Source organism: Equus caballus, unplaced genomic scaffold, assembly GCF_041296265.1.
Source record: "Equus caballus isolate H_3958 breed thoroughbred unplaced genomic scaffold, TB-T2T haplotype2-0000440, whole genome shotgun sequence".
In the NCBI taxonomy this organism is placed as follows: domain Eukaryota; kingdom Metazoa; phylum Chordata; class Mammalia; order Perissodactyla; family Equidae; genus Equus; species Equus caballus.
The window spans coordinates 2,140,350-2,212,438 of NW_027222395.1; the positions used below are offsets into that span (position 1 = coordinate 2,140,350).

At 37.0% G+C, this 72,089-nt stretch overlaps 2 protein-coding genes and 2 pseudogenes across 2 annotated transcripts; all 4 read right to left on the reverse strand.

The window, feature by feature from the left end:
• LOC138923066 (olfactory receptor 2T11-like) overlaps positions 1-507 on the reverse strand; it is a 959-nt pseudogene extending 452 nt beyond the window's left edge.
• Positions 508-9,683: 9,176 nt separating this feature from the next.
• On the reverse strand, positions 9,684-10,658 carry LOC138923033 (olfactory receptor 2T2-like). The gene has a single exon (XM_070259548.1). It carries the CDS (start codon positions 10,656-10,658, stop codon positions 9,684-9,686), a length of 975 nt encoding a protein of 324 aa, XP_070115649.1.
• Positions 10,659-44,442: 33,784 nt separating this feature from the next.
• LOC138923034 (olfactory receptor 2T1-like) lies at positions 44,443-45,491 on the reverse strand (annotated as a pseudogene).
• An 8,827-nt stretch (positions 45,492-54,318) lies between these two features.
• LOC138923035 (olfactory receptor 2T6-like) lies at positions 54,319-55,278 on the reverse strand. Its single transcript, XM_070259549.1, has one exon. The coding sequence runs from the start codon at positions 55,276-55,278 to the stop codon at positions 54,319-54,321; it is 960 nt and encodes a 319-aa protein (XP_070115650.1).
• Positions 55,279-72,089: the final 16,811 nt, after the last annotated feature.

The window sequence follows — 72,089 nt, forward strand, 5'->3', positions numbered from 1 at the left end:
ACAGTAGGGGACATTCATTGTAATAGGGGTGAGCAGGAAGCCATCCAGTGACCCACCAAACCAGGCACCAGAAGCCAGGAGAAGACAAACCCTGTGGTTCATCAGGACTGGGTACCTAAGAGGGTTACAGACAGCCATGTAGCAGTCATAGGCCATGAGGTCCAAGAGGAAGAACTCTGAGCCAATCATGGTCAAGTAGAGGAAGATCTGGATGCCACAGGCCACAAAGGAAATGGTCTTCTCTTTAGAAACCATGTCAACCAGCAGCTTTGGGAAAGTGGTACAAATGAAAAGGGTGTCCATGATGGACAGCTGGCTGAGCAGAAAGTACATGGGAGTGTGGAGGCGGGTGTCCACCTGAATCAAGACTATCATGACCAAATTTGCAGTTACAGCCACCATGAAAATAGCAAAAATAACAGCAAAGATAATCCCTGTAGCTTCACTGTTCACCAGAAGCCCCAGGAGGATAAAGTCAGAGGATGCAGTACCGTTCTTCATTGACATTGCCTATGGCAGCTCCAGGGGAGCAGGAAGGCACAAAGACTAGGAAGGAAATGGAGAGAAAACACTTTCTTTATGAGGGAAACTCACAACCAGAGGGTACTGGTAAGGATGAAATTTTCCAAGGCAGAATGCTAGAGGAAAACAGGGAGAACACATCATGAGTCACTAACTGTGTCCCTATTTCTCCTCATTGATGAAGAGAACTTTCTATATTTTTTTCCGTTTGCACTGCAATATATGGGTTATGCTAATTGCATAAGAAACTTGGTGTTTGTGATACCTGGAATACATATCTGTCCTATTCATTCTGTATTTCTGGCTTCCAGAACACTGTGTAGTTCATAGTAGGGCCAAGTAAATACTGATTGGAGAAAAGGACAAGTAATTTATTGATTATTTGAATGGCTAAAAGTGAGTAAAAAGATAACGTAGCAAATGACTAACGGAAAGAAAAAAAAAAACACACCCCTTGTGCATCTGCTCTTTTCTCAATACTTCACTTCTGACATTTCTTGTTATCAAATGTGTGAGGATTTCTCTCCTATACTAAACAATTCTACAACTCTCCAGACTACTGCTCAGCATCCAACAATTTAATTATGTCCCACTGTGTACGTGCAAATAGTGTCAAAACTCACAGATTGAGGGCTCAGTTCCAGAAGACTACCCCCACCCTTGAGATGCTAATGGTAATTCCAAGTTGTTACCTGTGCTTCTGACCTATTGGTTACAAATCAGAGGTTGCCATGCCCCCAGTTTTGGTTTCAATTTTGTAGAGCTACTCACAAAACTCAATAAAACATCCCAATTACTAGATTAATAGTTTATTATAAAAGAATAAAACCCACGAACAACCAGTTGGAAGATGCACAGGGCAAGGTATGTGGGAAGGAGCATGGGACTTCCTTGACCTCTCTGGAAATGTCACACTGTGCACCTCCAATTGTTCACCAGTTCAGAAGTTCTCCAAACCTTAGTTTAGCCTTCATTAAATACTATGATTAATTAATTCATTTGTCATTGGTTGCTAATTGAACTTCTAGTTTCTCTCCCCTCCTTGAGGTCAAGGGTGAGGGATGCTGGGGATTGGGGGTAGAGGTGGGAGTAAAAGTTCCAAACATCTAATCAGATGGGTGGTCCTCATGAGCAACCAGCCCCTATCCTTAAGTGCTTTCCAAAAGTCACCTAATTAACATAAACTCAAGTGTGGTTAGAAAGAGCTTTTTATGAATAACAAAAGACATCTTTATGGCTCTTTTAATTTAGATAATTCCAAGGGTTTTAGGAGGTCTGTGCCAGAAAGGGGGACAAAGACCAAATATGTATTTCTAATTATACATCACAATATCAAAAGGATTAGGACATTTGTTGGGGCCTCACGAATGAAGTGCTCTAGCTGTCATATTTCACCTGACTTATTCCAGTAGCTTTCCCACTGTCTCCCTGTTCTCTCCCTTGTATGCTTTTAGTCTGATCTCAGCAGAGCAAAGTGATCTTGAGAAACCCACATCAGAACAGATCACTCTCTACTATGGCACCTCATCGCCCACTCCAGGCCCATCATGTTGTGACCCTTTTCCACTCTGAAATTGTCTCCTGCCTCCCCCAGTGTGTTTACCCTGGTGCTGCAGCTCCCCGGCCTTCTTGCCGATCCTTGTCCCAACTCCGAGGGAGTCCCCAGCCCATGGCATTTGCCTCTGCTGTACCCAGGCCTGGGTCTCCTCCCCAAATCTGTGTGGTTGTCCTTCATGTCTTTCAGGGCTTTGTTCAAAACCCTCCTTTCAGAGGGGCCTATTCTGGTAAGACTTGATGACTTTTTTTTTCATATTTCTTAATACCATCTGACATGCGATATATTCATTTCATTTTTTCTTGTCTCCTGCACCTACAAAGAAAGCTCCATACAAGCAAGGATGTTTGCCTATTTTAATACTGTGTGCTCCCAGAATATGAAAGAATGTGTGATACATGGTAAATATTGTCAAATACTTAAATGAATAATTAAATACATATAGGTAAAGAAAAATAAACTGTTTATTTTTTCTGCATTTAAACATGGTATACTGATAGAAAAATTCCTTTAAAATACTCTGGGTGTGTTCTCTAAATGTGCTAAAGGGAAATACTTTTTTAAAGACCAGGTCCTTGTGCTATTCTTCAATCCAAAGTAAAATTTTCATAAAATAAGATCTATTCATATTTTCTAATAAGAAACAGTTCTAGGAAACAGAAATAAATCACGAGTCTCTAAGATCAAACAGCAATACAAATTCCACATTAACTCATTGAGGTTTCACATACACAAATCTGAGACAATCACTCTGTGACTTAAAATCAACACACTATTTCAGAGTCAGATGTCAGCACAATTTACAGTAAACAAGGGTCTCACCACTTTTACTCTCTTCTGAATCTGTGCTTACTGCAACAGCTGCTCATTCGTTAGGCCCAAATTGCTGTGTAGAAGATCACTATAGCTTCAGATGTTATGATCTATCTGGAGATTGCATTGTGGATGCCAACAATATAGTGTGAACTTACCCTATGTTAAATAGATGAACGGACAGAAAATCTTTACACATGGTTTTTCTCAGCCACAAGTTTCCATTTGGTTTCTATTATGAGAAAAATTATGTCTTCAAACATGCCACTATTAATTTGATATTGTACTAAATTCAGTAAAGTGGTAATAGATTTACTTTAGTGTTAATTAAGCCAACTGCAGTAGGCAGAATAATGCCCCTCCACCACCTGCAAAGATCCCCATGTCCTAATCCTCAGAACCTGTAAATATGGTCCCTTACTTGATGAAGGGACTCCATAGATGCGATTAAGTTAAGGATGGTGAAATAAGGAGAGCATCCTAAAATGTGCTTTGGGGCCAATGTAATCATTAAGACCCTTGTAAGAGGGAGGCAGGAATCAGAGGAGGAGATGTGACATTAAAAACAAAGGTCAATTATTCAGATGCTGGCTTTGAAGATGAAGGGGATCATGAAGCAAGTAACGTGAGTGGGATCTAGAAATCGAAATAGGGTAGAAAACAGATTATCCCCTCAGGTCTTCAGAAAGGAGTGTAGCCCTCCTGATACCTTTATTTCAGCCTAACATGACTTATCTGGATTTGTGACTTCCAAAACTGTAAGATAAAACATTTGTGTCATTTTAAGCCAGTGAGTTTGTGGTAGGTTGATACAGTAGCCACAGAAAACCAATAGGCAAATGAATATTTTTATCAGCTTTTAAATGTAAACATAATTGAGACAAGTTGCTAATAAGAAATTAGTCAGCATCCATGCAGTTCTTGCTGTGTGCCATGCATTATTCCACATGATGCAGGGTTTTGATGTTGGCTCTTTTCACTGCACTTCTATTGGGTCAATTACTGAAATTATCACTATCTCAAATTTGGAGAAACTGAGGAACAGAGAGGGCAAGTGGTAGAGCTAGGTTCAGGCTCAAAGACTCAGACTTTGCTTCCCATGCTCTCTACTACTACACACAATTGATCCCTAAATGCACAATATCCTTTTAAGCATCAGATAAGCTTACAGTGAGCTAATATGAGTGAAATGAATACCGGCTGTGAGGTCACAATCAAATTCAAGAAACATTGGAATTTCTGATCAAAATATGTCAACAGATTTATAAAGTAAAAACATAAAGTTAATTATTTCCAGAAACCCCAAATGGTCTCTAACTCCTTGGCAACTTCCAGTGAACATGTGTTGACTGCAGATGCCTGGCTTCATATTGAGGTCCGCAAAAAATTAAAAAATCATCACCAAATGTACTCCAAGAAGGATCCTCCAAACACAAACCTCACTGCTGATCATCCAGTGCCAACGGCGACTTCTTATCTCCAAGCAGACGTAATAATGCCTCCTCCAACAGGCCTGCTCCCAGTCCTTCACCAGCACCACCACCTGTATATAAGCAGACCCATTCCCTTTCGGGGATCCTGGTTTGAAGGAAATCCTCTGTAATGTGTGTCAGGGGAACTGGCAGAGTTTACTCAAGAATAAATGATGGAAAATATGAATTTTTAAAACCTAATATACCAGAAAAGTAAAATATTTTTTTTAGCAAAGAGAGGAGGAATACATACAAAAAATGCCCAGAAATGGTTGAGACACACACATTGGTGTAAACAACTCTAATTTGCTAGTGTAAGTTTCCAAGACCTCTAAAGTCACCCCAAGTTCTAAGGTGTCACTTTACCCTTGCTCCTCTGGCAGTTTAATGTGATCCTTACATAGAATCTGGGCCTCAACAGCCTGGGTGAAATTCCAGGGATTGTCACTTACTACCCATAGGACACTGAGCAAGTCACTCATCAAGTCCCTTATGAGCAAATGGACATCAGAGCAGCCCCTGACTTCAGAGTGTTAATTGAGGATTCCGTGCAAGGCCCTCATAATAATATCTGATACCTAAAGTACTGTTACAAAAATTTTGAGTATAGTATTTAGGATCTCCCCTTATTCACAATAAACATCTCTCCACTTTCAGTAATAGTGGAAAGAGAACAGGCTCCAAAATGAGAAAAAGTTATTAATTTCTGAATTTGAAAAAATGGCCAGTATATATAACTTTGTTTTAGTTAATTTAATCCTTTCAAGACTACTTACCCAATATATAAAGAAGACATTACAGGAAAAATTATTATAATTTATAATTTTTAGGTTATATTCTAAGATTCTAAAAGCTTTCCTTGTCATTTTAAAAATTGGCATTGGCTCAGTTCTCTTTCTTGAGACTGAGACTACTGAATACAGACACAAAAGATGTTGTGATTTTGTACAGAAAAACACTCAAAGATAAAGACGTTTCATGATCTTTCAAATTTGAAATGACTCTTATTTGCAGGCAGACTGACTTGGGTCAAAGCTGTACTACTCTCTCTCATAGAAGTTCCCACACCTTATCCAGGGAGGTGAGGAAGCAGATGTCTCTAGTGCAGCTTCACCAGCTCTGCAGAAGCTGAGGTCGAGAAACGCAGATTTAACTGTGTTCAGACATGTCTCCTGATTTCATCTCCCTAAGGCTGTTGGCCACTCATTAAAGTGACTGCTTATTGCATTTAAACACTATGGAAATTCAGGAAAAAATAATTTTGCTAATGTCAACTGATATAAGAAGTTCTAAGACTCACTCTGACACCTAAGTTTTCAGTCAGTATGGAAGAAAGCATCTCTTTGTCCCCACAGGTGAGCAAATACCTACCTATGCCTCCTACCTTCTGTTTGCTCAAAAGCAAACAGGTGTCTATGGCGAATCTAGAAAAAGCCAATGACGCTTCTTTGCAGGTGCCAGAATTTTAAATTACTTAAGTAGAAATAACATTAGAATTGATGAAGCTGGAAAGAACTTAAGTATGGTTCTTTTGATTCTAGCTTCACCCTTGACATGTAATTCTGTGTGAGTTTGTAAAAGTCATCTAATTTCTTTGACTTTCAGTTTCCACTGCAACTCTTAAAACCTGAGTTTCTCAGAAAAAGAGAGAAAAAACCAGAATTATATAACCATTAACATTTGTATATTCGAGTGCTAAGTTTTCCAAAATGAAATGGCATTCATTCACTCATTTAACGAATAATTTTTAAAAACATATTTCTATATCAGGAAAATTTCTTGGTGCTTAGGATGCATCAGGGAACAAAGTCCAGATCCCTGGCCTTGCTTACATGATAAGCAAAATATAATATAATTGACTAAGCTTAAAAATCTAATTAAAGAAAATGAAGTAAAGCAATACGGGTTGGTCAGAGTTGATGCTGCAGATATGTATCACTTTCATATTTGCAGTTAGTTGTGTAAACCAAAGTAATGTAGCAGAACCTGAAACCTTAACTTTTCTCTTGAACCTTGAATCTCTGGGGTTTTGAAGGAAGAGTACTCACTGGGATGTTGTTAATGTGTGACAGACCATGGTAGGTGTGCAGGTTTAATAAGATCTATTCCCAACACAGTGTCATCTGAAAAAAAATTCAAAAATGCTTCTGGTTTTAGCTAATTGTATCTTTATTAATACCCCTGTTGTTTTAGTTAAATAATCTCTCAATGCCACGAAATTAATCATCATTACAGTTCTTCTGCCTCATGTAAATCACTTGTGTACAGAGTCAGGATCTGATATTTCAAGCATTTCGCATTCACATTGTTATCAGATTTCACTTACCAGGACTTCACTTTGTGCAAAGTGAGTCTAACTTGTCAGGGATGTACCTTCTAAGTGACAGAGTCTGAATTCTCTACTCCACGGCAAATAATCCTCTCAATATTTTCATTTTCTCCATCACTCCTTCATGTCTGAAACCTTACTGGGAATTCAATGAAGCATTTAATAAACTAAGTAGACTTTATATTATCAACTACTACATTTTTATATTATGTAAATATACTTGTTAAAATTTATTGTATAAATAAAATAAATATGTATAAGCAAGGGTTCAGTTAATTTTATGTCCATATCCCTCACCTATAGCAAAACCCCACAGGAGTCTGAGTGCCCTTCAACAAGGATAATAGGGTTCTTGGTAGACCAGACTAGCTGGCATATAGCAGAAAATGAACAGGGATTTATCAATGTGTTACTCCCACGATGAATTTTTCCCCCAGGTCACTATCATGACTAAGACGCAGCACATTGTGCCATGCTCTTCTCTCTTAATTAATAGGAAGGTTTGGCACAAAAAACACAATGCCAGAAGTCAAAAGATATGGTTCTGAGTCCCCCATCCCCCTATAGCTTGGGAGAGGTTATAACTTGCTCTGAACATCAGCTTCTTCATCTCCCATGAGGTTGATTCCTTCTCTAAAAACTTGGTAGGACTTTGTGATGATCAGAACGAAAATCACATAATGTAGTTGAATATGTTTTGAACAATGGGGACTGTTTTCGCTTCATCTTTTCTCCATAATCTGGAACAGTACCTGACATCTTGTGTGTATACAATTGGCATTTTTGAAAAATTTTAAATTATCACAACTTTCATTCTCAAGTTAATATATTTTTAATAAAGAGGAAAATCTTGGGACCATAAATTATCTTACATAGTAATTTGGTACAATGACTGGAGAAAAATCCTTGCTTATCCCTCATAAGATAGGATTGGTCTTGTAAGTGAGGAGAGAGGACATCCACAATATATATGATGTAACTTAAAAAAAAAGTTTACTTATATTAAAGAATAGCATACAACAGAAAAATGCAAGTATCAGAAGTGACAAGACCAATAAGTTATCACAAAGTGAACACATCCATGCAACCACCATTGAGATGGAGTACAGACTCTTAGCATCACAGAAGTTCCCTCTTCCCCTGCCCCGATCTAGTGACTGATTCCTATGAAATTTCTAGGAAGTCATCTAAATGCACCTCCCTTACCTGCTGTTTTCAGATAATTTTGAACTATTTATTAAGTTAAATGTTCTTGTTAAGTATGCAAAGGATTCATCTTGGAAATGTAAGAACAAAATCCCTGTTAGATAATATATAGCAACCCAGGTCCAGGTAGGACTCTGAGGAAATGAGAAAGAAGGCACAAATAGAGGGGAAATGAGAATTATGATGTGAAAGATTTTTTGGAGGGAAAGACCAGTAGAGATGATAACCAAAGGCAGGAAACAGAAAGCAGAGTCTCAAGAGAATTAAAAGGAAATGGTACTGAGTTAAAATAACATTGAGGATATGTTGTAAATGAATCCCAGTCGGTTTCTCCACTTGAAGAGATTTATCTATCCAAGTCATTCTTCCATCTCTTTTCTGTTTGGTTGATTTCAGGATAAGATCAATTTATTTGGAAACTTCCAAGTCAAAACTAATCTTGTGAAAAGATATTGATGAGAATATGTTTAACTTACATCAACATCTATGGAGGAAACATTTTTCCCTCTATGTGGAAACTAAAATAACATAGGGCTGAGTAATCTTTTCTTACACTTTGCCAACTATGAAACCACCGAAAAATGTGTCCAACATTTTGTAAGCCTTCTATTGATAGAGAAAATAAACACCAGCTGAATCAAAACATTTTTTTAATTTGTCATATTTTATGATCTTATATTCATTTGAAAGTTAAAATTGGATAAATGGATAGAAGAAGCTCAGTAAGTGTGCTCTTTGTTTAGTTAATGTTCTATTGAAGACCCGCATCTATCAAAACACCACACTTAACCAAAAGCTAATTAAAAGAAGAAATATTTGTCTACCAGTATACCAGCTGGAGAGATTGAGAATGGGAGCATTGACCAAGACAGCTGTGTTAGCTAATGTAACGTCTTGATTTGTTTATTCCATGTTTATCTATGCCATATTATTAAGGCATGGATAAAATGTTAGAAAGATTATAGCAATGTTACTACCTTAGTGATAGAAATCAATTTTTAATTGATCCATAAATGTTTATTGATTTCCAGGCACATATTAGACACTATGGGGAAAAAGCCATAATAATTACCCATAGTGGTTAGAGAACACAAACATTCATAAAAGGTGACTAAGAATATAGAAACCAAAATACAACTGAATTGTCTGTATAAAAGGTTCCTAAGTAAAGCTGCTACATTATTATCGTTAGAAAATATTTAATTTGTACTGACTGTTTGACATTAAATTATCAAGGACATAGTGACTGCTACTTGAAATTTCTTTATTTTTATTGCTCTAACATTGGTTTATAAGGTTACATAAATTTCAGGTGTACATCATTATATTTTGATTCCTGTGTAGATTACATCATGTTCACCACCCAAAGACTAATTACAATCCATCCCCACACACATGTGCCTATTGACACCTTTCACCTCCTTCCCCTTCAAAAGTTGGTCAGCAGTACAGACACAAAAGACACATGAACACCTGTAACATATAAAAGCATTGATTCAGAACTCTTCAAAGAGATATTTGGTCTGCCTGATTTAGTGTTACTTGAAGAGAATGCTCCCTGGGAAATGTTTTTTGGTGAATCCAGACAAGCAAGTTGGCTAATTCTGAGATGCTTTCTACCTTTTGCTATAGTTCATAAATGATGCTTGCAATGGGATGATTTTGGCTGTTGATAATTCAGGATTGTTAAAGTGACACTGGATATTTTTCAGAATCAAGAATGCATATTCTGGAATGACGGTGTGACATTGGCCGCAGTACCCGGGATGTTTGGGCCCTGCCTCCTTTAGTATTTCCTGGACACATCTCCCACTCTGAATCTCTTGGAGGAAGTGCATCTCCTCAGCACTTTCCTTACAGCTGTGGCTACATCTTTATTCCTCAAGCTATAGATGAGTGGGTTGAGCATGGGGGTGAGGATGGTGTAGAAGGCGGACACAACCTTGTCTTTCTCTGGTGTGTGGTAGGAATGGGGCAGCAAATTGGTGTAGAAGGCTGCTCCATAGAAAGTGCTCACTACCATAATATGGGAGGAACAGGTGGCAAAGGCTTTATGCTGGCCCTCCGTAGACTTCATCCAATGGACAGTGAGCAGGATACGGGTATATGAGACAAAGATGGTGGATATAGGGATGAGTAGCATCACTACACAGCAGGCATACATCAGGGTCTCATAGAGTGACGTGTCGACACATGACAGCTTCAGCACTGCTGGCATCTCACAGAAAAAGTGATTGATCTTTCTGGACCCACAGTAGGGGAATCTCATGGTGAAGGGGGTCAGCATGAATCCATCCAAGGAGCCACCAATCCAGGAGCTCACCACCATGAACAAGAAAATTCTGTGGTTCATAAGGAGAGTATAGCAGACTGGGTTACATACAGCCACATACCGGTCATAGGCCATGAGGCCTAGCAGGAAAAATTCCCCTCCCATCAGGGTCCGGTAGAGGAATATCTGAAGAGCACAACCCAGAAAAGAGATAGTCTTTTCTTTGGACAGAAGGTCTTGCAGCATCTTGGGGACAGTGATACAGATGTAGACTGTGTCCATGATGGACAGCTGGCTGAGCAAGAAGTACACGGGCGTGTGGAGGTGAGAGTCCATGTGGATGAGCAGCATCCTGACCACATTGGCCATTACAGCCACCAAAATGATGGAGAAGACCACTGCAAAGATAAGCTCAGGGAACGTGGGTTGGGTGATGAGACCCAAGATGTTGAAGTCAGTGGCGTTCTGGAGAATGGCCTCCATGCCCATGTCACATGGTAGCTCCTAGGGCCCCAGAGGCAAAATGTTGATGGGTTAATTAATAATCTGCTACTTAGGGAGAACCCACCATGAATAGTATGTCAGAAGCAGCGTGGGATAAAAAAGAACACAGACTTCAGAATCATATTGAATCCTGGTTTCAATATTAATGGTCTATGTGACATTGGACAGATTAATTTATAGACAAACTCAGTTTCATCATCTATGAAAGGTTAACATAGGTCTATATCCCTCTAGGATTAATGTGAGAGGTAAATGTAACAGCTCATGCAGTACCACATTTAGAGTTTGTCCCATTTTTATTTTGAAGCATCTTCTATACACCTTCTATAATATTACCACTTTAGACGGAGTATTTCCTGAGGTGGGTAACTGTGCCTTCCTCTCTATATTGCCTTGTAATCAATATTCATAGCTTGATTGGATTTAAATTGTTCTCAGTCATTAAGATAATTACAATGTTAAGGTCGTACATACACATACATTTGTGATTTCATAAATTGATAGGAAATAGACATGGAGCAAATAAAGCTAGACAAATTTAATCTTTTTGGCTGCTGTTATTAAATATCTTTGTGAATGTTTGGAATATCAAGGATTACTAGCTAGTACTACTAACTTAACTTGAGGGTCAGGGTCCACTGAGCTATGGTCAGAAGAGCTGCCAAAGAAGTTCATGTTTTAGGCATGGGTTACTTTACCCAGTTTGGTTTCTTTGTTCTCACAGGATAATTCAGGGTGATAAATATTGAATGAGGACCACCATAAATTTTATTCTACAAGCAGGCCTTTGGGTTTATCATCATGGCAGTCTTTCTAGTTGACATCATGGAGTGGGCTAAAATTTTATGTCTTAATACTAGCTGTTATTATCCCAGTGTGGCCTAAATTTCTCTTAAATTGTTCAGCCAAAAGGTTAACAGAGTTTCTGTGATAGGGTGGCATTCTGAACTTATGAAAATGTTACAATATCCTAGGAATTCATTGCTATGCAGTTTTTTTTTCATACCTTAGCATTTTTTCCACCACATTACTGATCCTTCACATTTATGAGTAAAGACAACTCCAAATGGGAAAAAATTTCTGAATTTACAGATAAGAAGTATCAAAACTCCCTTAAACTAAATGCAAACAGTTCTCATACATTTTATTCTTTTTATATTTTTTGAGGAAGATTAGCCCTGAGCTAACATCTGCCGCTAATTCTCCTCTTTTTTGTTGCTGAGGAAGGCTGGCCCTGAGCTAACATCTGTGCCCATCTTGCTCCATTTTATATGTTGGACTCCTGCCACAGCATGGCTTGCCAAGTGGTGCCATGCCTGCACCCAGGAACTGAACCAGTGAACCCGGGGCCACCAAAGTGGAACGTGCACACTTAACAACTGTGCCACCTGGTCAGCCCACATTTTATTCTTGATGAATGTAAACGTGCATCATTTGGATATTTTCAGGGGTGTTGAGGCATGAGTTTATTATTACCATTATTATTATATTGTAACATATCCCTTCAGATTTCAGTGACAGAATTACTGAAGAAGTATATTTCTGTAAAATGTATCAGCCACCAAAATCATAACTATACCTAGAATTTTTGGTTCCACAACAGTCAAATGTAAAGTTTCTGAGGCATCAAGAAGGAATAAATCTCCCTTTAGCTGGAAGAGAAAATAATTAGAGCAATAGAGAGATTTTTCTAGGTGTTCATCAAAGATGAATGTATATTATAAATAATTTTCTAGATAAATAAGCAAAATTTCAGAGGTGGAAATAAAAATCAACTTTATGGTAACTTAAATTTATCACACTTCCTCAATTTAGGAGGAGAAAAATAAATGCCTGGATACTTAATAAACCCTACCTGGATATGAAATATTAATTCTCAACAAAGTTGATAAAAATTAACTACTTATGCCTTCTTTAACATGTGAAAGATTTTCTTGTGACGACCACTGCTCTGACACATACCAAGAGGCTGAATTTAAGATTTTACATCTAAAATTGTGTTTATAGAGCCTGGCAGTAACTGGTTGGATATTAAAATATCCATGCATACAGGCAACAATTTTATCTTGGCCAGCAATCTTTCTTTCTCTGCTTAGACACATTGTAGAATTTGTATACCACTTACTGATAGTATCAAATCAGCTGCCAATCATCCCTTTAAAAATACAGTGTGGAGGGGCCAGGCTGGTGGTGCAGCAGTTAAGTTTGCATGCTCTGCTCTGGTGGCCTGGGGTTCCCTGTTACAGATTCCAGGTGCAGGTGTACACAATGCTTATCAAGCCATGCTGTGTCAAGGGTCCCACATATAGAATAGAGGAAGATGGGCACAGATGGTAGCTCAGGGCCAACTTTCCTCAGCAAAAATAGGAGGATGGCAGTGGAAGTTAGCTGATCTTCTTCAAAAAAGAAAAATTAAAAAAAAATACAGTGAGGGACTCAAATAGCAAAGAATGTGATCCAACGATCTGAAAGTTGCCTAAGAAATAAAAAATTACTTTTCAATCTAAATATGAGCCAGAGAATTTCATTTTACAGAAAAATTTAGATTGGTCTCCACAGAGTATTAAAAAGAGTAAATCACTTTCATTGTCTCAAATCTCTTTAAGTAATTAAAATTTTCTAACTCCAGGGTCTTGTCTTAGAGTAGACAATAATAGAATACAAAAGCTAAAAGAGAGTAAAGATGCGGTTTGAGCCAACTTCCTTATTTCTAAAACAATCAAGACTCAGGGCATAAAAGAACCACAAATTGGATCCAGTTTGCTTGTGTGTGTGTATATGTGAGAGAAAGAGAATATATGTGAGTGAAAGCAACAGACCCTGCTCAGAGAGTAGCATGCTAAGAGACTTAGTACAAAGGAGAATATTTTACTTTTGTCCATGAATCAAGTATATAAAAACTAAGGTGACACATCATCAAAATGCATAATTAATACTATACTGTGGGATATTTGGCATGGCCAGTAATCATGGACAATGAATACCTACACTATGAACACAATTATGTTTTATGATCTGTTTTTGTTTATAGCAGTTCCCAGAATCTAATTTTAACATTAACGTTGATGCTATTTCTTAATGTGTGATTTGGTTTATACACACATGCGAAACCTCAGATTCAATTCCCCATCTGGTAACCTTTCCTCCACTATCATCATTATCCATGGCTCAAGGTTCTCAGATTTAATTCCATTTCCCTCCCCAAAGATAATTTTTTCTAAAAATATCTCCAAAACCTTTCATCTTAATGATGTCGGACTCAGGCCTTCCTGATGTTCAAGGCAGAGAATACCCTGACTCCCAGACTGGTTGTAACATCCCCCAGGCTTGTTAGGATGTGGGAGTTGGGGAAGATCCAGCCAAAGTGTGGAAGTCACTGTGAGTGGAAGCTTTGGATCTGTGCACTGGAAAGAGATGAGTGAGTTTTGTGAGAGGGGCTGATCCTGCCTGTGGTCTGCTATGTGAAGAGAAGTAGTATCACCCAGGAGGGTGTCTCTGCAGGTGTCAGCTGGCAGAGGCTGCATGTTTCAAGCCTGAATTTGTTCTGGGAGAAGACGTGGAAATCCAGCACAGTCTGTGACCCTCACAGCATCTTGTAAGAAGAGATTTCAAAGTGAGATTAGGCAACATTCTACCAGGAAGAAGGGCTGTCCAAGATGGAGAGGTCTTGGACCAATCTTTCCTGATATCCCATATGTGTATATTTAAAATTTTCTTTTTATTATGATGTTTTGACATCTTAAAATCCTTTCTAGCTATGGAGAGACTGCCCCTCCTGGCTTGTTGATTCTTAGAGATAGCAAAGGGCCCAGCTGGAATCACATCTTTGATATGCAAACTAACCAGGCCAGCCCAGACCTCCCCTATCTGCCATGCGCACCCCTGGGGACAATCTTCCTGAGACTTAGTCACCCCAGGACTGGGTACCAGGTGGCTAGAGACCATATTAAAGCCCCATAAAATTATTCAAACTAGCCAGTCCTAAACTGTTCCTCCTGCCCTGCCTTATCTTTCCAGTGGAAACCCCAATAAAGGCTGTGCCTAATGCTTTCCTTTTGCTCTTGCCTTCAGCCTTCTCACCACTCTGGTGACTTTTCCATTTGTCCCTTTGTGGTGTGCCATACCACCAGTCTCTAGGACTGTGAGTATAACAAACTGTTTTTTTCCCAAGCCTCTCTTCTGTCTCCCTTTGTGGCCATTCCTGACTGAAATTGAACATATATAAATCTCCTCCCAAGCATGCTAAAGACCTTCACTCACACTTAATTACATATAAGTAGGATAATCCTTGCCTTAAAAATATTCAGAAGGAAATCAGTGTTTCTCCTTTAGTAATGTTCACCCTTGCAACCTACCCCTTAATATCTGAAAACTTTTATTCGTGAATACTAAGCTCTCTCTTCCAGCCAATCAGCACTTACAAGCCCCTTTATCCTCTTTAAATTTGTTCATGTCTTTTTAAACTGCTCCCTGATTCTCCTTAGCTTCCCATTCTTTAAGCTAAAATATCCCTTTTTCAATAGTCTGCCGGCCCAAAAGTAAATGCACAATTCATCCTTCTTAATCTTGAAGAGATTTTCTAATAGTCATAGAGCGGTGCTTAAGGAAAACATACTAGTTATATGGGGAGTGTTTTACCTGATTTTCCTGAAAAGCTAAGATCCTACCTCAGAGCAGCTGAGTCCAAGCCTTAGAAAGGCAACAGTGTAATGGCAGACTTCTTAAATGCTGGGTTATGGAGGTGGGACTCAGTCAAAATAAAGCTTTTCATTAATAATGGATTTCAGCATCCCAATGGAGGAATCCTCAGGCTAGTAATTAATCTAAACTTACTGAGTTTACTTTGTGCATTAGAAGAAGGTCAATCAAAGCCCATTCTTCTTTCCAGAGGGTGCATTATTTTCCTGAGTGAAAAATTGTAATCATTTCTTGGTATTTCATCATACAACTACTGATCTAATCCAGGCATCTCTCTAGAACAATAAAAAAAAATGTGATCTAGGAGTGATTGTAAGATTGAAACTAAATTTAAAGTTAAAAGTTAAAATTTCTAAAAGGAGCCTTGTCAAACTAAAAATTCCTCCCTTCCGTGTCATTGGTCTATATTACTTGGGAAAATTATGTTAAAATATGCATTTGACATGGAAGTTAAATTTTTTTCAGAATTATTCATCTACTGAGTAGTATAGAAGGAATTAAGATTCAGGATGAAATACAGGAGACATGATAAAGAGAGAAGAGAAAGCAGAAAAGGAGAGGAAAGAAAATAAGAAAGCAAGGATGGAGGGGGAAAGGGGATGAAAGGAAGAAAGAAATGAGTCATGAAATAAAGCAGAAGTCATGTATTCTCTAAAGATTATTTGCATAATATATTAAGATATTTAAGCATGAGATAAATTGAACTTTCTAAAACTTGTTCCTTTTATTCCTCTAGAGAGGTAAAAAGAAAAGGAAATGGTCACATTTGGGGAGGTGAACAACTTAAATAATAATAGTAACAATGATGATAATAGTAATAAATACCATGAATGCTTCTCATGCACTAGGTGTGGTGATGGGCACATTACTTACATGATTTCTAATCATCACAGATTCACTAAACATGGACCTTAGACTTCATACTCTCTATATTACAGATGAAAAGACACATTTTCAGCCATTTAGGATGCTATTCAATAAATAATTCTTGAAGAATATGTTATGTATTTGATAAATATAAGATTTGCTCAAGTGGATATCAAATTGACTTGAATAGAATTTTCCCTGCAGTGTGATGTGGCTCATTACAGAGCCATGAATGAGTTACAACTAGATGCTGACCTTCTCAGCCCTCGATTGGTCTGTAGTGCCTGAGCTGACTACACCAGCACACAGTTGATTTTGCTGTCGACAGCCATCTCAGTTTACCCCAGTGTACCATTTTGGTATCCATGTCATGAAAATTGGTTGAGAAGTGCTACTATAAGAGTTCAGTCAAGGTTTTATTGTTATTATCAAGTTTGCTAAGGAAAATAGCACAGCCTGTGAGCACCACAATTTTTCATCTATTGTTGAAATGTATCATATAAAAATACCGGAGTCCAAATTATTTATACATAACAGATATTTTGTGACTTCTCAGTCTTCCTTTTCATGTGTCTTGCTCATATTTCTCTTTTAGCTCTTCTCCTCCTTCTATGGTGAAGCCCGTTCCATCCTTTCCAGTAATATTCCTTAAATAAAGGTGGAAATAGACATGGATCCTACATTCCACAACAATAATTCCCAAAATCTGGATGTTTACATTCCCAGTGCTTGCTTTGATTTCAAATAATTCTCTCTACCCACACCCTGCCCAAGTACTACCTGGCATTTAGAGTTAGTCTTCTTTGGGTAAAACCCTGCTGTTTATCATCATAAGACTTAAATTAATTTTTTAAAATGGTTTTTCTAAATTTCTAAGGATTTTACTTCTTTGTTCATGTCCCTGGAAGACAGAGATGCATATCAGAGGTTTCCTAGCTGGAGATTCAGACATGGACAAATAAAGCATGGAGACACTGGGAGAGCAGGGAGTAGGAAAATGTACAGCTGGCAGAATATTGGATCTGAACAGTGACTCAGAAATCATATAATTCTATCATGTTCTTTGAGGAATGATTAAATTAAAAGACTCAGAGGAAATGCTAAAGATCCCTGGACTTGGGGTAAGGATACCTGGGCTGCAGGTACAGTTCTGCCACTTCCTGTGAGTTCTTGGGCAAGGAGTTCCATTCTTAGAGGTTATTTTTCCATCTTTGAAGTGAAAAGCTTTGATGCAATCATCTCCAAGTTTTCTTCAAGCTCCATTGTTCTATGATGCAGAATTTAAACAATATTTCATAATTTTGTTTTAATCCTTATTGCTTTATCATATTTAGTTCATCTTCAAGAAGCCTATCATTATTACCAAAGTGGGCTTAATATATCTATTCAATACAAATAACTAAGTGAAGAAAATTACGTTTAGAGCATTTCTTTTGAGATTATTGAAGGTTCTCTGGGATATCTAGAAACAAAGACTGGGGATCAGTAAAATTAAAGTCTACATTCTAAGGCGAAAGACGTTGATATAAGCAACCAAGGAGAAGTCATAAGCAGATAACAGCACCTAGCCAGAGCATGCATGAAGGACCAGGCACTCAAAGCAGAGAGAATGCACAGAATCATGCCTGCCCAGAGGAGGGAACACACTTCTCTATGCTTAATCAGCTCACTATGAAACAGTAGCCTCTGAATTTTAGGAGAATTCCATCTACTTTAGACCAAAAAATGTTTATATGAATACATCAGAACAGGGGCTGACCTGGTGGCACATCAGTTAAATTCGCACATTCCGCTTCTCGGTGGCCCCGGGTTCACCAATTCAGATCCCGTGTGCAGACATGGCACCGCTTGGCAAAAGCTATGCTGTGGTAGATGTCCCACGTATAAAAAAGTAGAGGAAGATGGGGATGGATGTGAGCTCAGGACCAGTCTTCCTCAACAAAAAGAGGAGGTTTGGCAGTAGTTAGCTCAGGTCTAATCTTCCTAAAGAAAAGAAAAAGAAAATACATCAGCACCAAATAGGCAAGTCGTATACACTATAAAAGATAAAAGGAGCTGGTACAGGTTTGCCTACATTTTCTATTATGCAAAGTCTTCTTCTTGCTGTAACTAATTCTATCTGACCGAGATAAACACATCTGTATTAAATAAGTGTCCATCACACGTCTCTCTTCATTAGCCACATCTCCTTCCCTGTCATATCACTGCCAATACACTTCAGAAACCCATTTAAAAACATTCTGAAATGCCCATGTACCTGCATATCTTGCTAATCTAGGATAATTTAAACCCTACGCACCACTGGGGAGTAGCTGCATCACTGCAGGTAGCAGTGGACGTTGGAGCAAAGTCAAAATAGAAGAAAATGATGGGAATGGGCAAAGTGCAAAAGAAAGGGAGAGAAAAAAGAGAAAAGGGTTTTGGAGGTAGGTATTGTTAGTCAGGTATGGAAGAAGAAGGGGTACAAATTAGGGAAGAGAAAAAGAAGAGGTGGGAGGGGAAAAGGGCTTAAATTTGGGAAAGGCAGAGACCAATAATGGAAATAAGTCATAGATTTGATAACACTCCTCTAGAGGGGAGAGAATGAGCTGATATTAAAAAGAAATGTATTATACAACATGTGATATTTATTTTATTTGTTCAGCTTATATTATTTGAGTGCCAACTATATGCCTAAAACTGAGCTAGAAAATAAATAAGAAAGCAAATATACATGAGAAATGTGTCTGAAGACATGTAGCCCCTTTTGATTCACTGGGATAGGAAACAACTGGTCAGCCCCATGCATTTGGCAGAGTAGTTTTCTTTTAAGAAGTTCTGTTTATATTAAGGTATTTTTTGTCTGTTTTCTTTGGTTTCTGAAATTGGGTGGAAATCAGTGTGAAATGACCTTATGATATCCAGCCCCTCATGATACACAAGAGGCAACATCTATTATTTTATGACAAGGATGTGATAGGTCAGTCAGACTAACACTGGCCCTTGAAATATTTTATATATGTTTTATAAAATGTCTTCTGTTGAAACTAGAAGACATTGATCACCTCTGTAGCCTCATCTGTGCAAGAAATAATTCTGCTTGAAGTGCAATGCCAAGACCATTCCCGAAAGAAGTGGATGAAAGAAGCAGGTTTCACTGGCCCTTCTCTATGGTGATAAGTTAGTTTTAATACCTATGGTATATAGCACCTTCCAAAGATAAAGTTGCTTTTTACCAGTTATCGTATTCTCCTAAAATTGTCCCTCCAAGGTAAGAAGTAGGCTAGAATATCCTAATTTAATACATTGATAAAGAAGACTTAAAAACATTGAATTTTCTTTGTTGAACTAGAAAATGTTTTTCTTCAACCTGACATAGTAAACTTATCAGCAAGAGTTATAATAGCAAAGCTTCTCTATAATGAGAATGCATTTTTCCTAATCTCATTATTTCTTTCTGGTCCAGAATCCGTTTATAAAACATATTCACTGTTTCTAAATCAGAAAATGGACAAAACTTCTAATCCTGGTCTAAGTAATTCTCATGATGACACAGATGTCAGAAAATAAATTTCAAAGAGAATAAAGGGCTAGGAAGATGGCTGCGTGAGGGGACTCTGACCTCATCTCCTCCCTTAGACACAACAGATTTACAGACACTCTTTGAAAAATTATCCCTGAGAGAGAACTGGAAACTGGATAAAAAGAACCCCCACAACTGGGGACAGTGTTGACTGAGGTAGAAGACTCAGAAACTCCTTTCTCAAGAGGAGCAAGCCGTATTTTAGCCATGGCTCTTTGGCTTGGAGACGTCTTAAGGTCTGAAGCTTTTCCTGGAGGAGTGCGGGATCTGAGCAGGAGAGTCTTGCCACAATAAGCAGCTGTCGTACTCAGCACAACTGAGACAAATGTCATAATATCTGGTTTCCCTGGATGTTAACAACAATGAGGAATACCCCTACAAAAGCTGTCAGACATAAGAGGAAAGAAAAGCCTACTATTAAAGGGCCCATGCACAAATTCACCTATTTCAGAAAGCAACTTTAAATAACCAGAAAGAAGGATGCACAGTCCTCTGGTGAGAAAAGACTTGATAGGCTCTGGGCACATCTTGGCAAGAATTGAGACCTCCACACACTGGGTCCCCCAACCCAGGTCTGAGACATTGGTAGCAGCTATTATTGTGACCTAGGTCAGATGTGCTGACAAAGATGCTGGCAGATGCCACTGGAGTTCTTCTTCTGACCTGTTAGCACAGGAGGCAGCCCCATCCACTAGAACACTGATTTAATCCAGCTCAGCCATGGAAGGCAGCCCACCCTAGGGACTGGCCCCACTCAAGAGAAAGCCCTTGGGTAACTTGTGGGCCTGCATAAGTGCAGTGGGTGGGAACTCTGAAGGGGTGTGAGTGGATTATTCACCTCTATGAGGAAGGGAATGTGTACGAGGTAGGTCTGCCTTGGCAGAATGTGTGAGGCCTCTGCAATGGGGAAAATGGGTCCATTTCAGTGAGTTGGGGGGTATACATGGGGCAGACTGTGTTGATGGTGTGGATGGCCCTGTGGGAGGTGGAGCTTGTGAGCTACAGCAGACTTGTGCTTCTCAAACAGCCACGTAGGGGGTCAGCCCAAACTTACAACCTCTGGAACAAGTGTGTGCTACCCTGATTGGGGCAGGCCCCACCCAGCTTTAGTCCTGGAAGTGCTGACAACAGCTTAACAGGCTGGAGGCCTTTGGCAATTTTAAGCTCTTAAGCTTAGCAATCAGCCATGATGGGGACCTACTCACTTAACAGAAAAATTGCAGCAGGAATGTGCTATTATACCTTGCAGTCAATTGTGCTGGGGCTCCTGACATCCAGTAAAGTGACTGAAGGGACCATAGCAGCTGTACACAGCTGAGCATTACAACCAGCCTGTCAGGGGGAAAGCTTAGCTTCCCCAGGCACCTGCAGCAAGAGCAGTCCTGCCACAACAGAAGGACACAGGTAGCCCACACAGGGGATGCTCCTGGAACATTTGGAACTGATGATGAGAGGGAAGCACACTGCTGGGCCTCATAAGGCATCTCTTACAAAAGGTTTGCTACATATGTAGGTTATTATATATGAACCTCATGATAATCACAAATCAGAAACCTATAATAAATACACAAAAATTACGAGAAAGGAACCAAAATGTAATACTAAAGAAAGCCATCGACACACAAGGGAAGAAAGTAAGAGAAGAAGAAAGGAATAGAGAAAAGCTACTGAAACATCCAAACAAAAATGTAATAAAATGATGATAAGTGCATATGTATTGATATCTACTTTAAATGTCAATGGACTAAATGCTCCAATCAAAAGATATAGGTGGAGGGCTGGCCCCATGGCCTAGTCGTAAAGTTTGGTGCACTCTGCTTCAGTGGCCTGTGTTCAGTTCCCGGGAATGGACATACACCACTCATCAGCCATGCTGTGGTGGCAACCCACATACAAAATAGAGGAAGATTGGCAGAGATGTCAGCTCATGGTGAGTCTTCCTCAAGCAAAACGAGGAGGATTGTCAACAGATGTTATGTCATGGCAAATCTTCCTCAGCCAAAAAAATATATATATATATATAAAGACATAGAGTGGCTGATTGGATAAAAAAACATATTTACTACATAGAAGATACACACTTCAGACCTACAGACGCAAACTGAACATGAAGGGTGGAAAAAGGTACTCCATGCAAATAAAAATTAAAAGAAAGCTGTGGTAGCAATATTTATATCAGGCAAAAAAACTTTAAAACTAAAAACTGTATCAAGAGACAAAGAAGGGCTCTACATAATGATAAAGGGAAGAATCCAACATGAGGTTATAACCCTTGTAGATATCTGTGCACCCAACATAGGAGCACCTAAATATGCAAATTAATTATTAACCCCCATAAAAGGAAAAATAGACAGTAACACAGTAATAGTAGGGGACTTTAACACTACACTTACACCAATAGATAGGTCATTCACACAGAAGATCATAAAGGAAACATTGTCCTTAAACAACACTTTAGACCAGATGGACTTAGTAGAGACATACAGAACAATTCCATCCAAAAACTGCAGAATACACATTATATTCAAATGCCCATGGAACATTATCCAGGATTGATAACATATTAGGCCACAAAACAAGTCTCAATAAATTTAAGAAGGTTGAAATACTACCAAGCATCTTTTCTGATCACCACTGTTTGAAAATAGAAACCAGCTAAAGGAAGAAAATTGGAAAACCCACAAATATGTGGAAATTAAACAAGACAATATAGAACAATGATTGGGTCAGTGAAGAAATCAAAGAATGAATTCAAAAAATACCTGGAGACAAATGAAAATGAAAATATGACATGCCGAAATTTATGGAATGCAGCAAAAGTGGCTCTAAGAGGGATGTTTATAGCAATACAGGTCTACCTAAATTAACAGGAAAAATCTCAAGTAAACAATCTAACAGTGCACCTAAAGGAGCTAGGAAAAGAAGAACAAAACAAAGCCCAAAGTCAGCAGAAGGAAGGAAATAAAAATCATAACAGAAACAGATGAAACAAACTAAAAGAACAAAAGAAAAAATCAGTGAAAGGAAGAGCCCTTTGTTTGGGAAGATAAACAAAATTGGTAAACCTTCAGCTTAGATTCACCCAGAAAAAAGAGAAAAAGCTCAAATAAATAAAGCCAGAAATGAAAGTAGAGAAATTACAATGGAAATCTCAGACATACAAAGATTATGAGATACTACTATGAAAAGCTGTATGCCAAAACTTGCATACTCTAGAAGAAATGGATAAATTCATAGAATCATACAACCTTCCAATAAACTGAATCAAGAAGAGAGAATTTGGTTAGACTAATCACCAGTAAGGAGATTGAAACAGCAATCAAAAGCATCCCCAAAAGTAAAAGTCCAGGACTAGACAGCTTCCTGGTGAATTCTACGGAACATTCAAGGATGATTAACAGATATCTTTCTCAAAATCTTCCAAAAATTCAAGAGGAGGAGAAGTTTTGTAACTCATCCTATGAGGCCAACATTACCCTGATAACAAAACCAGACGAGGACAATTAAAAAAAAGTAAAATACAGGCCAATATTACTGATGAACATTGATGCAAAAATTCGCAAGAAAATGCTAGCAAATCAAAGACAACAATACGTTAAAAATATCTTATACCATGATCCACTGGGATTTATTCCAGAGGTGCAGGTATGGTTCAATATATACAAATCAATCAGTGTGATACACCACATTAACAAAATGAAGAATAAAAATCACATGATCAGGTTGGCCTGGTGGTGCAGTGGTTAAGTGTGCACATTCCACCTCGGCAGCCTGGGGTTCACCAGTTTGGATCTCAGGTGTGGACATGGCACCGCTTGGTAAGCCATGATGTGCTAGTTGTCCTACATAGAAAGTAGAGGAAGATTGGCATCGATGTTAGCTCAACGCCAGTCTTCCTCAGCAAAAAGAGGAGGATTGCAGCAGTTAGCTCAGTGCTAATCTTCCTCAAAAAAAAAAAAAAATCACATGATCATCTAAATAGATGCAGAGAAAGCATTTAACAGACATAGCATCCATTCATGATAAAAACTCTGAGTAAAATGGGTAAAGAAGGAACATACCTCAAAATAATAAAGTCCAAATATGACAAACCCACAGCTAATATAATACTCATTGGAGAAAAACTGAAAGCTATCCCTCTAAAAACAGGAAACACACAAGTATGTCCACTTTCACTACTCTCATTTAACATATTATTGGAAGTCCTAGCCAGAGCAATCAGGCACAAAAAAAAGAAATAAAAGCGGCCCAAATTGGAAAGGAAGAAGTGAGATTGTTGTTATTTCAGATGATTTTATATATAGATAGCTCTAAAGAATCCTCAAAAAACTTTTAGAAGTAGTTAATGAATACACTAAAGTTGCCACATTCAAAATCAACATACAAAAATCAGTTGTGTTTCTATACACTATTAACGAAGTAGCAGAAAGAGAAATTAAAAATGCAATCTCACTTACAATTGCAAAAATAATACCTGGGAATAATCTTAACCAAAGAGGTGAAAAAACAGTACACCGAAAATTACAAAACATTGTTCAAAGACATTGAAAAAAAGACACAAACAAATGGAAACATTTCCTGTGTTCTTGGATTGGAAGAATTAACATAGTTAAAATGTGACAATTCCTAAAGCTACCTACAGATTCAATACAATCCCTATCAAATATCCAATGACCTTTTTCACAGAAATAGAAAAAGGAACTTAAAACTTATATGGAACAGAAGGCCCTGAATAGCCAATGGAATCTCAAGCAAAAAGAACAATCGGATGTATCACACTCCCTGATTTCAAAATATATTACAAAGCTTTAGTAACCAAAACAGCATGGTACTGGCACGAATATAGATACACATATCAGCAGAACAAAATCGAATCCAGAAATACGCCCACACATCTATGGACAGCTACTTTTCCATAGCAGAACGAACAACATACAATGGAGAAACGAAAATCTCTTCAATAAATAATGTTCAGTAAACTGGATGGCCACATGTAAAAGAATGGAAATAGACCATTATCTTACATTATACACAAAAATTAACTCAAAATGGATTAAAGACTTGAATGTAAAACCCAGAACAATTAAACCTGTAGAAGAAGACATAGACAATACGTTCTTGGACATTGGTCTTAGCAGCATATTTTCAAGTACCATGACTGATCAGGCAAGGGAAACAGTAGAAAAAATAATCAAATGAGACTATATCAAACTAAAAAGCTTCTGCACATCAATGGAAACCATCAACAAAATGAAAAGAGAATCTAACAATTGGGAGTAGATATTTGCAAACCATATATCTGATAAGGAGTGAATGCCTGAAATATATAAAGAACTCACATCTCAACAACCAAAAAAATTAACAACTCAAATAAAAAATTGGGCAAAAGATCTGAACATTTCTCCAAAGGCAATATACAGATGGCCAGCAGGCATATGAAAAGATGATCAACATCACTAATTATTAGGGAAATGCAAATCAAAACTACAATGAAATATCACCCCACTCCTGTCAGAATGACTATACTTAACAAGACAGGAAACAATAATTGTTGGAGAGGATGAGGAGAAAAGGGAACTCTCATACACTGCTGGTGGGAATGCAAACTACTGCAGCCACTATGGAAAACAGTACAGAGACTCCTCAAAATTGTAAGCATAGAATCCAGCTTTTCCACTGCTCAATATTTATCCAAAGGACATGAAAACATGAATGCACAAAGATACATGTACCCCTATGTCCATTGTGGCATTATTCATAATAGCCAAGATGTGGAAGCAAACTAGGTGCCCATCAAGGGATGAATGGATAAAGAAGATATGGTATGTATACACAGAGGAATACTATTCAGCCATTAAAAAGATGAAATCTTGCCATTTATGAGAACATGGATGGACCCTGATGGTATTATGGTCAGTGAGATAAGTCAGAGGGAGAAACTCAAATACCACATGATCTCACTCATAACTAGAAGGTAAAAACAACAACAAATGCACACCTAGAGACAGAAATCAGATTTCTGGCAACCAGAGGGAAAGGGAGGAGGGAGGAGGACAAAAGGGGTGATTACACATGTATGTAGAGTGATGCATGATAATTAGTCTTTGGGTTGTGAACATGATGTAATCTACACAGAAATTCAAATATAATGATGTAAACCTGAAATTTATATGATGTCATAAGCCCATTTTACCTCAATAAACAACAACAAAGAAACAGAGTAAAGGACTGAGTTGAGGAATGCTAGGAGATCAGGACCCAGTGGTGAAGTCTAAAAGTTGACTCCAACTTTGATTCCACTCCAAGTTTAACTGAGGGAAAATAGGACAGGTGCCTACATTTAGAGACAAAAGTTTCACCCATCTCTCCTCTTTGAAAAAGCAAGATATTAAATAAGGTGACTTTGAAAGCTTTGTAATGAGATGTTTCTCCTTTTCTTTTCCAGAGTATGGAAACATTTGATTTTCTAAAACACATGTCAAATGCCAGCTGACTTGTCTATATGTGTTTAAACCACCATCATACTTTATATTTTAAAAATGCTTATGTTGGGGCAGGCCCCGTGGTGTAGTGGTTAAGTTTGGTGTGTTCTGCTTTGGCATCCTGGGTTTAAGGGTTTGAATCCGGGGCAGAGACCTATACCACTCACCAGCCACAATGTGGTGGTGACCCACACGTAAAGTAGAGGGAGACTTGCACAGATGTTAGCTCAGGGCTAATCTTCATCAGCCAGAAAAAAAAAAGTTTATACAAATTATACTTTGTTCTTTGTAATGAAAAATATTTCCTTCTCGAATAATGAAATAAAAGATAAGTAAACTCCAAGATATAAAAGGAGGAAGATAGAAAGACTGAGGACTTAAAATAGAATGAGTTTAGCCAAGTGGGAAAAGCATGGAAAAAAGGAGAGAAAAATAATTTTTTCTACCTCAGAAAAATACTTAGTTATTATACAAGTATTCAAATGATTAAATAAATTAAGCTAAATTAAAGTACTATTTTAAAATGTAGACCGAATTCATGAGCTTCTATTGAATTCCAAAAGAATAAAATAAGCTTTAACTCTCAAAAAAGTGCCATTCTTTTACATGAGAATCTTTGAAATGAAATATACAATGCCATCAGACAATTTAAATACAGTGAAAAAGATGTGATTTAAACTGACCTGATTGCTTCTATTGAATTATATCATTATGAGTTTGCAACAATGAGAAGTAGAAAACTAAGGAGCCATCCATGTTTACCAATACCTCAGAGCCACATATTTTTTAATTGAATGCATCCTTCTGGAATGATTTTAGCAAAACCCAACAGGGCAAAAATGAATGTGCTGGTCTCCTCCAAAATATGATGTATATTCTTGTGTCTAAAAGCCATGTTGATAGAATTCAGTTGAGACTAATTATTTAGAGTCAGGCCAATTTTCTCCAAATAATTATGATGCTAATACTGGCTTGATTGAATTAAACACTTTGGAAGGCCAAAAACAACATTTGCAGAAAAAAATAATTAGATATTAAAATGACATTTGAAATAAAGTCAAAATAATATTTGACAAGTTGATGTCATTGAAGTGATCATTTTTTAGAGTGTCTAAAGACAGTGCTGAAAAGTTGGAGGAGTGCTGGAGATGAGCATTTATTTGTCATGACACCTTAGCAAGAAACCTGCAATGGCATAGTCTCCAGTAGAATGCAAGCTTTGTAGAAAGCAGACAGGTGACTACTGAAACTCCAACTTTACTCCCACTCTATCCAAAATCATCCATTGTTCAGAACTCTCATAGCTTTCAAAAGATGATCATATCCTCAAAGTCCTACAGTCAGCTTTCAAAATCCCAAAAATGCCTCACAGTAGCTGGCATACGGGTGACATATTAATTTTCCAGGTGGAGAATATTTAAGTCCAAAAGTGATGATGAAGTCCTGTATCTTTTTCATCAAGTCTCCAGCAGCAAATGCAGTTTATTTAGAAGGTCATTACGCTTCCTGAGCACAAGCACCTCCCCAGAGCCTTCTGTAGGGCCCCTGTGACATCCTTGTTCCCAAGGCTGTAAATGAGTGGGTTGAGCAAGGAAATGAGGATAATGTAAAAGGCAGACACAGCTTTGTCCTGCTCAGGGGTATAGTAAGAATGAGGCAGCACCTAGATGTACATGGTGGCCCCGTAGAAGAGACTGACAACCACCATGTGTGAGGAACAAGTGGCCACTGCCTTTTGCCTTTCCTCTGCCTTAGTCATCCTACACAGTGATCAGAATCCTTGTGTAAGAGGCTGAGATAATAGAGAAAGTGATGGGGATCATCATGATGCAGCACATACATGGCTGTCTCATATGCTGATGTGTCCATACAGGAGAGCTTCAGAAGGGCAGGGACCTCCCAGAAGTGGTTGATTTACTGAGAGGTACAGAGGGGGAACTACACGTGACTTGAGTGAGCGGAAAGCCATCCATGGACCCTGCTAGCCTAGCTGCCATCATAAGCAACAGACTTTGCTTCTCATGAGGACAGGACAGCACAGTGGGTTGCAGGTGGCAATGTACTGGTCATAGGACATGAGTCCTGGGAGGAAGAAATCAGCTCCTGCCAAGGTCAAGTAGAGGAAGTGCTGAGCAGTGCATCCTGAAAAGGAAATGGCCCTCTGGACAACATCTGGTCAACCAGCATCTTGGGCACCATGGTGGAAATGTACATGGTGTCCTTAAGAGAGCTGGCTGAGCAGGATGTACATGGTGATGTGGAAGCTGGGGTCCATGTGGATGTGAATGATCATGATAGTGTTGCTGGCTATGGAGATGACAAAGCCCAGGAGGATGAGGGCAAGGAGAAGCCAGCGGAAATGGTTGTTGCTGAGCAAGCCAAGGAGGACAGAGTCCGTATATGTGGAATAATTGCCCCACTGCGTCTCTCTGTAGGTTACACAAAAGAGAGATGGATATGATGGGTGAAGCTGAGCACAAAAGGGAAATATTTGGTTTGATTAAAAACTTATGATGTGGCCAACCACAAATCAATACAAATTAATCACATCTCATGGTCTAATTTCCTCCTCTTTTCTTATAATTCCTGGGGTTGATTCCAGTTAATGAGTTGCTTTGAGAAATTAGCCTTTACCTTTGGGTTCTAAGTATGACTCACAGCCATTCATGAATCTCAGAACTTTTAATTTGCCTGAACAGCCTAGGCAGGATTGTATTGAGTCAAACCATTCATCCAAGGATGATATGCTTGATTTGCTATTACTTGTTAACTTAGAGGTCATGATGAAACGATTTTATGTCCTTTTGATCAAGAACACTAATTAATTACTTTGTTTATTTTTCTCAAACACAATCTTATACTGAGAGAGATACACATAAAACAGATAAAACTGGAATCTGTCTGACTGAATAGGGATAGACTGGTGGGTCAGGAAGACAGGGAATCCTCACCATATTCTTCTCTCCTTACACTGGGGTCTAGTTCTCACAACTGAAATTTAGTTTGAAAACCATTATCAGGGTATACATTTTCCCTAAGAAAAGATAACAACCTTGACTGATTTTACCTAATGCACAATATTCTAGATTCATTTGTACATTGTAAACTTGGAGTGCTTAGCTTATATTTATGAGGTATCGGAGATTTGAAAATAATGATTTCATGTTGAAGAATAAAACACAATAGCTGTGATCTCTGAGAAGCAATCCAAGAATTAGGAGAAAGAAGAAAATCAAGGGAAAAATATTTATGGTCAAATGGTGGTTATTTTCCTTCTTTTAGCAGAAATCAACTGATTGACAACATATGCCTTATTAATATGATTAGTGAGTTGCAATCAATAATTAATAAATAATTTTATTGAGGTTGTAATAGTTTATAGCATTGTGAAATTTTAATTGTACATTATTATTTGTCAGGCACCATATAACTGTGTCCCTTCACCATTTGTGCCCAACCCCCTTCCTCCTTCCCCCTGGTAACCACTAAACTGTTCTCTTTGTCCTTGTGTCTGTTTATCTTCCACAAATAAGCAAAATCATATGGTGATCATCTTTCTCTGTCTGGCTTATTTCACTTAACATAATACCCTCAAGGTCCAGCCACGCTGTGTGAATAGCATTATTTTGTCTTTTTCTATGGCTGAGTAGTATTCCATCGTGTATATATGTGTGTGTGTGTATATATATATATATATATATATATATTCCAAGCAGCAGTGTATGAGGTTTCCTTTTTCTACACAACCTCTCCAACATTTGCTACTTTGGGCCTTGGTGATTACAGACATTCTAATGGGTATAAGGTGAGAGTTTAATGTAGTTTTGATTTTCATTTCCCTGATTATTAGTGATGTTGCCTATTGGGCAACTGTGTATCTTATTTGGAAAAATGTTTGTTCATATTCGCTGCCCATTTTTTCATTGGGCTGTTTTTTTGTTGTTTACTTGTGTGAGTTCTCTATATATTATGGAGATTAACTGTTTGTCAGATATATGATTTTGCAAATGTTTTCTCCCAGTTGGTGAGTTGTCTTTTCATTTGGATCCTAGTTTCCTTTCCTTTGCAGAAGCTCTTTGGTCTGATTAAGTCCCACTTTTTTATTTTTCCTTTGTTTCCCTTGCCCGAGGAGACATGGTATTTGAAAAGATCCTTCTAAGACCTATGTCAAAGTGTGTATTGCCTATATTTTGTTCTGGGAGTTTTATGGTTTCAGGTCTTACCTTCCAGTCTTTGATCCATGTTGAGTTATTTTTCTGGGTTTGAAAAAAATAATGGTCTACTTCCATTTTTTTTGCATGTGGCTGTCCAGTTTTCCCAACACCATTTATTGAAGAAACTTTCCTTTCTCCATTGTGTGTTCTTGGCACCTTGCTTTAAGATTAACTGTCCATAGATGTGTGGTTTTAATTCTGGTCTTTCAGTTCTGTTCCATTGATCTGTGTCTCTGTTTTCATGCCAGTAGTAATGCTGTTTTGATTACTGTAGCTAGTAGTATGTTTTGAAGTCAGGGATTGTGGTGCCTCCAGCTTTGTTCTTTTTTCTCTTGATTGCTTTAGCAATTTGGGGTCTTTTGTTGCCCCATATGAATTTTAGGATTTTTTCTTCTATGTCTATGAAGAATGTCATTGGGATTCTGATTGGGATTGCATTATATCTGTAGAATGCTTTAAGCAGTATGGACATTTTAACTATGTTTATTCCTGAAACCCATGTGCATGCAATATGTTTGCATTTTTTTATGTCAGCATCGATTTCTTTCAGTAATGTCTAATAGTTTTCATTGTACAGGTCTTTCACTTCCTTAGTTAAATTTATTCCTAGATATTTTATTCCTTTCATTGTGATTGTAAGTGAGATTGTGTTCTTGAGTTCTATTTCTGTCAGTTTGTTATGAGAATATAAAAATATAACTCATTTTTGTAAGTTGATTTTGCACCCTGCAACTTTGCTGTAGTTGTTGATTATTTCTAATAGTTTTCCAATGCATTCTTTATGGATTTCTGTATTAAAAATCATGCCATCTTGCAAACACACAGAGTTTCAGTTCTTTTTTGCCAATTTGGATAACATTTATTTGTTTTACTTGTTAATTGCTCTGGCCAAAACCTCCAGTATTATGTTGAATAAGAGGGGTCTGAGTGGGTACCCTTGCCTTGTTCCTGTTCTCAGAGGGATGACTTTGCTTTCCCACACTGAGTATGATGTTGGTTGTGGGTTTTTCATAAATGGACTTTATGATGTTTAGGTAATTTCCTTCTATACCCATTTTATTGAGGGTTTTTATCATAAATGGATGTTGGATCTTGTCAAATGCTTTCTTTGCTTCTATTAAGATGATCAAGTGGGTTTTATTCCTCATTTTGTTAATTTGGTGTATCACATTGATTTATTTACATATGGTGAACCATCCCTGTGTCCCTGGTATAAATCCCACTTGATCATGTTATGATCTTAGTATATTGCTGTATTTGGTTTATCAATATTCTGTTGACAATTTCTGCATTTATATTCATCAGAGTTATTGGCCTACAATTTTCCTTCTTTGTCTTTTCCTTGTCTGGCTTTGGGATCAGAGTGATGTTGGCCTTGTAGAATATGTTAGGAAATATTTCATCTTCCTCAATTTTTTGGAAGAGTTTGAAAAGGATAGGTATTACATCTTCTTTGAATGTTTGGCAGAATTCTCCACAGAAGCCAGCTGGTCATGAATTTTATTTTGGGGGAAGTTTTGGATTATTGTTTCAATCTCTTTACGTGTGACTGGTCTATTCAGATTATCCATTTCTTCTTGGTTCAGTTTTGGAAGGTTGTATGAGTCTAAGAATATATCCACTTCTTCTAGATTGCACAATTTGTTTGCATATAGTTTTTCATAGTATTCTCTTATAATCTTTTGAATTTCTGTGGTATCAATTCAATTTTCCTCTTTCATTTCTAATTTTATTTATTTGAGTCTTCTCTCTTTTTTTCTTAGAGAGATTGGCTAAGCTCATGTCAATTTCGTTTACTTCTCAAAGAACCAGCTCTTTGTTTCATTGATCCTTTCTACTGTATTTTTGGTTAAATTTCATTTATTTCTTCTCTCATTTTTATTATTTCCCTCCTTCTGCTTACTTTGGGATTTGTTTGTTCTTTTTCTAATTCTGGTAGTGTAGTTTTAGATTGAATATTTGAGATATTTCTTCTTCATTAAGATGGACCTGTATTGCTATGATTTTCCCTCTTCGGACTGCTTTTGCTGCATCCCATATTAGTTGGTATGCTGTCTTTTCATTTGCATTTCTTTCCAAATAATTTTTGGTATCTCTTTAATTTCTTCAATGATGCATTTGTTGTTCAGTAGCATATTGTTTAGTCTCCACATATTTGTCCCTTTCCCAGCTTTTTTCGTGTAGTTGATATCCATTTTCATGGCATCATGTTTGGAAAAGATGCTAGATAGGATTTCAATCTTAAATTTATTGAGGCTTGCCTTGTTTCCCAATACATAGTCTATCCTTGAGAATATTCCTTGTGCATGTGAGCAGAATGTGTATTCTGCTGTTTTTCGATAGAGTGCTCTCTCTATATATGTCAAATCCATCTGGTCTAGTTTTTCATTTAAATCCACTATTTCCTTGTTAACATTCTGTCTGGATGATCTACCCATTGATGTAAGTGGAGTGCTGAGATCCCCCATGATTATTGTGGTGTTGTTAATATTTTCTTTTAGGTTTGTTAATAGTTTCTTTATGTACCTTGGTGATCCTGTGTTGGGTGTATGTATATATATATATCTGAGCGTATGTCTTCTTCGGGGAGTGTCCCTAGTATTATATACTGCTCCTCTTTGTCTCTCATTACCTGTTTTATCTTGAAGTATGCTTTGTCAGATATAAATATGGCAATAACTGCTCTTTTTTGTTTGCCGTTAGCTGGAAGTGTTGTCTTCCATCCGTTCTCTCTAATCCTGTGTTTGTCTTTGAAGCTGAGGTGTGTTTCTGGGAGGCAGAATATTGTTGGGTCTTGTCTTTTAAGCCATCCTGCCGCTCTCTCTCTTTTGATTGGAGAATTCAATCTATTTACATTTAAAGTGACTATTGAGATATAAGGGTTTAATGCTGCCATTTTATCTCTTGTTTCCCAGTTCTTCTGCATTTCCTTTGTTTCTCGTCCTATGTATTTTGGACTACAAATTCAGTTAGGTGGTTTTCTATGATGACTTTCTTAGTTTTCTCTTTATTTATCATTTGTCTCTCTCTTCTGTTTATCTGTCTAGTAGTTACCATGAGGTTTGTGTAAAAAATCTCATAGATGAGATAGTCCATCTTTTGATACTTTCTTGTTTCCTTAGACTAAGTGAATTCCATGTCTTTCCTCTTCCTCTTCTAAGTTATTATGTCATGAATTATTCCATCTTCTTTTGTGAATTTGTGATTAAAATGATGAGATTATATGTATTTTGAGTGTTTTTCCCTCCTTTATCTTTAACGTCATAAGTAAGTTTTGCTAACCTGTTCAGCTAGAGAACTGCAATTTTCTGATTTTTTCTACCAATTTATCTCCTTTCTCAAGGCTTTGTAACCCCTCCCTTTGTTTCAGGTATGAGTGCCTTCTTGAGCATTTCTTGTAGTGGGAGTCTTGTGGCCAGGAACTTCCTTAGCTTTTGTTTATCTGCAAAACTTTTGTTTCTCCATCATATCTGAAGGAAATTTTTTAGTGGATAGAGTGCTCTTGGGTGAAAGTTTTTGTCTTTCAGAATTTTAAATATATCATTCCACTCACTCCTAGCCTGTAAAGTTTCTGCTAAGAAATCTGGTGAAACTTGATAGGAGTCTTTTGTAAGTTACTTTCTTCTGTATTGTTGCGCTTAATATTTTTTTTATTTCTCATTTACTTTTACAAGCTTTGCTACTATATTCCTTGGAGAAGGTCTTTTTACATTGATATAGTTAGGAGATCTATTAACTTCTTTCACTTGTATTTCCAGCTCCTTCCCCAGGTTTGGGAAGTTCTCAGCTATTATTTCTTTGAACAAGCTTTCTGCTACATTCTCCTTCTCTTCTCCCTCTTCAATATCTAGGATCCTTATGTTGGATTTCCTAATTGAGTCAGCAATTTCTCAGTTAACTTCTTCCTTTCTTTTTAGTCTTAGTTCTCTCTCCTCCTCCATCTGAAGCACTTCCATATTTCTGTCCTCATGACTGCTCATTTGCTTCTCCATAATGTCAGCACAATTGTTTAGGGAGTCCAGATTTTTACCCCATTCTTTGTTATTTTCATCTCCAACATTTTTTTTGGTTCTTCTTTATAGTTTAATCTCTTTTGTGAAGAAATTATTGATTTCATTGAACTGTGCATCTGTATTTTCTGGTAACTCATTGAGTTTTTTATGATAGCTATTTTGAATTCTCTGTCAATTAGAATACAAATTTCTATGACTTCAGGATTGATTTCTGGGTACTTGTTAGTTTCCTTCTGGTCTGGAGATTTAATATATTTTTCATACTGCTTGATGGCATGGATTTGTACCTCCACATAGTGATAGCATCTGGCCACAGCTTTCACCTGCCTCCACTGGGTGGGTATTAAGACTTCTGTATTCTGAACCTGCTTTGAGTTGTGGCTTGTTCTCTCCAGCTGCTGACTGCTTTTCTATCTGTGTGGTGATCTGGATGACTGACTTAACTGGAGTGCCAGTTGAGGGCAGGAGTGCTTTCTTTCACCTGTGTGATCCTGGGGGTATTCTAACTGTGCCCTCACTATCTGTTCTCCTTGGGTGGTAGATTTATGAAGCCACCACCACAACAGCTTAGTCACCTCTGTGTGGGGCTTTCTCACAGGCTGTGAAGAAGCTTGGAGAGTGATGATGTTCCTGCACAGTGTTGTCCCTCCCACTTCTCTCAAAGCTACATGGTCTGGAGCCGAGGGTCACTGCATTTGGGGGAAGGAGAGGAGATCTCCTTACCTCATTCCATTTCCTCTGTGGATTTTCTGCATATCCACCTTCCAATATATGGCTGAGTGTGTCTCTCAGACATCTTTTGTGTTGTGTGAATGTCTTCTGTTGGTATTTGAATGTCCTTTTCATTGTATCTTAGAGGGGAGAGCTCATTCCACCATGATGCTGATGTCACTCCAATGAATAACTTTTTAATGGAAAAATGAGTGAGAAAACCTGATTTAAATAATACCTGAGGACATCATCTTCCAAAAGAGAGATGTTTATGCTTAAACCTGAAGTTTAATTATGCACATGTAGCTCTTTAGTTAAATAATCTTTTACCACACTTATAAACTAGTAGATTATTTGGGAAAAGAGCTTATATTAGCATCATATAGTTCTGCACTGTCAGGTATAGTAGCCACAAGTCACATGAGGTTTTTGAGGCTCTGTAACATGCCTATTCTGTAGGGAGATTTCCTGTAAGTAGAAATTGCATTGAGAATCAAAGACAGTGTAAATACAGTATGCGATATATTTCATTATAATTTTATATTGACTACATGCTAAAATTATAATATTTTGTATATATTTGGTTAAATGACATAGATTACAATCACTTTTATCTTCTTCTTTTTAGACATTTAATGTGGCTACTAGGGAATTTAAAATTACTTTTGTGGTGTCCATCACATTTGTACTGGACATCACTAGTCTTGGAGCTTCCCCTTTCCTGAATATGGTTGCTCCAAAAAGCTCCATCTAACCAAGTCCCCTAGAATCGAATGCAATCCAATTTACAAAGAATTGAGCAAAAAAATCAAGTATAATAGCAAACTAGGAAAAGGGACAGTGCTGCCTCTATGTGCATTCATTGGCAAATGGTAGTAAGAAAACATAAATAACAGAGTGCTTAGTGGTACATAAATCTTAATTGATTTACTTTCCCCAACAACCTTATGAAACACTACACAATTACTTTATCCATTCAACAGATACAAAATGAGATCTAAACAGATAAAGAGACTGTCTCAGAGTCACATGACTCTAGTTAACAAGTGGCAGTCTAATCACTCTGTACTGTTTTTAAAATAATAAGTAGATATCAATTCATTCACTCCACATATATTTCCTGGGGAACACTGTGTGAATCAAACTTTTAAGTTATGAAAGGACCTAGAGGAATGTATAAGATATGGTCTCTGCCTTCAAGGAACCTAGTATTGAAGCAAATAAGAACGCTTATATGTTTTGCCACAGGTGCACTTTGCAAGTGGATTTGATTAGAATCTCTGGGGTTTTCACCCAGCTAGTATACAATGGAGAATATGCAAATGGCATAACCAGCAGAGAAGAGTTCAGTGGAAGTGACGGAACCTGAAGCCCTTTGGCTAGTTCACGAGAAATTCATCTATAACTATAAATATATATTACCAGCCAGCTTTTTATTGATGAGACCCACATTACATCCTTATATACTTTTCAGCTTTTTCATTCTTGAAGTATTGCTAGTTTCACATCAGGGCTTTTATTAGCTGTTTTCCTGATGGATATCTGTGTTCTGTTTCTCTTCTTTTCCTCCTCACTGTGTTAAACCCCTGGGGAAATTAAAAGCAAGCATTCAGCAGCAATCCTGATAATGAAGAGAGAGGGAAATGCCCACTCAGCCCTTCCCATCAGAAGTGTACTAACAGCAAGCTCCTTGGAGGGCTCTGTTCATTCTTTTCACCATAAATTCAGAGGATGCTATATGGTTACTGGAGTCCAAACACAGTAACTGCCTTGGTCCACAGGGAATGGTAAATCCCACGAGGGACAAATGGGCCCCAAAACCTCTCTTTCAGGGCACAAATAACTTTAGCTTACATCCTCATGAATAGTCCTGGCGCTGAAACTCACTAATGAGGCCCTAGCCATCTCCCAGCATTCTTCACAAAGAGAAAGGGAGCTTTCAGCAGTTCCATAATTCCTCAGATTTTAAAAGCATTTTCCTCCCATTCTGTCAGTGTTGACTCATGCCCTGCATTTAATAAATTAAAGGAGGGCCAGGCTGGTGGCATAGTGGTTAAGTTCATGTAGTCTGCTTTGGTGGCCTGGGGTTTGCTGGTTCAGTTCCTGGGAGCAGACCTATGCACCACTTATCAAGCCATGCTGTGACCGATGTCCCATATACAAGTAGAAGAAGATGGGCACAGATGTTAGCTCACGGCCAATCTTCCTCAGAAAAAAGAGGAGCATTGATAGTGGATGTTAGCTCAGGGCTAATCTTCCTGAGAAAAAATAAATGAATAAAAAAACAAAACAATTACAAAGCAATATAGCAACATCAAAGAATATTTGGAAAATAAGAAAATAGAAAGGAATCAACTTGAATATTCCATGCCCTCATGTAATAACTCTTTTTATGTCTATACATAATTCTTTATCTAAGTATACTTTCAAATTTTTCATATATATACTATGAAATACCATTAAGTGTATCTTTTTCATGTAGGTATGCAATCTTTACAAAGAATATTGTTAAGGTTAAGTGATTTAACATGCACTTACTTATTCCTCAATTGGTTGACATTCGCATTGCTTCCAACTTTTCTTATAATGTAAAATATGGTGGGGTTAATTTTATGGGATAGGTCATGGAAGATGGATTATTCGGTCTGAAATCTGACTGACTACTGCCAGTCCTCTATTTGCTGAAGAAGGCTGATGCTGAGCTAACATCCATGCCCATCTTCCTCTACTTTATATGTGGGACACCTGCCTCAGGATGGCTTTTGCCAAGTGGTGCCAAGTCTACACCCGGGATCCAAACCGGTGAACCCCTGGCTGCCAAGAAGCACTTAACTGCTGCACCACCAGGCTGCCCCCCAAACATTTTAAAATATGATTTAGTACAACTTATTTATCTGTTCTTTTTTTTGCCTGTGATTTTGGTTTCATATCCAAGAAATCTTTGCCAAATCAAATCTCATAAAGATTTCTTCTGTTTTCTTTTAAGAGTTTAGTCCTTACATTTTGGGCTTTGATACATTTTGAGTAAAATTGGAAAGTGTTCTTCAACTTTGCGTTTAATTTTCAAAATTGTTTTGGATATTTATGTTCCCTTGAGGTTACAAATGAATTTTAAAATGCTTGAAGCATCAGAGCCAGAAGCAAGTCTGTGGACTATTCTTCAAATTACAAGATATAAAAATGTAAATGAGGTTAGTTCATAGTTAAAATATCTTTTGCAAATTTGCAAAAGGAAGCATGGTTTATGTTACAAAAATATATGTCACTTGAACAAATTGCCAGGGCCCTTGTCAATGATCTGAAGGTGACAATCACCAACAATTTTCCAGAACTGTCAACAGACATCAATATACTTATGAAAGATACCTAATAAATACCCAGCAGAATAAATACAAAGCAGATAGACAACTTACAGAGAAATTGTACATCAAAGACAAAGAGAAAAATTCAAAATGAACTACACAGGAAAGAAATTACCTAATGTAGTGACAGTTAAATTGAGAGCTGATTTCTCAACAGAAAATAAAGGAAGTCAAAAGATGAGGAATTATATCTTCAATAAACTGAGACATGGCAAGCCATAGCAGGGTCTTAATCACAGAAGTGACATCCTCTGATGTATTTTCACCTTAGCTGCTGCTGTGGAAATATCCCTTAGGGGTCTAAGACAAAGCCGGAGCCAATTTCAGAAAAGGCTAGAGAGTAGATATAGTCTGAAAACAGAGCCAGCAAGGTTTGCTCACTGATTGGATATGGTATCAAGAGAAGAAAAAGTGTCAGGATAGCACCAAGAGCTCACATAGAGCAACTGGAAGGGAGGAGATGACTTCACTGGGCATAGGGAAGTCTATATACCTTCAAATTTGGTGAATAGAACATTAGAGAAGACAATTCGAAATCCAAGTGGCCATATTAGGTAAGTAGTTGGATGGATGGGTATAGAGTGCAGGAAGAAGTCTGGACTGGAGTTGTCACTGACTAGTTGCCCAGATGCCTGAGGAACTCAAGGGTGTGTTTGAAAGCGTTTAACTGTTTTTCCAAATTGTTTTTTTTTTTCCTTTTGTTTTGTTAAGGAGATGCAATCACTAACCACCCTGAATCAGACCAAGCTCACCACAAGAACTATGCCTATGATTTTTGCCTTATTTAATGCTCTGGTCCCTCCAGGAGGAGTCTAGGCCTTATTACAGTAGCCTGCATTGTATATGGAATCATGTTTTCCAACTGAGCTTGTGCAAGCAAATACGCACCTCTCCCTTTTGAATAGTCATTCCCCATCTGAGATAAATGTCCTTGCTTCCCTTTGTTTGGGGACGCCATGACTTTGGAGATGATTCTACATGGTCTCCAATTGCTGCACATATACTTTACTTTGTGAGGCAACTACTTCTGGTGCAGAGTGTGATTTAACTCACAAGGACGTGAACTCACTTTGGTTTCAGTAACAGAGTCATTGCTATACAGATATTATATGGATAAACCAAAAGCCTAAGTGAGCTTACCAGGGAAGAGGTATAGAAAATATGAGAAGAGGGCCAGTAACTGAGATGGGTGCACTGCAATATTAAGACGTGACCCTGAGGAAATGACACCAGAAATAAAATTAGAGATTTAAAAACAAACAAACAACAGTAATCTAGGAATAAAATCATTGCAATGGACACTTGAAGCCAAATGAACAAAAGCAAACAAAACATACGCATTCTCAGTTGATGTTCAAGTGCTGCTGATGGATCAAATGCAATGAAACCTGAGAATTAATTATTGAATTGATCCATATAGAGGTCACTGAAGCAATAGGCACAAATTCTCAATAGAGCTGGCACATGAAAAAAAAATGGAAGGGTAGGAATTGGGGACATCAAGAATAGAGAAACCTTTTGAAAAGTGTGATTGCAAAAGGGACAGAGATGCCACTGCAGATCAGAAACAAAGGAGGAGATTATCAGTACATTTTGCTGGGAAAATAGGTATATATGAAAAATGGAAATTTTGTCTCTCATACACCACAAATCTATTCTAGTTGTGTAAAGATGAAAATGTGAAAAATGAAAAACCTATGAAATTTTTAGAAGATAGGATATAATATCTTCAGTGACTTCAGGATCTGGAAGAATTACTTAAACAAGACAAAAAAAGATAGCATAAAGAAAAATATCGATAATTCCATGTATCTACAAACGATTTAAATACAAGGATAAGTCACAAACTAGAATATCATATAACAAACTAAAAACAAAATATCCAGCACATTTATTTAAAAATTCTTGCGTATCTATTAAAAAGGCAGAAATTTAATAACAAATGGGTAAAAGACTTGAATAGGCAATTTACAAAAGAGGAAATCTAAATGACTGGCAAACCAATAAAAGGTACTCAAACTTATCGGAATCAGATAAACAGATATTAAAACCAAATTGGGTGGTGAAATCTTGTGGCTTATACTAAATATTTATTTGGTCAATTGGATAACCAAAATATATATTTCTCGAATATATTTGATAGTCATCCACAGTTCCTGGCATACAGCTCTCAAAACCCTTGGAATTTCCTATTTTTAGAATAATAGTTGTCCTTTTCTTATGTGAATGAGATGACTTTTGGAAGCACCTAAGGGTGGGGGCTACCCCCTGATTTTTGAAGAGGAGAGGAGGGCTTGAGGTTGAATCAATTGCCAATGGCCAATGACAGTCAACCATGGTTACATAATGAAGCCTCCATAAAACCCCCAACGACAGTTCATTGCACTAGATTTTTAAGAAAGCTGCCACATTGGGGAACCAGAACACTTCCACATACCACTGTACTAGGGCCCAAGCTCCATAATGACAGAAGCTCCTTTGCTTGAGACCCACCCTATGTATCACTTCATCTGGTTGTTGACATGCATCATTAGTGTTGCCATGCATCATAGTCCTCTGTAATGACACTAGTTTCAGGAAGTCAGAAATCTAGAAACTCTAAGCAAATAGCACTGTATTTGGACTTCGGAGTATATGCACTTTGCTGTAAGACCCCAGTGAATGAGACAGGTCAAAACAGAAAGGAAAAGTATCAAAACTTTATGAAATTTATAATTGGTGGGATTTAAATTTTTTAATGTGTGTCTACTTAAATTAATCTCGTAGACTAAACCAGTTTAAACAGTTAAATGAAATGGTCAATTATTTCAAACAAAAACTTAGCTCTAGTAGATAGCATCTGCACAACCACAGCAATCCATCTGTTAAGCATATGTTAAAACAATCAAGAAATAGTCAGGTGGCTTCAAAACAGTGAGGGATTAGGTGACAGAAATAATGAAAATGAGGCAACATATTTGAAGATATTCTATTTTCTTGTATCCCAACTTATTGCATTTATCCTTGTTTTTCATGAGGAACTGTTTCTGCTCCCCTCCAAAGTACAGACTTCCAATGGGATTCCATAACCTCTTGCACCCGATTCATAGGTCTTCTTCTCGAAACATCCCTCTCTTTCTAGAATCACTGATTCCTCCTTCAACATCAGACTTTCCTTGTTAAAATTGAAAAAAGTGTTAACATTATCTATATTGAAAAAATAAAAATCTTCCTTTAACCACACATAACTCTCCATATATAAGTTCATCTTTCTTCTGATATTCAGAGAAAATTCCTGTAGTTTTCTCCAATTCATAAAACTCTTTCTGACTTTAATCTACTTCATAGGGTGTTCTTCTCCATCACTTCATTGAAACTCCTCTGTGGAGAACAAAATGGACTATTAGCATGCCTACTCAGGTGATCAACTTTCTGTTTCACAATATTTGAACTATACCCAGTATTTCACATTGTGGACACCTCTCTTGTATTAGAAATACTGTTTTTTATAGATTTCTATTGCACCATCATCCTTGGAGTTTTCTAGATCTTTTCCATCCTTTTACTGCCATCTCTTAATTTCCCTTGTCCCAGTTCTTCAGTTCTTTTCTTCTCTATCTACACAGTTCCTTCCTTGTTGATCTCTTTAATCTAATCCCCTGTATTTACATCCAGATGCATAACAATGACTCCTAAAACCTATCTTCACACCTAACAACTCAAAAGTTATCCAGACAAAAATATCTAGCTTCTTATCTGACATTTTCACTTAGATATTCAATAGACATTTCCAACTTAACATGCTCAAAAAAACTTAATTCTGTGCACGAACCTTGCTTTACTATCGTTTAACAAAAATATCTACCATCCACTTAATTGCTTAGCCCCAACAAGTGGGGGCTCTTCTTGATTCTCCTATTTTTCTCACACCCCACATTCTACTCATCATCAACTTCTATTATCTGTGCCTTAATAGTATATCCTCAGTTATAGTACTTCCTATCATTTTCACTCCTAAAACTCTAACATATGCCAGGAGCCTCTCTCCTCAGAACCCATGAAAAGCCTCCAAAGAGGTCTTCTTACTTTAATGCTTTTACCTACACTCCATTTGCTATAAAGCAGCCAGAGTAACATCCTCAGCAAATTAGTCATGATCTGGCTTTCCTTTACTTGAAATTCATCAATGGCTTTTTACTGCAATGTAAGCAAAGTACCAACTTTACTTTAGTCATTGCTGCTACACACATTGTAGTTGTAATATAAGTTGTTTGCTTGCTTATTTGTTCTTTTACTTTTTATTTTCATTGTCTTTCTCCCATTGGAATATAAACTTCTTACATGCAGGTAGTTTGACTATCTAGCTCACGGCTATGATGAATGAATGAGGAAGCTGTATCTGAAAGATGCAGTGCCCTTGCAAACACATTCCTTGAAATCCTGTGGTCTAGGGCATTAATTAAAACGTTTACCTTACAGAAGTCCCTTATGTCTCTGACCTCCACTGTTCTCATCTGCATAAATTAGAACTCAGAATAAGTGCTTCATTTTTTTATGAGGTTGTTAGTGGATGATAAACCTGATAGGGCATGTAAATATTAAGTTTTAGACAGATTGATCTATATGATTATAATTATAATCATTAATAATTTAATAAAGTCACCCCTTTGGTCCTCGATGAACTCCTTATATAATCAAATAGGACATGAAACATGATTTACCACATCCATTTTTTCCTCAATTCCAGGATCACTGGGCATCATGGATTTGAACCATGAGTTAATTTCTATTACCCGGCATATATGCTTAACTTTGATGACTGTGATATATTTGAAAATTAATTTTACTATCCTCCCAACCCATATGTCTGTGTGTTTCTCAAACATCTTAGAAACCCTCTCAGGCATTCAGTGCTCTCACATTGTCTTGTCTAGGGCAACATCCTTCACTCGCATCCATCAATTTTATCTTACCTGTAGATTTTTCACAAATGTGTTACAAAGAAACAAAAGTTAAATACTGCATTTCTTCATAATTTTTTTTAAAAAAAACACCTGATGATTCTAGTAAGTACAATGGCTTTTTGAGGAAATCATGTTCAGTGACTCTGCCTACCACCAGACAAATTAGAACACATAGGTAGCTACCCAACCATCTTCCTGAAAGACTGTGTCAGAGTATTATTCTAACACATAGAAAAGATGATCTTTCTCTTATCCTTTGTGGTAAGCCAGATTACAGCATGGGATCACATACACAAAAAGTAACATCTTCCCTCCTGCACTCCTCAACAAGATCCATGTCATTTAAAATTGCATGTAGGGGCCGGCCTGGTGGTGCAGCAGTTAAGTTTGCATGCTCTGCTTCAGTGGCCCGGGGTTTGCCGCTTTGGATCCCAGGTGCAGACATGGCACGACTTGGCACACCATGCTGTGGTAGGCGTCCCACACATAAAGTAGAGGAAGATGGGCACGGATGTTAGCTCAGGGCCTGTCTTCCTCAGCAAAAATAGGAGGATTGGCAGCAGTTAGCTCAGGGCTAATCTTCCTCAAAAAAAAAATTGCATGCAATTTATTTTACCTCTAAAAGATAAAATTGCCAAGCAAGAAATTTTAATTTGTGTTTCTGAAAACAATTGGACATTTATTTTGAATATTTGTGAATAGGGGAGGAGAAAGGGAAGACATAAGAAAGGAAAGAAGAGATAAAAGAAACCAAGAGGATACATCTTTTATATTGACTTTTTGTTTTATCTGCACAGTTGAACGCTACCCTCCTGTTTAATCCTTCATTGAGAACATGCCCACACTGCTCACAGACGCTTCCATTCACCAGCTATGTGAGAAGAAGCCAACTGTCAAAATACATCCCCTGACCCTCTTCATGTACCATTGAATCTGCCCAGTGCCCTCTTGAGAGCACCTGTCACAACCTTGTTCCTCAGACTATAGACGAAGATGTTCAGTATGGGCATGAGGATGGTGTAGAACACAGAGAAGACTTTGTCCTGGCCTGGCCTGGCCTGTGGTAAGAATGTGGCAGCATACATGGTGGCCCCATAGAACAAGGTCACTGATATCATTTGAGATGAGCAGGTGGTAAATGCTTTCTTCCTTTCTTTCATTGAGCTCATATGGTGAACTGTGGTCAGAATTTGGGCATAGGAGGCGATCACCACAGAGAAAGGAATCAGCAGCATCAAAACACAGCACACATACATCACTGTCTCATCAGAGCTGTGTCTTCACACACCAACTTCAGGACTGCAGATGCCTCACAGAAGAAATGGTTAAGCTCCTGAGAATTGCAGAAGGGGAAGCTCATGGTGATGTGGGTTACGTGAAAGCCATCCAAAGACCCCCCAAATCAGAAACCTGCTGGGATCATCCAACAGACCCATTGGCTGATGAGGACAGGATAGCAGAAAGGATGGAAGATGACCACATAGTGATCATAGGCCATGAGGCCCAGCGGGAAGAACTCAGCTCCCACAAGGGAGAGGTAGGGGAAATGCTGAGCTGTGCATCCCACAAAGGACATTGTCTTTTGACCCAGCAGGTAATCAACCAGCTTCTTGGGTAGCTTCTTGAGATGTACATCATGTCAATCAAGGAGAGGTTGCTAAGCAGGAAGTACATGGGGGTGTGGAGGCATGAGTCAGTACAGCTCAGGAAGATCAGGACGCTATTGTTCATCAGCATGGTGAAAAAGATGATAGAGATTATGGCAAAAAAGACAGAGATATCCCTTCTGTTGAACAGCCCCATGAAGGTGAAATATGGAGAGGTCGTAATATACCCTTGCATTGAACCCCTGATGGCTCTGCTGTGACCTAAAATTTTCCAAATAAAATGATTACATATTCACAATTAACATAACAATATATGGGTTGATTTTTAGAAAGTGAACTTCTAAAAGTTGGAAGAAAACATTTAACAGTTACTTTGGCACTGATGCCTAGCAACTAATCTATTCTAGAATGTTTTTAAGTAAAATTGATCATTTAACATCCATAATTTCTTAAATACCTTAGACAAGATGATGCCAGCAGATGTTATTGTGCTACATGATACACATAACAACACCTAGGCGTGCGTATCATGCTATGTTGCAGGTAAACATACCCTAGTCTGGTGTGTGTGTGAACATACTACCTGAGATATGTTTCAATTAGTGTCTTTATTAAATAAATATTTATTATAGGTGGCATCACCCCCATCTTCAAAATATCACAGTTCTGGTTGTGGGTAGTCTATGCCTACCATTTAGCCACAAATACAGCTGATCCATCATTTGGGCCATGAGTCCCTGTCTACATTATGAGTATTCTTTTGGTGTCACTTCATCCATGTTGCAACAAAAGTGTATGGGAAGACACAAAGTGGGCAATGGAAACTACTCTTGCAAACTCAGACATGAACAAGTCATCCACTACAAAAGGAATTCACTGTTTTAGAATTATTTTGAACTTTTAGGAAATAAATTTTAATTTTAGAATGATGAGTAATTAGCATTAGAATTATGATTAGCATTAACTTTAGCAATTAGCATTAACAATTAGGATTCAGAGGAAATAGCACATGAACATACATACTGAATTATAACCCATGTATTATTTTTGGAAACTGGAATTTTTTCATAGTGATTTATAATTTAAGGAAAAACTGAGTGACTGTGTTTTATATAATTTCAGGTGATGATAAAGGAAAAAAAAACCTGCAGCAAACATTTTGAATGTTAAGGATGATTTTTATGTGCTTTAGGATTAAATATGACAAGGTGAGATATATTTTATCAGCATGTTTGGGACTTCAACTGATGAAACCAGTCAATTCTCTCAATATTCTAAAAATATGTGCACTTAAGTCAATTGAACTGCAAAAAATTACCGTTAAGAATAATGACATTGTGAAGAGTTTACCTGTGCCTCGTTCTTCATATCTATTGACTCATGATCTTCACAATAAAGCTAAGCAGCGATGAACTATAAAACCCCCATTTAGCCAATGGCAGTATTGAGAGTAATATTCCTGTGGTCAGACAGTCTGTTAGTGGTGGGGGTGTTTGGACCAGGTAGTCTCAACTCTCTCTGTTTCCTTGCTTACAACCCAGAGAAACAGCTAGACTTTTACTGTAGTTATCAAATAAAATGTTCCAACAATGTGAATCTGTTAAAATTTTAACTATATGTAATCATTAATGTGACTAGTGAAAATGAGACATTTAAGAGCACATGACAAATTATTCTAATAATGACTATTTTTAAGTGAGCAAACGCTGTTTCTCATGTTTAGCTTCTTTTTTTGCCAATTTCAGAATCTTTGATGCGAGGTTTCATAAATTTCCCTGACACATGTACCGTTTCATCATCATTTACAATCTGCCTCATTTTTCTCTTACTTTTCTAGTTTCCATTAATGAAGCCCATTGAAACATGTATCTGAAGTAAAAATGCTCTCCAATTATTGGAATAGCCTAAATATTAATGGTATTTCAACTATCTCCACCAGGTCAAGTTCTAAATTGTCTGCTCATTTCATGTGCCATTATTTGAAGTTAGGAAAATAATCGCATTTCCAATTGTATCAAAAAGAACAGAATACCTAGGAATAAGTTTAACCAAAGAGATGAAAGAACTTTAGACTGAAAACCATGACATTACTGGGAGAAACTGAAGAAGACACAAATAAACACAAAAATAATCTGTGCTCATGAATTGGAAGAAAAAAATAATGTCCTTTCTACCCAAAGGAGTATTACTTTTTAATTTATGCAAACTTTATTTTATTTTATTTATTTATTTTTTAAATTTTTGTTTTTTTGGATGTACATCATATTTCAAATTCTGTATACATTACATCATGTTCACCACCCGAACACTAATTATAGTGCATCCCCTCACATGTGACCCTAATCACCCCTTTTGCCCTCCCCCTTCCCCCCTTCCCCAAGGGTAACCACCAGTCCAATCTCCAATGCTATGTGTTTTTTTTTGTTGTTTTTATCTTCTACTTATGAGTGAGATTATGTGGTATTTGATTTTCTCCCTCTGACTTGTTTCGCTCAGCATAATACCCTCAAGCTCCATCCATGTTGTTACAAATGGCTGGATTTCATCATTTCTTATGGCTGAGTAGTAGTCCATCGTGTATATATACCACATCTTCTTTATCCATTCGTCCCTTGATGGGCACCTAGGTTGCTTCCAAGTCTTGGCTATTGTGTGTAATGCTACAATGAACATAGGGGTGCAAGTATCTTTATGCCTTTGTGTTTTCAAGTTCTTTGGATAAATACCCAGCAGTGGAATAGCTGGATCACATCGTAGATCTATCCTTAATTTTCTGAGGATACTCCATACTGCTTTCCATAGTGGCTGCACCAGTTTGCACTGCCACCAGCAGAGAACAAGGGTTCCCTTCTCTCCACACCCTCTCCAACATTTGTTGTTTCCTGTCTTGTTAATTATAGCCATTCTGACCAGAGTGAGATGATACCTCATTGTAGTTTTGATTTGCATTTCCCTGATAGCTAATGATGTTGAGCATCAATATTAAAGTATGAATAAGTCAGCCATGTATGTCTCAAGTAGTGTTTGCATTTCTTGTAGTTCTTCTGTACTTTTTTTTATTCATAGCTTTTTTTATATACAAGAGTTTTTTTTAAAGCTATGGAATGTAAAACATCAATATTATTTCTGTAGTTTTTTCCACTGATTCTGTTTTTAGAAAATTCTCTAATAGCTTAAAACATAAAAAATATTTTTACTTATATTAATTTTTATTTCTGTGTGTTTTCTTTTCATTTAACTTTTTAAAGTTTGGAATTTTGGAGTGTAATTATGAAGCAGTGACTTACTGTATTCTCTCTGAGTAATGATGCAGCATCCTAACAGCAATTGTTAACAAATTATCCCTTTATCTATGAGTTTTGATAATACTTTTTTCATATATTAAATTTTTACGTTTATCAGGAGTCTGCTAGTATTCTCTACTGATTCTTCTCATTCCCAAAACTGTGCCTCACCATTTGGATTATTTTAAGGTGTTATTTATGTATGTATAATAAAACGGTCTTTTATCTTTCTTGTTTTCCAAACAATTTTATAAAGATTTGCCCATTTATTTAGGAAAGAAAAACATCTTTATAACTGCAAGGTCATGCTTCATAAACAATGGCAAAACCTTTCATAGTTCTTATTGAAAGAGCACTAGCCTTATCATTTATTTGAAGATTACTGACATCTGTACAAAATCACTCTTCTCATCTAGGAGTAAACTAGACCCTTTGATATAGTTAGGTTTTCAGTTAACTTCCTTTGTTAAGAGTTATGATTTGTGTGTGGTGTGTGACTATTCATTTATGTGTGTGTTCCTTCTGTATATTTATGCAGATTTCATGTTAAATGTACTTCCCTATATTTCTCATTAAGTTTATTCCTATTTTATTTGCTATCGATTTTGAAATTTTCTGGTGTTTGTGAATCTTTGTGGCAAATTGGAGGGCTTTTTTTTTTTTGAGGAAAATTAGCCCAGAGCTAACTACTGCCAGTCCTCCTCTTTTTGCTGAGGAATCCTGGCCCTGAGCTAACATCCGTGCCCATCTGCCTCTACTTTATACGTGGGATGCCTACCACAGCATGGCACACCAAGGGGTGCCATGTCCGCACCTGGGATCCGAACCGGCGAACCCTGGGCTGCTGAGAAACAGAACGTTCGAACTTAACTGCTGTGCCACGGGGCTGGCCCCAGGCTGTTGGTTTTTAAATATTAATTTATTTTATTAATTTTCCTAATGTGTAGCCCCTAATTAGTAAAAAACTTTGCAAAAGATCACATAGTCTTTACTTTGCACAGTCATCAAGTGCACAAAATGAACATTTAATCTCCTTTATTCTAAAACATAGAGATTTGTTTTTCATTTTCATTATATTGTTTAGAATTTGCAAAACTATGGCAATCAACATAGTGGAAATGGGTTTTATTGTCTTGCTTTTGACTTAATAATAATACAAATATCACCTCTTTGTTATGCCTGGATTTTTCCTTAGTTTGAAGCAGATACCGTTCATCATTCATCATGCTAAGGAATTATGTTTCTCTAGCTAGTATCATCTAAGATTTACTATAAATAATATTTACTAGATTTAATTACTTGGCAACCATTCTTTACAACTTCTGTGTGTAGGTGTGTGTGTGTTTCTATCTGAGTGTGTGTGTGTCTGACTCTCAGAGACCACATTGCAAGTTTATTTTTTCCATTATTTTTCGAGAGTGCTTATCAGCAAGCAATGGGTCAGTAAATAAATGTGTGAAGTAGATGAAGTCTGTGACAACATTTCACTTGATGGCAAACTGTATAAGCTGCCACATCTCTCTGGGACTCGTTTCCTTATCTTTGCAATGATCACTTTGAACAAGAACAGTAATCACGAATACATGACATTTGTGCCTGGCATATGCCGTGGGACTCACCCCAAGGAACCAGCTTCAGAAAGTTCTCCACACAGCAATCCAGAAGTTTTTAAGTGTTGGTCTCTATTCTGATATTTAGAATTTCATGAACACATGCTATGCTAAAAAAAAAAAAGTGTAGTTACGTATAGCAGTCACACTGTAAACAGAGTCCCAGAGAGATGTAGCAGCTCATACAGTGCCACTGAAATTGGCACATGCAATAATTTCACTGGGCAGCCATTGATAAGATACCCTTTAGGATCACTCACTCCCTTGAATTCCCTCGTCTGAAGGATTCCCAACATCTCCTCTGAACACCATTTGCAGAGTGTCTGCTGCTTGTCAGGCCCTGGGGTAGGTCCTGGAATGCCAGCAGTGCCCTGCTCCACCATAGTCCTCAGTACACCTGCACTCCTTCCTAAGGATGGGCCTGTGCTTCTTAGATGGAACCACTGAATCTTAGGAACACCAATTCTTGCCAAAAATCCCTCTGACTGCTATATGTAACTACATCTTTCATTCTTTTAGCATAGCAAGTGTTCATGACATTCTAAATATCAGAATAGAGACCAATACTTAAAACTTCCATCATATTTTTCCTTAAGTTGGTGAGAGTGTCAGTACACTACTCAAATTGTTGGCGAGTTTATTTTTTCCTGAAGGAATCAGCAATTACATCAGTGGGTGTATTTCCCATTTCACCTACAGAGAAACTGAGGCTAAGGCAGCAGAGTTAGCTACATGACAGTGCGACTGGCAGAACTAAGAGGCAAACTGATCATGCTTCTTGTCATTACTACTTCCTCTGTGAACACAGTTTCCTCATTTTGCTTGCTCATTTCTACCAGAGGAAGTGCAGGGTCCTAAGATGTTTTCAATGGGCTCTGGCACTGATACTCAATCTGATTTTCTTGCCAACATGACCGAATGACTCACAAGTGGAGGACTTGAGCTCGCATTCTGTCAAAGGCCCTCAAAATTTTCTCCTATCACTGCACAGTAATGATTGTATGACCCACTTAACCCTTTTAGTGTATGAGACTTGTAATGAATGATAGAATATCCTCTGAGAAGAAAACCACTCCACTCACGCTGGTGAGGGCTTTCCCTGCAGTAGCAGCTTTCTTTTGAAAGATTATTTACTCCTAGTGTTGGGGAGAATGCACAGCACAGGGAAATTTAGACCATTTATTTCTCCTCCACACACAGATTGTACATTACCAGTACCTTATTATATATGCAGGAAGATAAACGACTGATGACTTGGAATGTGGAGTGCCAGGGAAATGCTAGCTTAAGCTCAATATGTGAAGCTAATTAACATTTGGTCTAAGATCATCTAATTAGCTTCCCCATCCAAAAAGATACTAGCCTCACTGCTTCCCCATCCCCAACATACACTCAGCCAAATCTCAAAAACAAGGCCAATGTGATTAACACCCTTTTATCATTTAATGCCCTGCCCCTACCCTCCTTCTACAAACTCCACAATTCTGTGGTGACAGCTTCTAGTGATTTCTTGAGTGAAATATAGTATCGTAGGATTACATCGCTTTTGGAAAAATCTTTCTTTTTATTAATAAATAAGTTTATATTTTAGAACAGCTTTTGATTTAAAGAAAATTTAGCAGACAATACAGAGTGATCATGTACTCCTCTTTCTCTTAGTTAACATTGTAAATTTATATGGTGCATTTGTTACAATTGACGAATGCATTTTCATACATTATTCGTAACTACAGTCCATAATTTGCAGTGATTCACTGTTTCATAATTTTGACACATGCATAATGTCATGTAATTTCCAGTGCAGCATCATACAGAATAGTTCCACTGCCATAAAAATCCTCTGTGTTCTGCCCATTCACCTCTTTCTCCTCCCAACCCCAGGGAACCATTGATCTTTTTATTGTCTCCACAGATTTGCCTTTTCCCAATGTCATATAGCTGGAATCATATATTACGTATCTTTTATAGTCTTCTTTCATTTGGTACTATACTTTGAAGAATTCTCCATTTGTTTTAAAGGCTTGATAGTTCAGTTATTTTCATTACTGTATAATATCCCATTGTGTGAATATATCACGGTTTATTTATCCATTTCCTTACAGAAAGATGTTGATTAATTCTAAGTTTTTGGTGATTAGGCTATAAACATTCTCATGCAGGTCTTTGTGTAAACCTAAGTTTCCAAGTCTTCTAGGGAAAATCCCAAGAACCACAATTGCCAGATCATATGTTAAGACTATGTTTAGTTTTGTATGAAACTGTCAAATTGTTTTCCAGAGTGGTTGTACTTTTTGTATTCCCTCAGCAAAGAATAACAGTTCTTGTATTTCACCAGAATTTGTTACTGTTAGTATCTTGAATTGTAGCTATTCTAATAAGTGTGAAGTACTTATTTTTGTTTTAATTACATTTTTAAAGAATGTATTATTTATTCTTTTTCTAGTTTTCCTAATAAAATTTATTTTCAAATTCTGTAGTTGGAATACATTTTACCTACTATCAATTCTCTATACTTAAGTATAATTAATGAGACAGCATGTTTCTGTGTGTGAGGCACAGAAAGAAAAAGGGAATTGAATTAAAAAATGGCATAAATGTTATGAGAATGAAAAACAATTACATTTAATAGGAATAGCTAAAATAAAAAATAATGACCAGTATTCATTACTTTTATCATATTTGACATTTAAAATTTTATAAGAAAAACATGTATTAACTCAAATTTCACAGACGAAGAAATTGGGCCTCAGTCGTCTTACAAGATGGACAGAAGTTCTCTAAAAGTGGAGTTGAAATGGATGTCAAGTTCTCAGGCTCAGCCCTCTCCTTCTCTTCTCTTTTATTTATTATGTTTCTTGTGCCTCATGATCTTCTGAGTTGGAAATGCCCTCTGCTATCACCCTGTATGTGGTCCATTTCAAGCCTGTCTGACAAAGAGAACCTCAAAACAGCTGAACCTGGTTTGCAACCGATAACTAGGTAGGAGCTGACCCAGGTCAACTTTCCTGAGCTACTAGTGAGTTCAACTCACAGTGTTCCAAGGTGAATTGTTTCATTTGGTTAAAGATTTTTGTCTACCACCCAGCAGATTTTTCAGGGAATAGAAGGCATGGCTGTGTTTACCTTACCCACCATTGCCAGTGTCAGTCAGCAGTAAAACATCACTGAACTCAGCTAGGATTTTGTTAAACTGGTGAGAGCACAAAGCCTCACATAACACCACACAGAGGTGGTCTAAGGGGCTTGGAATATGATATAGGTTTTTCCAACTAGGTCTATGATTTAGGTTACACACTTACATTCTCCACTGATCAGCTTCCTAAAAAGAAATACTAAATCATTTCCAAAGAATTTTCCAGTTCCCACTCTCAAATGAAAAGCTAGTTATTTCCTTTCCATTTTGTAATGTTATCCTCTTCAAAACTCAGTGCTCCAGAGATGGAAAAAACGTTCTGTCCACTATTTCTTTGGAAGAAAAAGATTAATAGAAATATCCATACCACTGCTAACATCTAGAGAAGGATTCCAGAAATCTAATAATCTTAATGAATTGGAAGAGAAGCTGAAAAGTGATTTCTGAATTTATGAGTTAATAGTTCACTTTTTTCTCACCTACTTCTCATTGTATCTTCTGATGTAAAGATTAGTTACCACATAACAAATGTAACATCATCGTAGAGTCCTTGCGCTGTGGAGGATTAGTATTTGCATTTCTTAAAATAAACACGTGATTCATTTTTTCCAGTTCCAAATTTAGATAAAGGAGCAATGTTTTCAGTTACTACTTAAAGAAAGGGTCTCCATATTTTCTAAATCCTGGTGTAAGTCTGTGTAAATACTCCCTTTGAAGTTTTATGACACTTTAGTCTCTTTCAAATTCTTTCAAATGCCAACACATGTAATCCTTCCATAAACTCCATCAATGGATCATTTAAATGACATAATCAAAATGACCAGGTCATATGAGGCCACTGAAGGTGGGCAGAGCATATAATATTAACCAGACATTTTGGGGCATTTTTATACACGAATTACTATCAGAGAAGCGGCATGAGAGAAGAATTGGAATGGGTGCACACAAAGAAGGACTAAACAGCAGTGGTGTTTACAGCATTATCCTTGTGTGAATGTTACAGTGGTTTCACATTTTTGATGAAAATGCTGCTGATACACCTTTTCAGATAGCTGGCATTGGCAGGTGCTGCAAGTATTACCCATATTACCCATGTTAATATATGTATATATATAACAGCACCCATATTCTTCTGAGTAGAGATGGAGGATTTAAACTGTCAGAATTCTTCCCTTGTCACACAATGGAGCCCTTGCCATCTCGCCAAAACCCTCTTCAAGGCCCCTGTTACATCTGTGTTTCTCAGGCTGTAGATGAGAGGGTTTAACAAGGGGGTGAGGATCGTGTAAAAGGCAGAGAAGACCTTGTCTTTGGTTGGAGTGTGGTAGGATTGGGGAAGCATATACGTGTAAAGGGCAGCCCCGTAAAACAAGGTCACCACCATTATGTGTGATGAGCATGTGGCAAAGGCCTTCTTCTTGCCTTCTTCTGACTTCATCTGGTGCACTGTGATGAGAATCTGGGCATACGAAGAAATCACCACGGAGAAAGGGATTAGCAGCATTATGACACAGCAAATGTACATTACCATTTCATAGGTGGCCTTGTCACCACAGGCCAGCCTGAGCATGGTGGGCGCTTCACAGAAGAAGTGGTCAATCTTGTGGGAAGCACAGAATGGGAGACTCATGGTGATAGGGGTGAGGAGGAAGCTGTCCAAAGCGCCGCCGAACCAAGAGCTGGCCAAGATCATCCAACAGGTGCGGTGATTCATGAGGACAGGATAGCGGAGGGGGTTGCAGATGGCCACATAGCGGTCATAGGCCATGAGTCCCAGCAGGAAGAATTCAGCCCCCACAAAGCCCATGTAGAGAAAGTACTGGGCTGTACAGGAGATAAAGGAGATGGTCCTCTTGCCCATGAGATAATCAACCAGCATCTTGGGCACAATGGTGGAAATGTACATCATGTCAATGAAGGAGAGGTGGCTGAGCAGGAAGTACATAGGAGTGTGGAGGTGAGGGTCTATGTGGATCAGAAAGATCATGACCCCATTAGCTATCATGGTCATAAAGAAGATGGCACAAATGATGCTGAAAAGGAAGCCTGAGGCTTTACTGTGAGTAAAGAGTCCTGTGAGGGTGAAGTCACTGAGAAAGGTCTTATTATCTCCATCCATGGTGTTGTTATAACTGAAGGCATAAGAAGAGAAGTGTGGAGTTAATGAAAATTGCAGTAGATAGAGCGAATTATTTAAAAATGTCTTGACATTATTTATATGACTAATATCAAGCATTTTTATGTCTGGTGGTAGATTTGCAGCTTCTTCTTTCTTTACTGTTGAAGAGCAATTCCAAAGTTAGTTCTCCATGACATGAGGATGAATGGACATTTGGAAACGGATGCTTGGTTTAAGAGAGCTTAATTATTACTGCAGAACATCTGGGTCCAAGAAAGAGGATTGTTCACTTAGAGTTAACTCCATTTTTAAAAAATGTGCATAAAACTGAAAAACAATTGATCCAATCATTTCAAATAACGAAACATTTCAGCAAGATGTTTTGTTGAATTAGGAAGTTTTGTGACAACTTTGAAACTATTCAGCCTTTTCTAGGAATAATAATTAAGTTGTAGATACAGTTGAAAACTATAATGAACTGTAGTGAATTGGGTCACAGCATCATTTATCTGATCATTGATCATCCTTATTTGTTCCTTCACTCATTTGTTGATTTCTCAGTCATAGTAATTCATACAGCAACTTTTATTTATAGGATGCTATCTGTACAGTGTTCTGAGCTCTAGGGATACTGTTGTAAACAAAAGAACAGAAATCTCTTGTGACTTACAGTTCCAGTTGTGGGAGAAAGAAAACAAATAAGTAAAGGGTGATGATGGTTCAGGATAATACTAGTAAATGCTATGAGGAAAAGATTAACATGAATAACGAAGGATGACAAAGAGCAGCCATGTGAAGATTTGGGAGAAGGGTGTTCCTCCAGAATAAATAGCAAATTTAATATTCCTAAAGCAGAAATGAGCTTGTTATGTTCAGGATGGTTCAGGCAGAGCATTGTGAATAAGGGGTATAGTGAGGTGTCAGAGATCAGATTTTAAGGCATGAAGACCAAGGTAACAATGTCAAAATTATTTTCTAAATATTATCAGTAGAATTTAAGTGTGGTTGAAAACTTGTAGCAGTTTGTTTAACATTTAAACATGTGTTCATTCTGATTTTTTAGTTTCCATTTTGTTCATTTCAGCCAATGGTCCTTTTCCCTTGGTTCTGCATTGTTATATGTTTTGAAGGCTTTACAAGAAGGAGCTTCCATCCAGGTTAGTCTGGGGAAGTCCAGGTTGCATCTTCTGTCCAGGATCCCATCTGGCTTAGCATGTCTTCCTCCTCCTTTCACTCTCAGTAGCGTACTTTTTTGGTTCATCATAACCTGAGACATGGTGCCTGAATAAAGTATCTGAAGGACATGCAGGTTAGAGGGTAACAGGAAGTCCTGCAAGATCTTAGGCCACGTAGGGGTGTCCACACTGTGGGTGATGCATTTGCATCTGGAACAGACGTGAAAACAAGAGAATATTTTTCAAAAATTCTTCAATAGTTTCACTATTCTTCAAAGGCCAAATATATATTTTGAATTATTAGACATAATATCAACTATTGCACATTGCATACACTGAAAGAAGCAGGAGATGTGGCCATAAGTGCATGGAAGTGGCAGCCATTTTTCCAGTTTAGGAGCAGCATTTTTGAGTGGGGGTGGGTCTCTATGATGGCAGTTGTCTTACATATAATTAAGGGTGTCACCACAGTGAATTGGAGATCTGATTTAGGAAGGTGGAAAATATGCAGATTAAGGGAAAATGCAAGCTAATTAGAAATCTAATCTCTTTCATTCTAAGTTTATTCTGATCTTTCAACGAAAGTCAGAACATAACTCAATGGTGTTGCTTGCCATTTTTGGAAAGGCTGAATGGATTGGGTAGTGAGGAAAGGGGGTTGTGGTTTATTTGCCCTTTTTCATCCTCTTCTGGAAAGGGGTAGGACCTGGTCTAATGAGTCCCTAATGATGATCTGCGGAATCAGAAGGCACCCACAGCAAAGCCAAGGAAAGCCCATGACACCGTGGACTCTTCAGGAGAGGACGAACACACTGCTAGGTCAGTGCACCGCTGCACGGAAGGGAAAGAGGGGCTTACTCATGACAATTAAAAACGTTGTACCAGGATGGAAAGCCACAGGAGAGGCAGGAAAAAACAGTGCTGATGTGAAATTGTATCACAAGTGTGGAGAATAAAACTTGAGTAGCCCTCTAGGAATGTAGAAGGACAGAGGTTATATGATAAGGAGGAAAGTGATAGATATGTGATAATAATACAAAAGAAAGCTATAAATAATTGGTGGCTTTTAAGATAGTGATTCCAATGTAAGACAATTATTAATAACAAATTGAAGAGAAGAAAACTTTTATGAAAAGAACAAAATGTCTTAATACATGGAAGTTTCATTTAACAAATTGATACATACACTTAGGTATGCCCTAGAAAATTTTTGAGGTAAAAGCAATATGAAAAAAAAGGGAGGAAGGAAAAAGAGAGAAGAAAGAAGGAAGGAAGGAAAGAGAATGAGGGAGTAAAGAGGAGAAAAACAGCTAGAAGTATGCAGACAGAACAAAAAAAAGAAAAAAAGTCCAACCTACAACAGAATAAAACTTAGACTGGTCACAAACATCTTTTTGATATGGATAAAATCCAAATAAAAGTGAAGAAGTGTCTAAACAGAAGACATATAATGTTTGAGTTAAAAGTAAGGGCTGCAGAGCAAGAATTTTCTCGTGTACATATGTTTTCTACAACACTGAAAATATGGAAGAAAAAGAACTTAATATAACAGTGCAGGAGGTAAAAAAGAAAAGAGCATATAATGAGTTTAGATAGAAAATAACTATGTTAATTTAGTAACAACATTAATTTAGTAACAACATTATCCCTTTTAAAGTGTAGGTTCACCATTTAAGAAAGCAAATCAGAAAAGGTACATAACAGAAAAGATAGACTTAAAAGATTCAAAAACAAGTGAGTGAATTCAGTATATACAGAACACAATTTAAGTCAAACATTCTGTAATATTGCCTTAAATCTAATTTAAATCTAATTTAAGACAATAGTATAAATAAAGCAAGGAAATAATTCTATCAGTCAAATTTTAGATGGAAGTGGTTTCTGTTCCTAACACATTCAGTTATCTTCCAAAGACTAATCTTCTTTTTTAATATAATGTATTAGAACTCTAAAATGACAATAACAGTTTTACATCTATCTCATAGAATTTGAAATACTTAAGCATATGCCTAAAACACAACACAGGCCAAAAGTAAGCTCAAAATTGTACTTCAATCAAATATACCAAATATGGAAACTTAGGGTACATATCCAAAGAGATACTATGACAAAGTTTTATAGCACTCAAAAATATAATTTTTATTAAAAATTATCCGGTGTAAATAAATATTTAATCCATTAAGTTAGAAAAATTCAACAGAATAAATTTGAATAAGAGGAATAGAATGTAAAAGATATAAACAGATATTCGTGGGTTCTGAAATAATAAGTAGACTGGATATATAAAGACGTGATTCTTTGATATTGAAACAAAATAGACCAACTTCTGGCTATGAGTATGACACGTGGGAGAAAAGAAGACACAAAACTTCATTAAGAATAAAAACAACCATTAACTACAGATATGAGAAGAGTAGCAAAATATTTACAGTATAATATTAATTTAACATTATATTACTATAGCTGGAAATTTCCATGAAAAGGATTATTTCAAAATATATATTATATATGTATCTATATATACAATATGCATGTATAACTATAAATAAATACAATGTATACATATGTATGTATATATGTACCTACATATAGTCAAATTACTAAGAAAAAAATACTTAAGACTCCCCAAATCTGGAGAAATCTAAAGATTCTAATACAGCTGTGTCTCTTCAAAATTCCTAGTTCAGACAGCATTCTGTGAATATCTTCTAAGAACAAATAATTTCAAAATTCTTGTAGTGTGTAGATTAATCCTCATTTATTTTATAAACCTGTATAGCTCCCAAAACACCTCTCATTAGTATAAACCAATCTCATTTATAAATATAGATTATAATTGCCTAAATTCATATTAGTTGTTAAACCTAGCAGTAGTTAAGGATGACATATCTGCAGACCTATTCATGTAAACCCACTCCCTCTCCTTCTTAGCACTCTCCAAGGCTCTGCACTGGCTGAGAACTAAAGACAAAAGTCCTGTGTGTGATTTGTGTGGCCCTCAATGGCTTGGCTATTCGGCCATCTGCTCTCCAGTGTTCTCAATTCTTGGCACTTGGCTTCCAGAAAATAGCCTAACGCAGGAGCTCCCGCTGCCTGGAGCACAATTCTCCCCTCTTCATCTGCTTTCTGTGGCCCCAGGTCTCAGCTTGCATATACTTCTCTCAGAGAGAGACCCCTTTGGTGTTAATAGTGTAAAATGTCCTCATTACACGTTAGCATATTTGTTCATATCAACAAAATATTTCTAAATAATAGCAAAAAAATAATGAGGTAACTCATAATGTACTAAACTTGAAGAAAAATGTAAAACTAATAAAATGCAATTCTGATTAAAGTCCCAATAGAGATTTTTCTGGAGAAACTTGGCAAAGTGATTCTAAATTTGATCTGAAAGAATGAGCATGTGCTAATTGTCCAGAGGAGAAAAATGTTAAAAATTAGCAGTGCACATTGAACTCTCCATGGGACCAGAGTAAAATACAGAGGCTGAATAACTGGACAGAGGAGAGTGTTTAGAAATGAACAACCCCCCCCCCAAAAACACCCACAAAAATCGTAGCATGCAAGTACATGTTTTACATGAAAGTTCAAGGAAATGGAAGGTTGGACTTCACGATGTCTATATGGAGATGAAGGAAAACAATATGGCAGCCCAAAATATGCATCTTTGCCATAAAAGTTATTTTGAGCTGAAGGCAGTCAAGAAGCAGCAGACTCAGGAAAGTTTCCCTTTTCTGCCTAAAGGAGGATCCAACTTCTCCTTTTACTGGAGACAGACTCTAATCAGTCCAGAGACAGCACTCTCTACCCGGAAAGTAACGTGACTACAGCACTCCCCTCCCATGTATTTACCTTCCCACAGTTTGCCACTCATGGAAGATTAAAACTGCATCCTTTTGTCCTAACATTTCTTTGTAAATGAATGTTTTTGTTTTTGTTTTTGGTGAAGATGTTATATAAGCCACAGTTCTAAGCCACTGCTTTGAGTTACTTTTTTGTTGAGGTTTCTCCTGCATTTTGTATGCTGCGTGCACTGCATGCGTTAATAAACTGATTTTCTTGTGCTAACCTGACTTTTTGTTAAAGAGTCGCAGCTGAAAGCTAACATTCTTAGAGGTAAATTTTTGCCTCCCCTATGGAGACAAATTTGCAATTTAGACGTAAATAAAAAGACTTTTCTTTCAAATTCACAATCTTTACAGCAGGTGGCTCAAAAACTTAAAGAAATAAATGCATTTATAAAATAAATACATATATAGTGTTTGAATATTTTTAACAAAGAAATGTCATATTGTATTCAGAAAAGATATGTTTAAAGGATGACAGTAATATCTAGGATTTTCAATGTGAGGAACTGGGCTCATGCATTCTCCAGAGCTGCTAGCGTGAGTGCAACTTAAAACAAATTTTCTGGAAGTGTTTGGCAATATTGATCAAATGTCTTTAAGAAACATCTACACTTTCTCCACTTTTATGGATTTAAGAAAATACATAGTATAAAGATGTGAGTAAATGTCAAGTGAAGATGTTAAATGGATCACTGCTTTTGATAGTAAGAATAAGCTGGGAACAATCTAAATGATCAACATTACTAGGTTGATGAAATTAAACATTATGCAGCTGACCTTGACCCCATTGATAATACTGATGTAAGTTAGGTATCTTGTTATGTAAATATGTGAATAATATATTTGAAGTAAAAAATATATTACTATCCTTTTAAAGAAATATATGTGCAGAAAAATTATAATCTCTTCTAGTTGACTTAGCAGGTTTTGCATTGAGATGGAGAAGAATGAAACCAAGAGCAGAAATCAGGCTTATGGTACAGCAACTAAGAGGATGTGCTGAAGTGAATGGAGATTGAAGAATTTGGCAGACAGTGCACCAGAGCATTCTAGAATCCGTTTTACTTTATTTACCACATACCATGAACTTTGTACTTTATGACTTTCCAAATAACATAAACTAGACTCTGATGGTCAAAGTTCCCTGAGGACAACTTCTATCTCTCTGTGATGCTCTTAAGTTTCTGATAGGCAGAGCACTGCTCCCTCCTTGCCCTCTGACATGTCCTAGACTTGTTTCCACAACTCATGACAGGCTGCGTGGTGTTTTCATCTGCCACGCATTTCTGTCTCCCCAAATACAATATGAGCTATTTGAGAGGAGAGTCATCCTCTAAACAGTCTTTTATTCACAATCATTAGTACAGTATTGCATATATTATGAGGTTTATATATCAACAGATTACTTCAAGAATTTGATGACTTCTACACTTAATATTTTCCCATTTCAAACTTGTATATACGGGCAAAGAAAATATAAATATTTGCTTTGATATCCTCTGTGACATCACACTGAGCCAAGAGGCTAGCTTTGAGGACCTTTTGAGTCAGAAAAAAATGGTCTTTGGAAAAGAAAGAAAGACACCAAGCAGAAAGGTGGTGATGTCTACTATTTGTTCTCTTCTAATATCAAAGTGTGCATGATGCCCACACTTTCAATACTGTCTGAGTAGCAACGTCTGTCCAGCCAACATCCACAACCATCAGTGAGGAGTGTTCCCATCTTCTGGACACTGCTTCTTGATCTCTCCAAAATAGGTCATAAATGCAATAAATATAATCAGTTCACAAAATAGTGGTTGGCACCATCACAATGCTAGCAGGACAATTTATCATTTGATTACCTGTAGTCTAAACACTTGTGCAAGAAAGTGATGCTTCTTTTAAATAAGTGAATGGACATCTTGTAGTTGAAGCAAGATAAAATGTCAAGTCCTTCCCAAATGTTTCTATGGTTGTGCCTAGCTACTAACCCCACTTAACTGTAAATATTCCATTTTTACCTGAAAAATAATTGTTACCTGAAAAATGTGTGCTAAATGAAGACTTCAGAAATATTCAGAGATAGCTCAAACAGTAGCCTATGTTTTTACGTTTGACAACAGGTTTTTGTCCACAATTTTGGCTTTATTCAGTTCACTCCCCAAATTATTTGCTTCCAGACTCCTGGGTTGTGCTTCATCCATTTCTAATCCAAACTTCTTAAGATAAAGTATCCTAATTCCTCACACATCCATCAGAATTTCTGCTTTCCAATCCTATTCATTTTACATTATTTTCTCATCATCTAAATTTCTATGCTTTAAACTTATAAAATAGCAAGTTTGTGGGAAATATCTGCACAAATATTCAGATAATTCAGATATTGCACAAAATATCTGAATTATCTCAAATCAGTAAACTTTCTGCCCCCACACACATTATCTGCGACAGCCAAGTGGCTTTCTTACCTTGAGAATGGAAATAAAAGCTGATGACAGAAGATCACTTATAGGTATAGTATATCTAGAGAGAGGAAAATTAGTTAAAGGCAAAACTGGTTTCACACATCTTCCCAAGGGATAAGATCTTAGAAACTAAAGAGATAAAATGGAACCTACTTGATTTTCTTTCTCCATGTTGGCTTCTTTCTTTCCTTGAAGAGATGACAGAAGATCCAGGTTGAAAGGCACAGAGCATCAAAAAGGAAATTACTAGTGAGAAGTATTTAAAAATTACCACTTAACTGGAGCTATGGATTTCACACTTCAGTGCCGCAAACACTTAGGGGCACAAAGCACCAAGGAACCAAAGACGGGAGAGTTTAAATAACCTAGAAAATGACATCATAACCATCCTGAGATTTCTTATGGAGAGCTCTCCTTCTAATAATCCTGGGAGGATATCAATTAAACTGGTTCTGGTTGATATTGAAAATTTCACTAAAATATCTAAATTGCAAGCAAAGATTGTGCCTTAAAACTGACGTGATTGGACTGACTTCTCTCTAGTTTTTTTTTTTTTAATTAACAGCTTGACAGCAACTGTTTTCTGAATGTTTCTTCAGCAGATTTTGTATGCATTTTATTTCAACAGAGAAAAAATTAGTAATAGCCATAAAATTGCCAAACTAAGGAAAATTAAGTTTTTCATTTGGTTATTTAATTTCTCCCTTCAACAAAAATCATGAGCTATAATGCTTTCATTTTTCTCTTTCATGAAGCAAGTTCCCAATAGGTATCATTCATTAATTAAATGACATCAAAACAATTTGTGCAATCACCAATAAGAGCAGCAGCAAATTCTTAAGAAAATATATCATGAAGTTTTTGATGAATGTATTGAAAGTGTAATTAACCTAAAAATCCAATTTAAGGAAATGATTCTTATTAAACCCTGTTGAACACACAGCCAGAAATGAAGTTGATGAAAAGTGCTTATCCTAGATTGGAAGTTATGAATTCATGAAGAACAGCCCACTTTGTTTCAAATAAGCTTTTGCTTTATTTTTCATAGCAACAATTAATTTGAAAAATGTGAAAAATACTTCAACACTTTATTGCATAAAGCAAAATTGTGCTAGTCAATCAAAAATCTTTGATATGCTCAATATCTTTTTCTAAGAACATCAGAATCTGAGGTCTGGGATGAATACATCCTGTGACTACCTACAAGTGAAAAACAATAATAAGTGAAATTAAGAAAAAACATATTAACAGCATATGCCATTCTACCAATCAAAGAACCAGTGCTACATGCTTATGAAATGATGGAATTTAGAGAGCTAGGTTATAATACTGAGTATATTTACTTAATTATTTCACTTCATTATATGTCATAACTAGTTTCACAATTCTGCACTCTTATTCTAATGATCTTGGGGCAAATTAATATAAAGAGAAACAACTGTAACTGATTTCTTCAGTTGATGCAGATTCTGGCCATTCTGAATAACAGTGCAACAGATACCTGTATGGAAATATACATGCTCAACTCTACTTCTTTAGAATAGTTTTCTAAAAGTGAAATTACTAAGTCAAGGGACAGAAATCCATATTGCCAAATGAACAACAGGATGAATTTTAAAACACTTAATAGCAATGTATGGCAGGGCATCTATTTCACCATCATTGTGGAAGTCTTTGCTTCTGCTTTTGATATATATTTATGCATATGTTCACCATATATTTGTACTTTAGAATTTATGTAAAACAACTAAAATATCAGTGTCAACTCCACCACCACCATCACTTTTATCATCACAATCTGAACTGTGGCTCATTTGTTTGTGTGTGTACTTGTAAGCAATTAGAATAAGGGACTGCAGTTGGGTGATTGTAGATAATAAGCTGCCACAGCTTTTTTATTTTTTTTTTTGAGAAAGATTAACCCTGAGCTAACTGCTTTCATATACATACAAAATGATAATAATGAACTATTACAGAACTTTAGAAATAGAATCTATGAGTTACTAGAGATAGTTTAAAAATGTAATGATATCAATGTAATTCTAAGAAATTTCTATAAGATATTTTGAAGATACAGACAATCTTACATTAAAAAGAACTAGCATATTTAATAAAATGTTGACATAGGAAATATAATTAAAAAGTAAAGTTGGAGGAATAGCATTGCCTGATTGTAAGACTTATAAAGCTACAGTAATCAAGACAGCATGTATTGATGGATGGATAGAAATTTAGTTTGATGGCATAGAGTAAAGAACTCAGAAATAAATCAATTCAAAGACACCCAACTGATTTTTGTCAGGTGCAGAAGAAAATTAAATGCAGTAAGGAGAGTCATTTTGACAAATATTGCTGTAGCAATTGAATATCAATACACAAATAAATGAATCTTGATGTAAATCTGACATCCCATACAAAATTAATCAAAATAAACCATAAATCTAAATGTAAAGCATGAAAATATAAAAGTGTTAGAAGAGAACATAGGAAGAAATCTTCATTACCTTGGGTTATGGGAAAATATCTTAGACATGACACCAAAACTACAATCCATAAAAGGAAAAATGATAAATTGGACTTCAATCAAATTGAAAACTCTTGGCTCTGTGAAAGACTGTTAAGAGAATAAAAAAACATGCAATAACTGAATTAAATATTCATAAATCACATCTGACAAAACACCCTGTCTTAAATTTTATAAATGCAGAAGAACATATAAAAAAACAAAATTAGGAAATAGGCAAAAACTTCAACAGAGACTTTATCAAAGAAGATATACAGATGATAAAGAAATACATAAAATGATGTTCACTTGGTAGCCACTGGGGAAGCGCAAACTGAAACCATAATGATATACCATTGCACACCTATTACAACAGATAAAGTAAAAATACTGCAGTACTGAATGCTCCAGAGGATGCAAAACACCTCGGCTTCTCCTACCTCACTGGTAGGGTATAAAATGGCATTCCCACTACAGAACATAGTTTGGCAGGTTCTTAAAAACCTAATCATGCACTTGCTATATGACTCAGCATTTTCACTCTTGGCCGTTTATCTCAGAGAAATTCAAAATTATGTCTGCACAGAAACACACACAAATGACAATAGTAGCTTTATCTTTAATGAGTGAAAACTGGACACTACCAAATATCCCTCAATGAGTGAATGGTTTAACAAGCTGTGCTGTAGCCATGTTGTAAAATATGATTCAGGAATGAACTATTTATATGCATAATCCTTTGATGGACTTTATAGCATTATACTGAGGGGAAGGCAATCTCAGATAGTGATATACTGCCAGATTCCACTTATATATCTTCCTCAAAATGGCAGTAGCATATATATCAGTATTTACCAAAAATTAAGGATGGGAGAGTGTCACTATGGAAAGGAACAAGTTCCTTTTTGGTGGCAGAACAGTTATGTGTCTTGATCATGGTGATGATTACACAAATCTACACATGTGATAGAATGTCATAGAACTATGCAAAAGACAACAAAAAGAACTGCAGGCAAAAAAAAAAAACCCAGTGAAATCTGAGTGAGCTCTGGATTACTGAAATCTAGTTAATTGTGTTGTGCCTATACTAATTTTCTGGTTTTGATCATCTACTATACTTATGTCAGGTTTGGGAGGATAGACAACGCATATATAGGGTTTCTCTGTTATTTTTGTAACTTCTTGTGAGTCTATAATTATTCCAATTGGGAGGGCAGGGGGGCAGGGTTAGAGTAGAAAATCATGATGCAAACCCATAGGTATTGGTGGTCCCTCTGTGAATGACAAGACAAAATCCTGCTGCCCAAAGGTTGCTCTGATTCTGGACCTTTCTGTGCACAGCCTGGGTGGACTTAGGCAAGTAACTTCAACTTTCTGTGTCTAAATTTTGTCTCCTTCAAGGAGACAGATAGAGAGAAAACAAGAGAGAGAGGAAAAGAATAATAATGTGGAATTAAAACAAAAGATAGAGGACCTCTAAAAGAGAAAGATAAAATGGACTCTGTGTGGCTAACTGGCACCTAAAAGAAAACAGAATCGAACAGGCATGCCAGAACTGAGGTGAAGTGAAGTACTCTGTTCTCTGAAAAAACACAATGTGTACCTGAAACTGAGTGCTCCTTTCTGATGGTTGCCTAGAAGCCTTATACAGCAGATTTTAGAACACTGGTATCTGTCAGGGAACAGATGAATCAGAGAGGTTGCAGAGGAATCCCCATGGTCTACGATTTTTACCTTCATAAGCTCTACCCTCCCACACACTGTTCAGTAGCAAATTTTGATTTCTTCTGCTGGCTGCATCTCCCAGGTCTCCAAACTCTATGAGCAATAAAGCTTTCCTAATTAATTTTTTTTTATTCCAGATATTTTTTGTTGACATCCTCTGGCATCAGAAATGGAGTCCAAAACAATCCCCAGACTTTTCCTTGCACTGTCTGCAACCAATGCGTTGGTGCCTGCAAGAGCCCTTGAGCTCACTTGTTCCTTGATGGAGTTGAGATATGTTCAGGTAAGTCCTCTCACATCTATGACCTCCCATACCTTCAGGTAGAGGTCTCAGAGAGAATTTTTCCCAAGGGTTCCCTCCATAAAAGTTCAGGGAAAGGGGAGAAGGGTGTCCAATACAGTTTTCTGGACTACTGTTCCTCTTCCTTGTCACCGCAAGATAAGGTTATTCAGTGGGAAGTTCCCATTCAGAAAAATGAAGTTTGCTTGAGATCAACATGGCAAATCCATGCTAAAGGACAGCCTCTGTGTATCAGCTGCCCTACATTACCCCTGCTGGGTTTATGTTTAACAATTATGACTCTGGGTCCTATAAATATCTTGTTCTATAGACTGCAATCACTAGGGATAATTTAAAATTACATTGATCATTAGAAAGAACTTTCCAATCAGATAAGATCATTTAAGAAGTGCCCTTAAAGACAAAGGCTTCAAAATTCCAAAATAGCCTTATTGAAAGATTTGCTGCAAAAAGCTAATGAAAAATTAAGAAGAAAGAGGTAGCTAAAAGAAAAAGCTATCCAAAAGTCTGTTAAGTTAATGTTTTTACAGACACTCCCAAACCTACCTTTGAAAGAGGGCCTCAGTATGGGCTTCTTCCAGAGTTGATGAAATTCTGAGAGATTTTCTGGTAAACTGCTACATTCCATCTGCCAGAAAGAAAACTTGGACTCAAATCTTCTTCCATAAATAATGTGCTTTGTATTGCTGTACTTGATTCATGGTGACAATTTTAAAACAATACCTATGGGATCTCTATGTATGCATATTTATGTATGTATGCTACATACCTGATATTTTTCCACTTCTGGATGGTATAATTTCTCAAGAAGCTCTATTTAATTGGGTTAAAGAAAGTACTTACATCAGTTACTTCTCAACATAATAAAAATGGACTCAAATGAATTTCAAGATCATGTGATCTAGCGAAATATTCAATATTAAAGCTAATTTAAGTTTGTCATATTTAGCATTATAAGTATCAAATATAAAACTTTTGTTCTACCTACATTTACCAAAAGCCAAATATCCTTTAAAGCCTTATCTCTGTTTCAAAATTTGGCATAAAGAATTGATGGCTGACTTTGTCTAATGTCTTGTGAAATTTTTGTACCTTATCTAAATATAAGTATTGGCATAAGTAAACTAAGTAAATATAAATGAGATCAAAAGGTTTTTAAGTGAACTTTTTAACAATAATTGTGTATTATAGTGTTATGGTATATGTATTTAAAATAACTTCAAAATCTTTTGGTAACTTGAACCTTAGAGTTTTGCTAAATTAAATTAAGTGATAGAAGTTTATTGAATATCAAAATAATTTCCAAATAAGATAAAATATTAGACATTAACTACTAAATATCAGTTTATTTACTTTTGGCTTCTTATTACAGAAAAAGTTAAAATATTTGAGCTTATTAATAAAGATGTTTTGTGTCATGCTGAGAAATTTTATACAAGAAAATATTTTACAAGTCTGCCAATCCACAGAATGCTAATGGAAAAGACAGTTCATAATAGCTGACTTCTTCCTTTTGACTAAAATTAAGGTTTAATTCTAAGGGGTTAATAATTCTAATTATTATATATGACTAACGCTACTAAATTTAATAAATGAAACATCTCTAGATCAAGGAAAATGAGTTGCATGTTTTCAATAAAGAAGATATAGGTAATGGAGATATTTTCGTTTGTGTTTTTGGTTTCAAAAAGTACATTAGTCCTAAAATTCTAGGAGGGAAGGAAGATATGGGACAAATTCTGATTGTTAAGGTTATAAAAAGTTTGTGGAATAAAATTTCTGAGAAAATAGTTTTATGGATGGTCAAAATGGCTAAGATTAAACTAAATAGGTTTTAATACCACAAGTAAGGTGGTACAAAATTAGAATTTGGGTTTTTCTCTCTCAAAAGGATAATTTATTAAACATTTAGTCTGCTCTTGATGAAGAGATTATGAAACGTTTTTGTTTGTTTCTTTTTTTACCTTTGAGCAGTCTCCCAAAAAGGGACAGGTTTTATGTTCCATCAAAATAAATTTTCCATATTGTTTTTATTAAGTCTTTAATCACAAGCGCTAAGGATTTTCTTTCACCTATTTAAAACTTTACAGTTGCCTGAAAACCTTTGTCACCTGTGATTAAATGGATAATAGGCATTGTTTCAAAATGACCTATGATCTATTTGACCACGTGTTCTAAACCATTTGATATTTTTGAAATGCTTATCAAAATGCAAATTCAAACTAAAGTCTTTCTTTTGACCTGAAAGTACTTTTGAGAATTTCCAGTGGGCCCCTGGGACTGCTCAAAGAATATTCCTCTCTTCCCATAAAAAGGGAAATATTAAAAGAATCAGGTTTCTGTGGTATGCAAAACTACATGGGAAGGATTGTCAAATAAGGGATGCTAAGCCTTATTTATAGATATCTTTGCATGCATATATATTATTAGTATAAATATTTTAAAAATTGTATGAAACTTTTAAAATTTCTAACATGTCCTGGTACAATGTCATCACTTCTAATTTTAGGTATTATCTTAACATGTTATATGCCACAGAAAGAACCAAATTTCCTTGTAAATTGTGTCATAATGTTAAGTTTTTTTGTCATTTACAGATAGTTATTGTTTTACTCTGATGCCTTTGCAAATATGTTTTATCTTCAGAAAGATTCATAGAAGGCACTATGCCATTTACTCTAGAATACAGGTTTCTGATAAACTTTCAGATCATAAAACTGATCTGGGCAAGAAATTACAGAATTCTAAGAGAGAAACTGATAGCTTCAAGGAAAAAATAAAACACTGCTAATAAAAGGTCAAGAATAAACATTAATTACATAGGACCACATGGACAAAGGTGGATGCTCTAACGTTTTGTTTTCGATTAAAAAAAATATTTTCTTGCAAGCTATCGACAATATAGTAAGGTATACCTTTTTGAACAAAGGTAAAACAGTTACTTTTTTCTCTGCCTGATACCTCCAGAATTCAGAAACTCTCAGTGAGCATTCTTATTTTCACTTACATAAATGATCAAGCCAAATTTTTAATATAAACAAACTCGCTGTGCCATAATTATCTTTTCTCAAAAATGATGAGAGTATTGTGTGGAGAAAAAATTATTTTCCACCTTTGTGGATATTGGATTCTAGTCCTGTTAACTGTCTTGGATGTTTTGCTATCTAGTTACAGACTGGACTCCCCTGGCCTAAGGTATTGCCTTTGCTTTTGCTGACTGTTCACAATGCCCACTTTGGACAAAATGAACCAACCACACATGGGATGGTCACTGGCAGATAAATGTCTGTCAGTACAAAACCTTCTGCTGACTTTTGTAATCTTATGCCAGTATAAACAGCTACTCTACATCTTATGCTTCAGCCTATCATGAACAGCTTCAAAAAGCCTTCCCAGATTGCAATTCAAAGGATCCTGCTGATCACAGTCTAGAGTCTGGTGACTAGGTGTTTGGAAATATCAGAATAACACAGCCCTTAAGCCCCATTGGGAAGGGCCTTACCAACTCCTTCAGATGACTGGAAATATGCTCAGTTCTCAGAAACCAATCTAAAACTGACTCATGATAAAAATTTCTAGGAAGAGAAGTAGCTGCCATCTGTTGTAGACAGCTGTCCCAAGATCCCGGGCCATGCTTGTATATCCACTTCCATCACTACTTAATATTACCATTGTCATATTTTTCAAGCATCGTTTAAAATTTTTCTGATACTGTGTTTGCTTTTCCAATCCACATATGAATGGGCCCCTAATAGCAATGTAATTTTACAATGGTCTAATTTTTAGAAAATCAGGAAGAAACATAGAACTAGAAAAATGCCCTTGCCAGAAGCATTCTCCTGGGGAGAAATGGGCTGCATCCCGAAAGGTTCCAGAGGCAGGGCTGTGCCCGGAGCAGCAGCAGCAGTTGCCCCTGCAGGCATAAGATGGCCACATTGGCCAGTCCTCACTGGTGCCCTCAGGGATGGAGGTGGCTCATCTTCCAGCCTCAGTGGGCCTGAGATCTGTTTTCACTCTGTGCAGCAGGAAGGGTGGCTGGAGATGAGGACAAACACCTCCTATGAGATGTGGGACAGTCTTGCCTTGTGTGGATGCTCAGGATGCTCAGGTTTCTGTATTTGCATCAGAGCTCAGAGTGCTTTTCTGGATTGGTCGGTGACCTCTGCACATTCAGTAAGCATAGGGTCTGGAGGGGATTATTCCATAAGGACATGGAGGACTAGAGAAGAGGAGAGACTCAAGGACAGGAAGCATCCACACCTAGTTAACTGAGAAGTGCTCTCCAGGTGGAGGGCTTCCTTAAGGTCATTGGGGGACTCTGGTGCAGAGGACAGGAACAGGGCAGCAGAGAGACACGAATAAGGCCAGGATTTTTCTACAGTGTGAGCTTACAACCACTCTGAAAACAGACCCAGAGCCAGAGGATGCATCCTGTCCCAGCCCAGTGAGTAGCTGCACAGCCTGGACAGTTAGTCTCAAGTTCTCCACCAGCAACAAGAAGGTCATAGACAGCTGTTCTTAGATGTTCCCATCTCTGTGACTATTTTACTCTCAGAATAGCAAGTCTGATGTGTACTTAACAGTATCTTCACAGCAGTGAGGAAGTGCCTTTTAATAGAACCAGTGAGCATGACAGAGAGCAATTCTTCCATTCATTCAGTGAACTTTGAAGTTGAGGAACAGGCAAGAGACTGAGGTCAAAGTGGAAAAAAATGACCCAAATGACCTCTGCCCTCTGAACTCTGCTGGTAGACAAGAAGATGCACAAAGAGTTGGTCAAGAACCCTGGAATGGTAGACTTTTAGATTCTGG

Coding starts and splice junctions, on each gene's coding strand:
- LOC138923035 (XM_070259549.1), bottom strand. CDS start 55,278: ATGGATGGAGATAATAAGACCTTTCTCAGTGACTTCACCCTCACAGGA.
- LOC138923033 (XM_070259548.1), bottom strand. CDS start 10,658: ATGGGCATGGAGGCCATTCTCCAGAACGCCACTGACTTCAACATCTTG.